Source organism: Vicia villosa, unplaced genomic scaffold (assembly GCF_029867415.1).
Source record: "Vicia villosa cultivar HV-30 ecotype Madison, WI unplaced genomic scaffold, Vvil1.0 ctg.001135F_1_1, whole genome shotgun sequence".
Classification (NCBI taxonomy): Eukaryota; Viridiplantae; Streptophyta; class Magnoliopsida; order Fabales; family Fabaceae; genus Vicia; species Vicia villosa.
In genome coordinates this window covers 180,871-252,959 of record NW_026705499.1, presented here as the reverse complement: position 1 = coordinate 252,959, position 72,089 = coordinate 180,871, and the positions used below count along the sequence as shown (strand labels likewise).

At 33.0% G+C, this 72,089-nt stretch overlaps 2 protein-coding genes across 6 annotated transcripts; both read left to right on the top strand.

Moving 5' to 3' along the window:
• The first annotated feature begins 29,900 nt into the window (after positions 1-29,900).
• Positions 29,901-40,737, top strand: LOC131633551 (histone-lysine N-methyltransferase SUVR5-like). Of its 5 annotated transcripts, XM_058904250.1 has the most exons (13): positions 29,901-30,448; positions 30,637-30,669; positions 32,566-33,103; positions 33,524-33,826; positions 33,924-34,034; positions 34,279-34,389; positions 34,696-37,503; positions 37,812-37,973; positions 38,857-38,973; positions 39,046-39,149; positions 39,233-39,370; positions 39,469-39,556; positions 40,169-40,737. In XM_058904250.1, exons 3-13 carry the CDS (start codon positions 32,633-32,635, stop codon positions 40,274-40,276), a joined length of 4,521 nt encoding a protein of 1,506 aa, XP_058760233.1. In that variant the 5' UTR covers positions 29,901-30,448; positions 30,637-30,669; positions 32,566-32,632; the 3' UTR covers positions 40,277-40,737. The 5 variants fall into 5 exon arrangements, with proteins under 5 accessions (XP_058760233.1, XP_058760232.1, XP_058760231.1 ...); XM_058904249.1 differs by lacking the exon at positions 30,637-30,669; XM_058904248.1 differs by lacking the exon at positions 29,901-30,448 and having other exon boundaries at positions 30,482-30,669.
• Positions 40,738-54,685: 13,948 nt separating this feature from the next.
• On the top strand, positions 54,686-63,925 carry LOC131633560 (subtilisin-like protease SBT1.7). The gene is made up of 2 exons (XM_058904260.1): positions 54,686-55,568; positions 61,565-63,925. Exons 1-2 carry the CDS (start codon positions 54,686-54,688, stop codon positions 63,922-63,924), a joined length of 3,243 nt encoding a protein of 1,080 aa, XP_058760243.1. The 3' UTR covers position 63,925.
• The last annotated feature ends 8,164 nt before the right edge of the window (positions 63,926-72,089 follow it).

Below are 72,089 nucleotides of genomic sequence, written 5' to 3'. Positions count from 1 at the left end.
AAAAATTAAAAAAAGATTTTGTCTTAATTTTATTTGATGAATAAATTGTATATTTAATTCTATATAATTCAAAATTTACTTATGGAATTAAAATGTTTTTGATTTATATAAGTTAAAAATAATTTTGAACTTTAAAATTGTTTAGGAAATTTTGATTCACCTTGATTTTATTGATTCACCTTCATTTTATTGATTCACCTTAATTTTATATCTATTAATTGTATTGATTCACCTTGATTTTAATTTTTTAATAATTATTGAATTCTTTCGGAAATGTATATCCGAAACATTCCAAGACCAATTTGGTCTTGGAATATTTCGGATATGCATCTCCGAAGACAACCCCTCCCAAAAAAAAGGTGTTTTCGGAAATGCATCTCCGAAAATCCAAAAAAGGGGTGTTTTCGGAAATGCATTTCCGAAATAAGACAAATTTTGAAAAAAAAAACGTTTCGGAAATGCATTTCCGAAGTGAGGGTATTTTGGGTTTTTCACCAGAGGTGACCAAGAAAAGAGGGAGGTAGGGAAAGAAATTTCCATATTTTTTCCCATCTCTATCCCCACTTGTTGCTAATATATTTTTCTGTAAAAACAAAATAATAAATATTAATTGATTTTGTTGCTATCATGCTTCTGCTAAGTACTACCACAGTACCGCTGTTGTCCGACGCAAGTGGTTGATTATGTGTGAGTGTGGCAAATTTATAATTACTAATTTATTAATTGAATGAAAAACATGTTACTAGTGGAAATAAAGGGAATTTGAATTGTAATTATCATTAGCAAATGAATAAAGGAGAGTGGTAGTTGTGGTGATGCTGTATACAGAGAAGATAATGAATGGAGGAGATAAAGATTATTGAGAAAAGAAAAGGATGAGACTGTGTATATATTATATGTATTGGGTGTAGTTTTCTAAGTGAAACAATACATTATACAATAAAACATGAAAATAAAATGTGACTCTTCATTTTCTAATACATTAATATTTTTATGTAAAATTATATAATTATATATTATATATTATATATTATATATTATATAAAACATAAAAGTTAAATAATATGGCCGGGGTAAAGGAATCTACAGGGCTGCGAGTACTTTCCTGATCCTCGCCTTAAAATGTCATCAAAGAAACTTTTCCTTCATCCCTATCCAGCCATCCTCGTGGAAGAAAAATCCTCAACTTTAATGTTCCAAAGTGTCCTCGGGAGAATTTTTCCTATTATCCTCCTTCTCTTTGATGGAATCAAACCGAAAATCATGAGGGGCCGATATAAAAAAAACATTATTGTTTATTAAATTTAAATAATTATTTTTTATTTATAATAATAATGATCAAATATTTTAACTATTCCATCTATATTATATATATTTTTTATACTAAAATAATTGCATTTTCTATACTTTTAACTATTAAACATGGGTTCAACACTTGAATTTGATTTTGTTTAAAAATTAAAAATTAATACTAGATGGATTAATAAGCCGTTAAAAATAGGTTAAACTTATATGTTTCACATATTATCCACACAAAAAAAATACCACATCATGATTTGGTATCTTTGGCGGCAAAACTAGCACCTAACCACCAATGAATCAGGATAATTTATTAACCATATGCATGAGTGTTTTATAAATTGGACTGGTTATCAATCTGGTAAGGGTATTCAGTCACTGATTCATTAGTTAAACCATTAGGTCAATGTTCAAACCGCATGATTAAATCGGATTAAATCAGATCATTCATTTGAATAAATCAGTCTCTATTGCAATACTATATATTTATTAAATCGGTCGAACCGGATGACTCAGTCTCTAAAAAATTTCACAACACCTAAAAAATTTCAAAATATCATAATTCCACATGTTTATTCTTTCCATTTAAATTTTAAATATAATCATTACTCATAACAAAATAATACAAAATATAAATTTAAATAAATTTTAAATCAAGTGTAATTACAAACAAGAGAATTGAATAAAATCTATTTATATTTTAATTATATATTTTTTTAAAAAAAAATAAAAACAGCGTCGTTTTGTGTGAAAAAAAAAAACATGCATTTGAACCGCCACGGTTCAATAGCATATCATTACTAAAATAATCCAAAATGTAAAACTATAAGGGATCAATAGTTTTATATATAATCCAAAATGTAAAACTATAAAGAAATAAATATGACATAATTTTACTAAATTAATCTTAGTTTGCATTTGTGTATTCACCTTTATTATAAATACAAATAATTAAATAATGATTAACATAGTGATAATTTAAAAACGATTAATATTATATTAAAAGTTTTAAAAAAATTATCTATTTAAATTTTTTTATTAATATAAAAGAAAATATTTCATAGAAATTTTAATATTTCAATTTCCAAAGCATTAAATACGCATATTATTGAGATAAAATTACTATTTTAAAATTTTAACCATTACCCTGAAGACACTGGTTAGCATTTCTCAAATAAATACTATTAAAAGTGTTTAAATGTGATTTTATAAAAACTACTCACTTTCCGAATTCTCTTTAAAATTTGAATCAACCCGCATATATAAATTTTAATTGTTTCTTTTTTATCAATATGGTTTGTTATATTAATTTGTTATTTATTCTTTGAGTTTAAAGATAGTGCACTGACAGTGTAAACAAACTTTACACATACATCCAATCAAAATCCTTACACTTGCCATGTCATATTAATTTTTTTAAATTAAAATTGTGTTTTAATTGGATACATGATTGTGATTGGTTGACAGTGTAAAAATATTTTACACTGTCAGTGCATATCCCTTTTTCTCTTATTTTTTTTAAATATTTAATAATATTTATTAATTTAATATATTGTACAATTTCATATGTTTAAAATATAACGGATCATTGTCATTTTTTACACACTTTTAATGTTAATATCAAAAAAACCTATCTAAATAAAACCCCATTTAATTGGATAAATGAATCAACCAAATCAAACCGAAGTATGTGTAGTTTTATTATATTATCTTTAAATCATACAACTCTTCATATTAAAATAGTATCAAAACACTCAAATTATGATCTATGAGTGTCAAACAATTATTTCCGTATAGTGCTTACTTTATTTAGCTTTAAATTAGAACCTTTCGGTTTAGCAATGAATGCATGAAAGCGCTCCAAGTGGGAGTTGGTAATGGTAGGTAAATGAATATTCAGGCATGAAAAAATCACATGTCAACAACAAATTATGTATGTGGAGAATTTTACAAACGCAACTGACATGATATGCTGCTTGATCCACAGCCTTTCAGACATGACATACTCAAGGAAAATGGTGCCCCAACATCATTCCGGAAAGAAACCACTAGGGTGTGTTGTAATATTATTACAATAGTTTTGCAAAATGTAAAAGAAGTGGATTTGAATTATAGAATGAAATTATACAATTTTTGAAGTGTGTTGTTGTAGACCAATTATTGTGATTTTTAGTAAAAGATATTGTTTCACTAAGGGTCGCTATTTTGTGACACAATATCAATGTGACCTATAAATAATTCATTCCGAATTCAGAAAATCACAACACAAAAATCCGAAAATTCTCTTTAATCAATTCCAAACACTCTTCACTACATTCGAGTTTTCATCCGTCTTGTGCAAACTCGAGAAGACTAAATTATCCTTGATACTCATGCGTAGAAACTCTAAGACAATTTGAGAGTGCTTGAAATACTATAAAGAAAGTAATTTCGTTCACGATTCTAGCCTCGGTCCATTCGATTTAAATTAATTTTCTAACAGAGTGGACAACTTTGGAGAAAACCGTGAATATCCGTCTGATCCACAATAGCCGCTTACATGCGATTGGTTTTAAAACGTGTGTCGGATTAACACTTTGAATTAAACTGGTTTCTAATAGTTTATATTAGTTTGGTTCGGTTGAGACAATCCAACCCAAAAATAATTGAACCCAATCGCTATAATATAGACAATTTCTTTATCCACCTCCGACCTTTTTAAGAACCTGCGGCGAAATTCTTTAAATGTTTCAATATTTTGAAAGTGCCTCTCCGAATGCATTTTTTTTTTGAAAAAAAAATGTTATTTCTGAAGTGCATATCCGAAGACTTTTTTTTTAGAGAAAATGTGACTTCGGAAATGCACTTCCGAAAACACCATTTTTTTAAGGATAGAGATGTCTTCGGAGATGCATATCCAAAATATTCAAATTTTTGGTATTGAAATTTTTCGGATATGCAAATGCGAAAAAATTCAATAATTACTAAAAAATATAAAATTAAGGTGAATCAATACAATTAATAGTATAATTAATTATATTAATTAAAATATATTATTAAATATATATATATGTATATATATATATATATATATATATATATATATATATATATCATTATAATCAAGATATAATAATAATATTAGCCTAATAAATATTTAAATCAACACCTTATTTATATATAATTAATAATTATAATAATAAAAAAGATATTTATTTACTATTTATTTATGTGAGATATTGGATCGAACTCTAGTATGGTCGAAGGGTAGCTTCTTGGTTCGACAGGATTAAGCATGAAGTCGAAGGTTGTTCACATGCTTGTGTCGAAGATGCTAGGGTTGTTAGCATGTTAAATTAGGTTTTAGTGTTTAAACCCTAATTTGTTAAGTTAGCTTGTTTATTAAGTTGGCTTGTGTAATGGGCCTTGTGGAAAAAGCCCATTAGTTAGTATGTTAGATTTTATTATAAATAGCATACTAGTCTCTCATCATTGCTAAGCTGCAAATCCTAATTTAGGATGAGAGAGGTTATTTGTTATTCTTGTAAACTTGTAATCTTGTTTTAAGAGAAAGTAAAAGAATAGCAGTTATAATCAATTCTGGTGTTCTTCTTATCTTCCCTAATTCCCTATTATACTTTGTTCTTGACATCTTTTTTCACAACAAATTGGTGCGGTGAGCATGGAGAAGAAGCCGTCAACAAAGTATGAGATTGAAAACTTCACCGGAGTGAATGATTTCGGTCTGTGGCGCTTGAAGATGAAAGCCCTACTGGTTCAGCAGGGTTGTTTGGAAGCGTTGAAGGGAGAGGCAGGCATGAATGCAGAATTGACGACAGCGGAGAAGACGAATATGATCGAGAAAGCACACAACACAATTTTGTTGAGCCTTGGTGATAAGGTTCTCCGGTGGGTATCAAAGGAGACGACGGCATCAGGGTTATGGGTGAAACTTGAAAGTTTGTATATGACCAAATCGCTGGTAAATCGACTCTACCTGAAGCAAGCTTTGTATTCATTCAAGATGATTTAAGACAAAGTGTTGGCTGAGCAGTTGGATATGTTCAACAAGCTGATTCTTAATCTTGAAAATATTGATGTGAAGATCGATGATGAAGATCAAGCGCTGTTACTACTGTGTTCTTTGCCTCGATCACATGCTCAGTTCAAGGAAACTCTCTTGTATGGAAGGGAGTTGTTAGAATCCAAAATGTGGATAATTGTTGATAACTTTTGTGGTATTTTGATAACTTTTCTCATTCCTTTTCCATTTAATTACGGTTCGTAATCGTGTAAATAAATAAAATCGAGTTTAGTAGTAAATATAGTATTTATAAGCTTTTGTTATGTTTTGTGTAGGTTTTATGCATTGTGGGAAGTATTAGGAGGTAAAGAGGCATTTTGGAGCAAGTTTGGAGGCCAAAGGAAGAAGTCATGTGCAGCAAGGGCCGCTCAGCGGCCTCTAAGCGCGCTTTCCAGAGGCGAAAGGAAAAAATGTGTTCAGCAAGGTCCGCTAAGCGGCCTCAGCCCGCTTAGCGGCCTCCAGCGTGGAAGCAGATATTTTGGGTGATCCGCTTAGCGGCCGTCTGGGCGCTAAGCGGAGGTACTTTTTCAAGTGACCACTTTTAGGCAGAGATATTTTGGGACAATCTTATCTTGTTCTTTTCATTCTTACCAACCACACACTCTAGGGCAAGAGAAGAAGAGAGGAAAACTCATAAATATTCAAGATTTGTCGAGCATTTTTCTTCATCATCTTTGGATTTCTATGCTAGGAGGTCTTGTGTTGATGTTTGTTGTTAAAGCTATGGATAGCTAAACTTCTCATGTGTCAAGATTAGAGGTAGTTAGCTTGTATAGTATGTATTTAGCTTGATCTTTTGTATATGAACCTTGTTGATGATTAATATATGGTGAATATCTTTGTATTCATGTTTATATGTTGTTTTGATACACTATTGAGAGATATGTTTCAAATCTTGACCTTAAGGGTATTCATCTATCAATAATCAAATTCTAGAGATAGATTTGTGAGTTGATAATCACTTGTATCAAACTTTAAAGGTTATTATATCAATTGTCGGCATGAGAGATCATCTGAAGGTTAATATAATAACAATCACGATACTGCTTTAGAGATAAACGGTATCGAGAGGATACGTGATTGTATTAATCATTGATATGTTCATATACATGATCATCAGAGTATATACAAAAGCAAGCTAATGAAAACTAATCTTGACACAGTTTTACTAAACCGTTTTTAAACCCTATTTTATTGTCTTTATTTCCTTTTCATGCTAATTATCTTTAATGTCACTAAACAAAACCAGAATCTTAACTCAAAACATACTAAACTGTAGAATGGCGGTAATGTCGCATCAATCCCTGAGGAGACGATAGAAAAATACTTATCCTATGCTTTCTAACAAAATGACGCCGTTGCCGGGGATTGGCGTTAAGATATTACAAGCATCGCAATAGTTTTTGTGTGTTTTGAGTATAAATATTATTATTATTGCCTAGTCTTTGCTCACTTTTTGGTTAGTGTTTCAGCTTTGGTTTATGCGAGGAAGTATTCCAGTAGATCAGCTTCTTTTTGATCCAGAAATTGAAAGAACTGCAAGGAGACTTAACAGCAAAACCAGGAGAAGAAGGAAGCTAGCCAAAGAACGAAGACTAGCCCAAGAAGCAACTACTTCATCAACACCACAAGTTATAGAAGAAGAGATGGCGGGGAATGGCGATCCACCACCACCACCAGAGCCGAGACCACCATGTGCTAACAGTCCAAGAAGAACAGCCCAGTTTGCAAGAAACGACAACAATGCTCGAAACTCTGATATGAAGACTGGCATTCTTCAGTTACTTTATGCTAGTCCTTTTGCCGGTCTTGATCATGAGGACCCATATACACACTTGACAAAGTTCTATGAAATTGCCGGAGCAGTCGGAGCCCCTGAAAGAGAGGAAGAGCATGTGTTTAAAAGATTATTCCCTCACTCATTGATTGGTAAAGCAAAGGATTGGTACCTTGATCAACCCACTCAAACCATGACAAATTGGAATGAGTTAGAAGAAAAGTTTCTTGATAGGTTCTTTCCTCAGTCACGGTTACTTGAAGCAAAAACAGCAATTTCAGTGTTCTCTCAAGGTGTGAATGAAACTTTAAATGAAGCATGGGAAAGGTATAAGTCAATGTTGAGAAAATGTCCGAGTCATGGCTTTGATGAACTCACCCAGATTCACATTTTTCGTAATGGCTTACAACCACAACCTAAGCTTCTTTTAGATGCTACTGCTGGAGGTTCCTTGATGGCTAAGACAGCAGAAGAGGCAATTGAAATAATTGAGAAAATGGCCAGAAATGATCATCAGGTGCAACATAACCGAGGAGTTGTTCAAAAGAAACCGGGGCTTATTGAATTAGGAACCAATGATGCTATTCTTGCTCAGAATAAGCTTCTTTCTCAACAAGTGGAGGAGCTTACAAAACAAATGGCAAGGTTACCTCAACAACTCAAGGAACTACATGATCCTAACAAGAATAAACAAGTTGCTTTGTGTGAGCTTTGTAGTGGAGACCACCCTACCGGATATTGTCCACCGGTGAATGAAGTGAATTATATGGCGAATCAAAATCAAGGAGGCTATCAACAAAGACAAGCTCCTTACCAAAACCAAGGTGGATACCAACAAAGGCCTAATGCACCACAATATGGCCAAGGGTGGAGACAAGACAATTATCAACAAAGACAAAGTCCTTATCAACAACAACCACCTTCTCAAGACAAGCCTTCAAAGTTGGAGGAGACTCTAAATCAATTCATGCAAGCATCAATGGCAAATCAAAAGAGTAATGAAGCGGCAATAAAGAATTTAGAGACTCAAGTCGGCCAACTTGCAAAACAACTAGCCGAGAAGCAAACCGGACCATCATTCACGGCAAACACTCAAACTAATCCTAAGGAGCATTGCAAAGCGGTTGTAACTAGGAGTGGGAGAGTGCTTGAAAGTGAAGTGGAGAAGGAGGTTGATGAGGAGGAAGTTAGGATAGAAAAGGAGTGGGAGAGTGCTTGAGGCTGAAGTTGTAAGCGGTTGTAACTAGGAGTGGGAGAGTGCTTGAGGCTGAAGTTGTAAGTGGTTCGATAAATGTTGCATCCATGAAACCTTTGTCGAAGACAGAAATCTGGCACATGAGACTGGGCCATGTCAGTGAAAGGGGTCTGGTCGAATTAGGGAAACAAAATCTACTTGGTGGAGACAAAGTTGAAAAGCTGAAGTTTTGTGAACCCTGTGTACTTGGAAAATCTTGCAGAGTGAAGTTCAACAAAGGCAAACAAAGAACACATGGATCCCTTGATTACATCCATGCTGATCTTTGGGGGCCTGCAAGGTGTCCATCACATTCAGGAGCAAGGTATTTTCTATCCATAGTTGATGATTATTCCAGGAAGTTATGGGTATTCATCCAGAAGACTAAGGATGAAACTTTTGAGAATTTCAAATTTTGGAAGACTCTAGTAGAAAATCAGACTTGCAGGAAGGTTAAGAGGTTGAGAACCGACAATGGCCTTGAATTTTGCAATGAGGCATTCGACAACTTTTGTGCTGCCTCTGGTATTGCAAGGCACAGAACTACTGCAGGTACTCCACAGCAAAATGGTTTGGCTGAAAGGTTTAATCGAACTATTTTGGAGAGATTCAGATGCATGTTAACTAGTACGGGGTTAAAGAAGGTGTTATGGGTTGAGGCCAGTGTTTTAAAAACCGGACCGGACCGGTCGGTCGGACCGGTCGAACCGGGAACCGGCCACGTAACCGGTCTGGTTCAATAGTCAGATCGGGTATGCCATCAAACCGGTGGGAACCGGTGAAAACCGGGAAAACCGGCGGTTTAATTGTTTTTTTTTTTTGTAAACTTTTTTTTAAACTTTTTTTTTTAACATTTCTTTTAAACTTTTTTTTAACTTTTTTTTTAATATATTTAGTAGTTTATTACTTAAATAGCATTCTCACATAGTTTTTTTCGTTAGTAACAAATTAAAAACTTTATTGTCTATTTGTTATCTTTGCTAATAAATTTTCTTAAATAGCATAAACATATTGAATTTTATTTGATTTTCTTTTTAGGAGGATCCTATTTTGAATTAAATTTGGTACATATTGGAGTTATTTTGTTATAAACTATTCAATTAGATTATGTTGTAATTAGACTTTGTTTGCAATTAGACTTTGTAATTTTTTACTATTTTGTTATATGTGATACCTTTGTTTAAAATTTGAATTTAAGTTATAAAATTGTGAATTTATGATATGATATTTTTAAAAAATTTAAAAGCTAATTATATTTTTTTAAAGACTGAATCATCCGGTTCGACCGGTTTTATACCTATATAATGACAGGTCTATTCAACCGAGTTATCCGGTTTAATCCGGTTTGGTCGTGCGGTTCGACCAGTGACCCAGTGGTTCGACCGATAAACCAGTGACCCAGTACCCTCACCGGTTCGATGACCGGTCCGGTTTTTAAAACACTGGTTGAGGCTGTTTCGACAGCAACATATTTGATAAACAGATGTCCTTCGACAGCGTTAGATATGAAGACTCCTGAAGAAGTTTGGTCGGGACATCCACCAGATCTCGACAAACTGAGAGTATTTGGCTGCGTAGCCTATGCTCACATTAGGCAATACAAGGTCGAACCTAGAGCTTTTAAATGCATGTTCATGGGATACCCTGAAGGAGTCAAAGCTTATAGGCTATGGTGCCTAGAGCCAGGTCACAGGAGGTGTATCACCAGTCGAGATGTAGTTTTCAATGAAGCTGAAATGGCTTTTAAGAAAATTGATGATGTTGATCGAAGTACAGAAACATCCGACGAAGAGCTAGAACAGGTAGAGATTCCTGTTAAGTTGGAGCATGTTGATGCTGAATTGCATATCCCTGATGAAGTCAAAGAAGAAGCAGAAGATGCTGAGGAAATTGAGGAAACTGTCGATGACTACCTATTGTCAAGAGATAGGTCGAGAAGAGCCATCAAGCCACCTCAGAGACTTGGATATGTAGATCTTATAGCTTATGCCTTAATCTCTGCAAGTGAGGTTCTAGACGAAGAACCTAGAGACTATAAGGAAGTTATGAGGAGTCTAAATAAGACTGAATGGATGAAGGCCATGGATGATGAGATGAAATCTCTTCATGATAATCATACTTGGGAACTGATCAAGAAACCTGCTGGGGCAAGGTTAGTCAGCTGTAAATGGATTTTCAAAGTTAAGGAAGGAATCAAAGGAGTGACGTTGAAAAGATACAAGGCAAGGTTAGTTGCAAGGGGTTTCACTCAGAAAGAAGGTGTCGACTTCAATGACGTGTTTTCTCCTGTTGTGAATCATAGATCCATTCGAATGTTGCTTGCCATGGTGGCACAGTTCGACCTTGAATTGGAACAGATGGATGTGAAGACTGCGTTCTTGTATGGTGATATAGATGAAACGATCCTGATGAGGAAACCTAAAGGGTGTGTCGAAAAGGGGAAGGAAGATTATGTGTGCAAGTTAAAGAGATCTTTGTATGGGCTGAAACAATCTCCTTGACACTAGAATAGGAGATTCGACAAGTTCATGGCACGCATAAGTTTCATTAGAAGTCAGTTCGACCACTGTGTTTACTTCAGATTTCGACCTGGTAATTCATTTGTTATTTTGTTGCTTTATGTGGATGATATTCTCATAGGAAGCAACAATGTTGAAGATGTGACGAGGGTGAAGGTTGAACTCAATAAGGAGTTCGATATGAAGGATCTGGGAGCTGCTTCCAGGATTCTTGGAATTGACATTCGAAGAGATAGAAATAAGTCGAAGTTATGCTTATCTCAAGAGGCATATCTACGGAAGATTCTCGAAAAGTTTGGTATGTCGAATTCGAAGCCAGTTGTGACTCCAACAAACCCTTAATTCAAGCTGAGTATTGATCATTGTCCCAGTACTGATGTCGAAAGAGCCTATATGAATAGCATCCCATATGCTAATATAGTTGGTTCTTTGATGTATGCTATGGTCTGTACTAGACCCGACATAGCATATGCAATAAGTCTTGTAAGCAGGTACATGGCGAATCCTGGAAAGGCTCACTAGCAAGCATTGAAGTGGATTTTAAGGTACATAAATGGGTTTCTGAACAGGGTCCTAATTTATGGTGGAGCCTTGGGTGAAGATAGTAAAGCAGTAATCGAAGGATATGTCGACTCTGATTATGCAGGTTGTATGGATTCTAGAAATTCTATTTCTGGATATGTTTTCACCATGTTTGGCACAACAATTAGTTGGAAAGCAACACTTCAGAAGGTTGTTTCCCTATCAACCACTCAAGCGGAGTATATTGCCCTAACTGAAGCTGTGAAAGAAGCATTGTGGCTTGAAGGTTTTGCTAAGGAGCTGAAACTTCAAGGTAAAGGTATCACTGTTAAATGTGATAGTTAAAGTGCGATACTCCTATCGAAGAACTTAGCCTATCATGAGCGAACTAAGCATATTGATGTGAGGCTGCATTTCGTCAGAGGAGTAATCGAGCGTGGAGAAGTCCAAGTGCTGAAGGTTTCGACTGAGGACAATGCTGCTGATATGATCGCCAAGTCATTGCCGAGTTGCAAGTTTTTCCACTGTATGCAGTTGATAAAGCTGCATTAAGAAAGCAAGTTTGTTCCCTTGACGTTGTAGAGTTAGGTCCAAGGTAGAGATTTGTGAGATATTGGATCAAACTCTAGTATGGTCGAAGGGTAGCTTCTTGGTTCGATAGGATTAAGCATGAAGTCGAAGGTTTTTCACATGCTTGTGTCGAAGATGCTAGGGTTGTTAGCATGTTAAATTAGGTTTTAGTGTTTAAACCCTAATTTGTTAAGTTAGCTTGTTTATTAAGTTAACTTGTGTAATGGGCCTTGTGGAAAAAACCCATTAGTTAGTATGTTAGGTTTTATTATAAATAGCATACTAGTCTCTCATCATTGCTAAGCTGCAAATCCTAATTTAGGGTGAGAGAGGTTATTTGTTATTCTTGTAATCTTGTAATCTTGTTTTAAGAGAAAGTAAAAAAATAGCAGTTATAACCAATTCTCGTGTTCTTCTTATCTTCCCTAATTCCCTATTATACTTTATTCTTGACATCTTTTTCACAACAATTTATTTATTTTTATGATACGTAAAAAATTATTTCATAAACTAATTTTCAAAAACAATGTTATAGTTAAAAAAGTTAATTTTATAAACAAAATTTCCAAAACAACTTTAAAGTTAAAAATTATTTTACTAACTTATATAAATATGAAAAATATTCTTGCTATATGTCATAAGTAAAATTTGAATTATATAAAATTAAATATGTAATTTATTCACTACATAAAATTAAGACAAAATTTTCTTGTAATTTTTTTAAACTATGTAAAAATGTTTTTTTATCATAATTAATTATTAAAATAATTTTTATATTTGTGTTTTTTATTTATTATTTTAAAAAACTATGTAATTTGAAATTTATATTAAAATATGAATAAAGTAGTAAATAATTTTATTCTTACTTGTTCTCTTTTATTTTAAATTTTTGTTGAATAATTATTAATGTGTTTATTTTTTATATAATCATAATTGTTGTGTATTAGTTATAATTTTAGTAATTATTAATATGAAATTTATCAAAAAATAATTAAATTTTTTATGAGTTTTATTTTTTAATTTATAATTGGAATTAGAATAGAAATATCAACCGTATAATTATCATTATTATTATTCATAACTTATAAATTATATCAATTTTATGATATCTGAATTAATCAATATCCCAAATTTTTTTAATTTTTTGGGATTTTTTCGGATATGCATATCTGAAAAAACCTCTAACCGTTTTTTGTGGGTTTTTTCGGATATGCATATCCAAATTAACCAAAATTCTAATTTTTTTGGGTGTTTTCGGATATGCATCTCCGAATTAACCAAAATCCCAATTATTTCAGAGATGCATCTCCGAAGGGTATTTTGGGGTTTCCAACAGGGGTTCTCACCCCAGAGGGTGGATAAAGAAATTGTCATAATATATTGCACTCGACTGAATTTTTTTAAGGCCTGTTAAACATCCTCTTCATATATACCTAAACATATTATATGAATTAAAAACCCTAACAGTCGCATACCCTTATTGCTCACTCCATTTTCTCTATCATTTATCCTTCTTCTCTGTTTCAAATTGAACGTGATGATTCAGGGCTCCTTTGTACCCATGGATGTCGCCTTAATACCCACTGCTCCAAAGAACACTGCTATTATGTCTAATTTGTTGTTTCTCCAATTTGTTTCACAAAATATTTCTCAGATCTTTGCAATTTTTTAGCTATGAAAATAGATTTGGGATTTTAAACCTTAACTTACAAAATATTCCCAAATGTTTTTCTAGGACCTGACTTCAAAAACGTTCTTTGATGAAACATCAATAACAACCACAAGTTAAGGAAGAAGCAACCATGAAAACATTGGCAAAAGAAGAATGGATGGTGTCTCAATACTTCTATTTTAAACAAATATAAGAGAAAACCTTAAAATATAAAAAAAAATCACCATTTTAATCGAACCGAAATGTCCAATCCGTCAAATCGTAAATCGAAAAAATCGAAAACTTAAGTGGTTGGAATTGGATGTTCATTTTGGACCCGCGGTTTGGGTTGGATTGAATTTTTTGGGTCCGAATCCAATCCAATCCAACTGTTGTCCAGCCCTAAAAACCATTTCATAAATGATTTTATTAATCAACATGTCTCCTTCAACTTGAATCGTCAAAACCACGCGCCCATTTAACTTTTTCCCTCAAACTACTATATAAAAGAGAAAGGGAGGGAGAGAGAGAGATTGGTTTTCATGAGCTGAAGTAAGAAAGGACAAAGACTGACTAGCAACAAGACTGATAGAGTTGAGGACATAGCTATTTCACTAACGTTCCAAATGACATTCAGATTAAGGACCTATAAAGGTTTTTTCAATATTTTAAGAGATGGTAGATGTGTTCATACCAAATAATAGAAATAAAGAAAGTAAAGCTTTTGGTTTCGCAAGACTCACGGGGATATAAGACATAGAGCAACTTGAAGATAAAATAAGGAGCACATGGTTCGGAACATACAAAGTATGTGTTAGACGATAAGCTACGATCTAGAGGGGGTGAATAGATCGCATATGAATTTTTTTAATAAAATTTTGTTTTGAAAAATGTTTAACTATGGTGCACGAAAAGAATCTTGAATCGATAATCGTTTATCCCGAACCATTATCTAAACGATTGGATATGCATAAACTGATAAAACAAATACGTAAGATGAGAAAGACAGTGAATATATTTTCATCAATTTGCGTTTGAATATAAATCACACAATAGTAATCAATTTCCAATGAAATTGTACACAAAAATTGACTTAAGTAATTTGTCGAACATTTTGTGTACAATCGATTTAAACAGATTTTTCTTTGAATTTTGTTGATATTAGAAATTAATTACAATCACATATATTATAATCAACTCAACAAATATTAGACAAAGAAATAATCTCTATGTATCAATCGCATAATCAACGATTTAACAATTTGCGCGTAAACGTGAGAGAGAGAGAGAAATAGATAGATAGATAGATATATAGATAGATAGAGAGAGAGAGAGTGAGAGAGAGAGAGAGGGATTTGTTTAGGATATTCCCTAATCGGCCTCGCTTTGGGTGCGTTTGCCCCCCAGTTCCAAAAAAAATAAGATAATGAAAAATTAACCTTTGCAAAAGTTGTTTACAAGAGAAAAATTTGCAATCCAACGCTCCAAACCCTATGGTTGAAGTTGATCATGCCTTCCTCTTTTCCCTTGATCTTTAGATCGATCAAGTAACCTGATACTTCCAATGTAATCCTCTGGTTATCGTTACTCCTTCGACATAACCCTTTTCTTCTAAGCTTTCACTCGGCTGAATCCAAATTGTGAACGTATAGTGACCCAAGATTACCAAAGTGATCATTCGGTTACCATTACTCATTTGACAAAAAAACCCGTTCTTCAAAGCTTTTGTTTCGATGAATACAAATTGCGTAATCTTGTGAAAAACTCCTAAATCAAGCATTGATCTTGGAAGGAAACCCCCATGGATTTATCTTGAAACCCCCAAAGATATTTCAACCCAATTGATTACACCAAATCCTAATTGGACCTTATCAAACTATCTCTTAATCACACAATAAAAATGATTATGTGTAGTTGTTATATGTATGCAATGAGAGAGGGTGAAGATGATGAAAATCGTTGTATATTTTTTGTTTCAATGATGAGAAATGATGCATGAATGACTATATATGTGTGTGTGTGTGTGTGTGAGTGTGAAATAATGAAACCGAAAAATAGGGTTGCAAAATTACAAAATTGGTCATTTTTAACTTAGGGAGTCGACTCATTTGAAGTGGATGTCGACCCACAAGGCAAGGAAGTCGACCCATACAACATGGGAGTCGACTCCAAATGTACAGAAAAAATTGAGAAAATACTTCAGTAGAAGTCGACTCATAACACATGGGAGTCGACTCCTTCGTGTTATTTATCAACTCCAATATCCTAGGAGTCGACTCATTATCGACAAACAATTTATTTTCAAAAGGCTTTTAGTGAGAGTCAACTCCTAGCACGAATGAGTCGACTCCAAACATGATTTTTCACAAAAATACATATTTTTTGACCTTTTTAACTTGTCCAAATGCTTTTGACTTGATCCCTTAGTGTCCTAAAATGAAAATTCAACTTAGACATTGAAGGATAAGGTTCAATATATAAATACTATGTGTTGCCTAGTTTTCACATCATTCAAAATTTCTAAGAGAGGAAGAGGGTATTGCACTCACATACCCCCCCTTTTTGATGATGGAAAAGCATGCAACATGTTTGTAGTTTTTGAATATATCTCCCCCTAAATGTGTGCATCTTCCTTTTAATGTTTGCAAACAACTTAGTTCTTTGTTCTTTGTTCTTGCATAGCTTCTTACCCCCTTTAACAACATCAAAAAGAGAAAAATGCCAATGTAAGAAGCATCAAGTACCGATACACAAGCACAAATATAACACCACCAATCAGAGGTGTTGTAAAGATTAAAGTGAAAAACAACATCGACACTCATATAGAAGGATGATGAGGTGAAAAAGCCTAAATATAAATAAGATACAATTCAAACAAAGCCAATAAAAACATAACATTGTTAGGGCATAATTTCCATAAAACAAATACATAAACACATTGTTATATAATCCAGACAAGTGAAGATGAAAGTCATTGCAGACTGAATGATAATAGGAAATTTGAGAACATAAAAATAAAATGAAAAGCATGCAAAATGATATGAAGTCCATTGTCCACAAGCAAGATGACTTAGTTTCTACAACCCATAAGGTGTTGGTTTCCTTTCCTAGGTTATGGTATCACACCTTTATGCCAACCATGGCCATACCGATGATCAAGAAAATCATACATCTCTCGGTAAAACTGTGAGTAATGATAATGGTTCTCATCTTGATCATGTAGGATGTTGTTGATACCGGTAGTGGTATAACCATTGTTGCTTTCCACATCTCTATGAATGTTGGTAAATTAATTTGTAACATAGGTTTGAAAGGAATAAAGGAGTTATCATGTGCATTCATATGCTCTTGAACTAAACTCTATCGCTCCTCTTGAGCTTCTTGGAAAGCAGCACGCCAACTAGTTTCCTCTTCATGATGCTCCTGGTGCTGAACATGCATGTTCTGCAGCAAGGTGATAATTGACTGATTTTCACCCCTTGAATCATGAACAGTTTCATACCCATAAGCAGTATCATGTTGAGTCCAAGAGTTATTTTGCCACTGACCCCATCCATGTTCCTCTTCTTCAATTTGTTGTTGTTGTCCCCAATCTGGTTGAGCTTATTCAGTTGGTTAGAATGTCAAATGATGGAGCCAAGTGTCATCTTCACCATAGTTTGCATCAAGCATGTTTATATAATCATGATGATCATTATCTTACATTTCTTACTCTTCAACATTTAAAGGATTAACATCAATTACATCAATTAGATCATAATAGTTGCACATCTATTTATTGGTCCCCTTCATAGAGAAGTAGTAAGCTTTTTGGTCATTATCCCACATATACCTCATATTTGCCAATATAATAGCATTTAACTCTTAAGTTTGGTCAGGTGAGATGCATGGAAAATTCTGCTTATTATTGAAAAAGTGCTTGATAATTCTACTAATCATATAAGGGTAACTCAAGGATGATCCTCTATGACACTCACGAATAGAAAACATCCTAGAGATGAAGTAATAAGGCCAACTAATCAAAAGCTTATTTTCAAGAATGTACGTCAAGTGTGCCTCATATTGATCAATCCGAGAGTAACCTCCCTTCCTTGGACGCATCACATGAGTGATAATCCTGTGAAGTATGTGAGGATTTATCTTCAGATTTTCAGTGGACAGGTTTTCCAAGTTTTTTAGGTTTGGCCTTGGTGCTTTAAGTAAGGCCCCCAATCAAAGTTGTTACACAATGAAGAATCAGACAAGTTTGTGTCATGATTGAATATAGGAATACCAAACAACTGTTCCCAAAATTCTTTAGTGACATGATATTGTTGGCTGAAATGGAATGTAGCACCATGCTTCTCTTCTAACCCGACATAAAAGATTCTAATCAAATCCTCAATATAATCAGTATTGACCTTCAAAATTCGGTTGATCTTTTGATGTTTCATGAGTTCCTCTATCTTAGGAATGTGCAACGTTGCAACCATAGCAGGATCATAGGTGCGTTACTTCACCACAATACTATTTCTAAAATTGAATCGCATAGAATAGTGAATTGAAATTGAATTGAGGAGAATAACGTACTTTCTATATATAACAACCCAACGCTCAAGGCAGTATGTATCCAATACAATCCCCTTTGTAACAACCAAGTATGTATCAGCAGCCATACATGCAATTTTCTAGTTCATCAATGTGAGGGGTGAAGAAGTTACCAACAAGGGGGGATATGGAAGAGGTTGGGGACATCATTCATGGTAATCGTGATCTCACTGTAGGAAAGATGAAAAAAAGATGTCTCATTATGTCTTTGCTAAACAAAACCAGATAACAAGAGAGCGTCAAGCATGGTGAGTGAACAATCCACTATTACAAAAGGCCGACATCAACAACAATTGTGGTAACCTCATTAAACATTTTCATTGTCGAGAATTTCTTCAACTTTAACCCATGAGTGAAAATCTTAAATGGCGCACATTCATGTAACAAATAAAGCATAATCATCAATTACATTCAATTAACCACTAATAAATAAAAACAACACAAAAATTAAACTATTTATAATTCTCTACCACAATCTAAATGCCACATGACCGGAGTACCTAGTGAGCATGGTAAGGTCAGAGGTACATCCAAGGAATCCCCCATCTATACCAGACTGAATAGTCACCTATCTTTCAGTGTGAATTGACACATCCATATCACTCAAAACAAGAATCTCAATATCAGTTTGAAGGTGAACCTAAGTATCATCCTAAACAATCACATATGCCTCAACATCATTAATGACAATATTTGTCTCATCATCATGATCTTTGGGCCGACCGTCCTTACCCGATAGACATTGAAGAGTATGTGGCCTATGAGACTGCTCGATCATCATGTGGTGAAAATTGATGGAAACTACTCTACCTGCCCTAGTTTACAGATTATTGTCTTCATCATCTCTGCCGTCGCCAAAGCCCTCTCTCTCTCTGTGTGTGTGTGTGTGTGTGTGTTGTGTTTGTTTATCGGTGTGATTTGTCGTCTCTTACTCTCCCCCTCACTAAACCAAAAAAAAACTCAAAAAATGAAAGAAAAAAATATTGGCCTATAGAATTTTTTAAAAAAATCTAATCACACCCCTACATCAGGGCCGGCCCTGGGCCAGGGCAAGCAGGCCCACAGCCCAGGGCCTCAAAATAATGGGGGCCTCAATTTTGGGGGTGGAGTTAATAAGTTAATTATAATACTAAAACTATAAAATATATGTCATTTAGCGAAAATAACAACAACTCGATTGTGCGTAGCCCAGTGGTTTAACCATTGTGTATAGTGCTTAGTGTTACCGGTTCGAGACTTGGGTGCAGCAAATTTTCAATCTTTTTTATATGAACACTCCATTATTTCAATTATTAGTCTTTTTACATGAACACTCCATTATTCAGCTCTCACAATCTAATTGCAAATGACTACTTATTTGCATTGAAATTCTTTTTATTGTTAGACACAATCAAGGCTTCATATTTTTTATCTTGTCTGGGAGATTCTTCTTCATTTTAGAGGCGAATAAAACGCCACTTTTTTTATTAGGGGTCTATTTATTTGTCTGCTCTGGGCCTCGAAAAAGTCGGGACCGGCCCTACCCTACATATGTCGAATTCTTAAAAAGTTTGTAACCAAGATTATAATATTATAGGAAATTTAGAATATTTGGTATGAAATATGAATTTTTACCGACAATTTATAAATATCTTATATGCATGTATGCATTTTTGTCGTCTATTTTAAAAATTTCAATAAAAATTCATACTTTTTACGAAATATTTAGAAAAATTACTATAAAGCTACTAAACTTTGGATTATACCGGATATTATATCGGTATGATACCATAAATTAAATACTGGTAATTTTTATAAAGAAAAACTAGTAAAAATGCATGAATTATATGAAATATATGGTATGCTAGTAAAATAAACTCCTAAATAAAATGCAATATTTTCCTTAAAAAACTATGAAACAAAACGTTGTTTTTTAAAACAATCCGAAAAATATATTGATTGCAATATCTTGTAACTCTTTTTTCTTTTTATTGATATTTTCAGTTAAAAAAAAAATTGTGAAGTAAAGCTATAGGGGTGCAGGTAGATTTTTCGGAATGTGCTTAGAAGTTAACATATATGGCCTACTTTCTTCCCATCTCAGCCCACATGGATAATGCAGTAGCAAATTATATGCAACTCCCACGATTATGCCTCTTATCCCTACATTAGGAATGAATTATCAGTATGTACTTTAAACCTCTAAGTAAAAGGATGTAAAAGATTTTTTTGTTGTTGTATTTTTTATATCTTTACACGGAAATGAAAAATGTGGAAAATTGTATTTTTATTTTTTAAATTATGTTTTTACCACACATGTAAATTAAAACCAAACGAAAAAATTCTTAGGTAGACAGAAATTCTCTTACACACAATCAATCACAAAATTTTAATTAATTAAAAAATAAATACAAGATTTTCTCTCGTTTTCATAAACACAACCCCTCTATAAATTCAAAAAAAAAAAATAAAAAAAATAATTTTTTTCACATCTTATTGATTGTTCTTAAGAATGTCGATTTATGGTTGTTTCCATACAAGAATTCCTCAAACTAAAAATACAGATGCTACAAATAAATAAAATTTAAAAATCATTTAGCATATTTCAAAATTATTATGCATTTTATATAAAAACTCTTGAATATTAGCATGAAATATGTAAAATATTTGCATCTTTATTTTTTAAATTATGTGTTTTTATCTCATTTTTATGCTAAATATGTAGAGGACTTAGTCATAAATGTAAAACAATTATTAAAGAAATTGTTTTATATATTTTAAATTATTTTACCAGTTTTACAAAAAAGTTATGTATACTTACATAAAAAATTGTATTCGATATTTTTTAGACTATGTATTTTTACAGCATATTATAATAAATATACAGAAAAAATGCAAAACAAAATTGTTAAAAGATGAAAAGAAAAAACTATCCTTTTTATAATTAAATATTAAAAAGATATAATAGACAGTAGAATCAGAATGTGGAGTGGGAGAGATTTAAAAAAAAAAAAATTATTTAGAAAGAGTGGATGATGCTTACATTGGCTTGAGACTAAGCCCATTGAGATATTTGTCATGAGCTTTGGATCAATTTTGAATCAAAAGACTATATCAGAAATATCAAAATCACACTCCTTATGTGGTCTAGAGAGAGAGTGTGTGAAGAGTAATTAGGAATTGATATGTTTTATTTAAAATTATTTAATAATTAAAATAATAATAATTTATTATAATTTATTTAATTAAATAAATAAATTGTGATTCTTGAATGAGTACTGGATCATGGAAGGGTGTAGGGAGAGTTTGATGCGTTGGTAGTAATTAGAAATAAATAGAATTTAAATAATATTTTAGATAATTTAAATAATCAAATTAATTAGTAAATAAGAAAAATAGAAGAAATTAGAATTAATAGAGGAATGAGTGGTATTTTGATGAATAGAAGAATAAGTGAGGGTATTGTGGAGATAAAAATTTAAAGAGATTAGGTTTTTAATAAAAAGGGATCATTAGATAGTTTTTGAGATTAGAACATGAAAATAGAAGTTTTAGAGAAAGAGGCAAAGGTGTGAAGAACAAGTCTAGGGCTTAAGGAGGGAAGGACCGAACTTGATTAGAGAGTTTGCTTGCTGGAAATCGAAGGTAAGAGGGAGAATAACCTTAATAAATGGTATATGCGTGAGGGGTATGATATAGGAGTCCTTAACCTCCAATGGGATATTTTGTGTTGATCAATTTTGAGTTTTATGTTGTTATAATGTTGTCGGGTGGATTAATGATAAAAAAAATTGTTGTATAATGTGTGTCTAGTAGGAAGCATGACTTTGGGGCTGTTTGATGAGTTTAGAGTTGTTATTGAGTAGTCTTGATCTGTTTAGAGTTGTGAGAGTGTATCTGATAGTTTGATATGTTTTAGAGTTGTCTTTGAGCAATTCTGATAAATTTTAGAGTTATGTTGATAGGTTTAAGAGAGGGATTGGTTACCTTGGAGTTGTCAGAGTTACTATTTGAGTAACTCTGATATGTTTTAGAGTTGTGACGATATGCCTTGGTGTTAAGAGTTATTACCTTGTTGATGGTCTGACACAAGTGAGTTACTCTATTGATGAATTTTGAGAGTTATGTGGATTTTGTGAAATTAGATGCTGGTTGATAGGTTTAGAGTGAAATAATAGTAGATAATTAACCTAAAATAACAGTTTTCAAAATAAGCTATTTGGACATGTTAGGGGATGTTTGGGATAGGATTAGGTTAAAAAATGAGCATAAAACCGAAATTCCCATAAGAGAATTGCAGAAAAATGTATGAGAGTATTGATCGACTTGTTTCGTGCATATCTTGACCTCTGTAAGTGCGTTTGAGACGCCGTCAGTTGCGTTAGAAATCTAACGTAATAATATTTTTTTCTAAGTGGGGAAATTATGTATTGGAGTGCCACAACAATAGCGGTTCTCTGATTTTTATACTATAGTCATTGGCGATTTCGGTCCTATGTTGGTCATCTTGTTTCAAGTGTAAAGAGCGTCTCGTGAGTCTATTTGGAGTGCAGTCAGTTATGTTGGAAAGAGGGTATACTGATATTTTCAATTGGGAATTTTCATAATTTTCTCATAAGTATATAATTTTTTGCGCCATTTTGAAGTCAAGCGAAACATTATGTCTGATACGAGTACCCGTTCTTGTTATTTGATTAAACTGGATCGATTTATGTATTAAGTCATGAATTAACAATCATATTCTTAAAATAGACTCTCTAAGCTTTCCGAAACATATTCATTTGCTTTATTCTGACTTTGTTTGGTATTTTAAATAATTATTCAAATATGATTATGTTGCTTGTGGAAGCAACGATGTCGATATGCTACTGTATGAGCATGTATTATGTTAATGAATTAAGTGATGTTGAATATAATTATGTGTTGAATTAATATATATTGAATTGTGGAATATGTAATATTTTTGTGTTGAGGATGTTAACAATGAATATGATATTGTTGTGTATGATGTTGATGATGATTATGATGTTGTTATGTATGATGTTGATGATGATTATGATGTTATTGTGTATGATGTTTACGATGATTATGATGTTGTTGTGTATGATGTTGATGATGATTATGATGTTGTTGTGTTATGGTGTAGAGAATAAAAATTTTGTTGTCAATGTGATTGGTGAATAATGGTTTGAGTAGGGAGGACTATTATTGTTGAGTCAATGCATGCTTTGTTTTTTGTCAGGAGGGAAAATTAAACATTATGTTGTTGTTGCATGGACGTGTTTTGATATGCATTCATGATGTCGTTGTTGTTGATGAAAGAGGCAAGTTGCAATATGAGTAGGGTGGATTGGTGACTTGTCCCGAATCTGAGCAGGGTGAATTTGAGGTTCGAGTATGGTGAATCTGGTTCTCTAAGGAACCTTTTGATGGGTTGATACCACATGCATATGCATCGAGTTGCATAGTCGAATTGAATTACATAAATGAATTGTATGCATAGTGTTGATTTGTGGGTGATTGTTGAGATTTGGCGTGCGAATATGCTCGTGAGATGTTGTGATGCACTTGTTGTAGAATATGCATATGTGTTAATACTCTATGTGACGCCCTATGTGATTATGTGAAAAATATTTGAATTATTCTATTATTTTACGTGCGGGGAATTTAGGGTGTTACATGAGTCGACCAGGACATTCTTTTTCCATCTTTTAAGATTCAAAACAACCCTAACTATGCAAATGGTTCTAGTTTGTTACACTCCTTTGACCGAGGAAGTGCATGTGAAGACTTATTTATCGGGCTCTGGTTCTCCCTCTGCTTGTTTAAATATCTCCCATAAGTATTGGATCTAGAGCCAATACCTGACGAGGGTTGGTTCATATACTTACAAGGAAAATTACCCCTCCTTGAAAGAAGTATACTTGAAAAGTTAGTTGGTGTCGTTCGACAAGGAGCTTAGTTGTGCTGGTGGTGCTCTAGACCTGCTGGCTGGTGGATGCCAAATTGAAGGGGAAGAGGAAAATAATCTTTGGTGAGTGAAACCGTGGACTTATTTTCCTTGAACCTCTCATGATGCTTAATTTCTTTTCCATGTAGATGTGATAAAGAATGAGGATGCCATGCGACAATTAAGGAAAGAGATTCGGGTGGTTGCTGCTTTGGTCAAAATCATGAAAAATCCTTATATTGGGGAGCCTCTACCCTAGGCACACATAATGAAACACCTTCTGGTCTGGCCGTCGGATGGGTCATTTTGACAGTTACCTCTTCCCCTCGGGTGGACGTTTAAGATTCCTCTGTCTGAACAGAGGTTGGAAGATTAGCCCACACCCCTGAAGAGTGGAGGAAATTTGAGTTGAGAGTCCTCTTCATAAACATCCTCGGTCTAATTGTAGAATAGAATGCCTTCACTTTGAGGGAGTGACATTCAGTGTTGTTAGTGATAAGTGGTTTTCGCGTTACTTTTTATAGTCGCTCTACTTTGCTATTTTTTCGGTTTTTGCCTATTTTTCCTTCTATTATTATAATTTATGCCATGGTATTATGTTTTTAGTGATTTCATATTTTAAGAAGTATTCCAGACAAAAAGAAGATCGAAACAAGCAAAGCACATAAAATGAAAAATGTGAGGTTTCAACATGCAAAGTCCAAGGGGCTGCTACAACACTCGTAGTAGCTACTATGGGACCTAGCAAAAAAGACCTAGCAAGCCGTCCTTTTTTATGTGTGCCCATTGTTTTCCAGGGGTCTGCTACAGGTCGTAGCAGGCATGCGAGTCCCCAGGCAATTTGTTTCCTTTTTCGGCGCGATATTCTCTTGTTTTGGGGTTTTGACACTTTTTATCTGATTATTGACTGTTGTAAATGGAATTGAACCTGAGATATTTAGACCAATAATAGACTTTTCTATAAAAACTCATAGGTGGCTACTAGTTTGTCATCTAGATTTATTATAAGCAAAGATTATTTTCACGTATTCTTACTTTTCAAGCTCTATACTCAAGTCTCCATTGGAGCACAAGATCCATTTTAATTCAAGCTTTTTCTTATCAGTCAGGTTCCATTTATTTTATTTATCGCATTTGCTTATTTATTTTTATCACTTACTATGTTTTCGATTATGAATTCTACTTTGTCTGTGTTATTTCTCACCAAGAGTGAGTAGTCCATTAAGGTCTAAGGGTCGTGAGACTTATCTCATGACTATTCATATGATCCATTAACAATCGATTATAGTAATTTTATGGGCAAAATACCTTTTTTCGTCCCTTATCTTTAACTCGGGGTCCAGTTTGGTGCCTTAACTTTTAAAAAGACCATTTTGATCTCTTAACTTTGAAAACTGAATCAAGTTAGTCCTTTCCGTCTAAATGTTACTAACAGCGTTAATTTTTGCTGAGGTGGCAGATGACATTTAATGTTCAACTCTTGCGATCGATTTAGCGACGAAAAATCCTTCACTAAAATATTTTATGAATTTTAGTTACTATTCTTCATCTTCTTCCCCAAATTTTTAAATGTATAACCATTGAAACCCAGAACTAATTCATCAACTGAAATAAAATTCCATAAAATAAACATCACCTTGCACAATTCTAGCTATTGATTTCACTTCCCCAAAACTAAAACCCATTTTTTTCTAAAATTAAATCCTATACACCGGTATTTACCAAACCCATTTCATGAGATCCAAAATCCAAAATTAACTTGAATACACTGATACAGTTTATAAATTTTCATAATTTAATTTTTACCGACTTATGAATTTCAAGAAGGATGGTGTTGAGAGATCTATGAATGCAGCGAGTCTCTCATAAAGAAAAGTTGCTTCACCATCGCAACCCATAAGCTCAAATCCATCAGTTTCTAACCTTTTACAAAGAACTCGTGAAGAAATAATTAAATTCAACCAAACCTCTACAAAAATTGCTAATTTGAACAAGAAAAACCCTAGATTATTCACCAATTTCAATTTCCATTACTCACCAATTTAAATTGACCACAAACCAAACACGTCATGAGAACCGTTTCCGAAAATATCCTCGTCGTTGTTCGTAAGGTTCAACAATATTACACTTCTCTTCTTTCTTTTTTTTTTTAATTTAAGAATAGACAATAATGGGGTTTGTTGTTCCAGTTCAAGTAACATAAAGAAGACGAGGAAGATATAATGTTAGCAATAGATAATGGTCCAAACAGTAAACATGCTTTTGATTGGGCTCTTATTAATCTATAGAGACCTACTGAGTTATCCATATTGTTCATGTTTTTTCTTATTGATTTGCATCCTTTACTTTCTTACCTTTTCTTGTTATTTTTTTTATTTCATTTTCTTTAGTAGAAGTTAATTGAAATTTTTTATTTTAAGTGTATTTAATTTTGAGTTGAAATATTTTGCAGATGTGAAGAACCTAGAGGTAAAGGAGAAATTAGTTGTTGAGGCTTTTGAAGTTGTAATGGTTAATATGTCTCTCTTTGTTTTTTTTTTATAAATCTAATTCTGAATATTCAATTTAACAAATAGAAAAAGAATCTATGATAAGAAAACAAGTGAAATCAGCAGCTAGAATTGTGCAAGGTGATATTTTTTTATGGAATTTTATTTCAGTAGATAAATTAGTTATTTGTTTCAATGGTCATACATTTAAAATTTTAGGGAAGAAGATGAAGAATAGTAACTACAATCCAGAAAATATTTTAGTGAAGGATTTTCCGTCACTAAATCAGTCGCAAGAGTTGAACATTACATGTCATCTGCCACATCAGCACAAATTAACGTTGTTAGTAACATTTAGACGGAAAGGACTAACTTGATTCCGTTTTCAAAGTTAAGAGATCAAAATGGTCTTTTTAAAAGTTAAGGGATCAAACTGGACCCCGAGTTAAAGATAAGGGACGAAAAATGGTATTTTGCCTAATTTTATGCATAAGTTATTTTGATACCTAAATCATATCATTCCAACCCTTGTACGAAAGTAAATAGTTTTCAGGTACCTATCATAGTTTGAAAGGAAATGTATCGGTACCCGAGAGCATGTTTTTAAATAGTCAAGTCCAATCCAACGAAAGCGCTTGGATAAGATTAGGAAACACCTCATTTTCATAGCAGCACAAAAGTAAAGTTTTTGTAACGAATAATCCGGTCGTGCGAAAGCAGACGAATTATTCATTATAGACACGACAACATGCTGGCAAAATCAGGTGTTGTTCCCATTTATATATTTTCTATAAGTTGTGTCAGAATTCTCGTAATAGGAGAAAATGAATCATATGGAGAGGTCAGAGTAAGAATCATGACCTAAGTCATGTTTGTTTCATCATATTCTAAGTGATTTTTATTTAAATTATTTTCCTAAAAAGTGCATTTTATTTAAGCTGTTTCCGAAATCACCAATTTTTAATTGCTCTAAATTCACACCGATAAAATAGAATTCAGTAATCAAACCTTTGGTCTCTGTGGTTTTATAGCATTTTATACTACTTCACACAGTCGTACACTTGCGGCGTGTCAGCTAGCTCGTCCTGGTCCGAGGATAAATAAAGTGTTCAGGTATTCTGTTTATGGTGAAGATTTTTCTTAATTATCCGGTCTTTATTAAGAAACTATGGTACAAAAGGTACATCGGCTTGCTTAGGAGGTGGCAGAGAAGAATAAGGTTTTGACCTATGTTCTAACATCTTCATCCAATGTTGGGGCCGATGATCTTTCTAAAAAAAGATTGGGAAACAACATAGGTCTCTGGAAGAATCCTGAGAAAGTCAAAAGAGCACTGAGGATGGTCTTTGCGTAATGCGCCAAGAGAACCTTTACCTTTTTAAGGATATGGCTAAATTGTTACAAGAGGGTCTCTTTGTCACTAAAGGTTCTTTTGAGAGTGCTTTGAAGCAAGTGGAGTATTTTTTTTCCATAGTTCACATATGTTGAGACCGAGTTCGTGTTAATAAATCCATTAAGGACGGGAAAGTGGTATCTTTGACGGGCTAGCTCCTTCCTTGTTCTTTTTTTTGTGCGCACTCGTGTCCAACACCTTTGTAGGTTTGACGTTTTTTTTCTTCTGGTAATGTATATATGTATTTTAATTATTTGTTCATATTTTACCTACTTTGTGGTGCTTATTCTTGATCTTGGGTTTGTTTCTTTGGGACTCAACTTATCCTCCGAGTTTCGCTCAAAGTTATTGGATATTTTTGGGGTCCATGTTTGACCAAGGGTTAGGGCCCCTTCCCATGCCCCTAGGTGAAAACCTGGTTTGAGATAAAAATATTGGTGGACCTACCACTACCTATGGAGTGGCTAGCTACCAAGAGGGTGTGAGCCGATTATTTTCCATTTTCATGATTGCTTTCTTTTTGTATGTGTTGACAACATAGGGTTTTGATTGCTTTGGTCGTACGTCTGTGGAGTTTGAGATAACACCATTGAGTCTTTATGACAGGGCTTTGACCTTTTTGATTGTACCAGTATCATTGTTACATAATCGAGTGGGCTAATTGTTACTTGTTGGTCGTGGTGCTTGTGGCAGTTGTTCTTGTCCGGATTAGTTAGGATCAACTACTTCTTCTTGTCAAGCCAATATGACTTGCTTTACTTAGAGGAGACTATCTGACCATGTCTTTTAGCTTCCCGATCAAGGAGGCCACATTTATTTCCATGGCCTTAGCTTCACATTATTTTAGTCCAACTGTCGAGCCTAATAGATCCTCTTTACTCCATATAAATCAACGTTAATTGTTGTTGGCTCATCGTGAATGTCGCGGTACTTTAACTTGGATTTTTTAAAAATTATTTTCATTAAACTTTATATTTTGTGTTAATTATATTTATGTTAAATAATATATTTAATAACCCTTTTTAAAATAATTTTTTAATACTTATTTACATGTATTACTATAAAATAAAATTAAAATATTAAAAAATAATATCTTATAAAATCAAATTATTTAGAATGTCATATTAGATTACTTAAAAAATTTGTATTAGACATTAAAATATATTTAATTTTATCAATATATTAACCGATTATTTCTTATTAAAATATTCAGCGTATTATTTATTTAAAATTATTACTTAGAAATTTACCTTTAAATAAATTAACAAACTATATATAAATTCAGTCAAACAGAACAACCACATGATAAAACTGGTTGTGCATCTAACTGTGGAAGTAGAACATTTTTCTGTACTCTCATATCCAAAAACATGACAATTTAGTCACACAAAAAAAAAAACACACACATGAGAATGTGGTGTACAGCCGAGCAAGTGGGGTCCATAATCCCAAAAAAATGAATCCTCCAATACGTCGTCGTTTAGTTTACCATGACACCGTCGTTACAAACAATGTGTCTCGTGTCGACATGTTCAACAAAAATTCAGAAATTACCGCTTCTTCCGTAATCTCATCCCATGTCTAATTTTTTTTCTTCATAATATTATTCCATTAATATTTCTATCCTATATTTATACCACTATAAAAATAATCAAATAAAAAAAAATTTTTTTTTAGATCTTAATAAAAAAACAAAAACTAGGCCAGGCCGTAAGACCGGAAGGGACGTGACCATACATTAATATAATAATATCCAAACCAAAGTTTATGATTTTTATATATTTAATATATAAAAACGCACTTTACTAATGCCTTATTTTTAAGAGCTTCGTTAGGTGCAGAGAATACCCAAATCTCTCTACCCAAAATCCTCAAACTCATAAGTCACAGACCCATTTCACCATTTTTAGGACCCATATCTCACACCTCTCAAATCACAGTTATTTTCTCATTTTTCATGATTCTCAATTCTCCTCAATCAATTCTTCTACTCCTTTTCATCTAACTAATTTTACACAAACCAAACCTGTCCCAGAAAACCCCTCAATTTTATTCATTATTTATTTACTAAAAAATAAATAAATAATAAAAAAATTCTTGTATATGAATATGATTCATTTAATTTGGGCACGGACCTGACCCATAACCTCTTTCCTTTCAATACCTAAAACCTAGAGCCGCACTTAGTATATAAATATAATTACTACTTATCTATTATCATATCTTCTATTTCTCAAAAACAAATTAAAAATCTATACCAAAATACAAATACCCCACCCATTGAGTAACAGATACATCGATTAGAGATAGAGAAAAAGGAGACAAAAAAATTGTTCACATAAAAAAACCACCCACCACCATAGACCCTTCAAAATATTCATCTCCCTGCATAAACATCCCAATCCATTTTCTAAGGTACATTTTTGCTACCCTAATATATACTTTTTTATGTCTATTATAATTTATATTTTGTCACATATTAATTTTTTTTGAGTCAATTTGGTTATGGTCTCTCTGACCTAGCAAATCCCTTAAACACATAAATTGGTACTTTATGTTTATTATATAGACAGAAAAAATCAAAATAATAAAATTCTCTATAGGTGACAGAAAAGACCTACTAGTAATGGAAGGAGGTAAGATCTTTGATGTGCGATTTTTTTAAATTTTAATTTTATGGTTCAATTTTATGACATGCAATTACAATTACATGTTCGTTATATTGTATATATGCCATGGATTTTTTGGTTAGGGTTTATCATCGTTTTATCATCGGTTTAGTGGCTAATCTATTATAATGTAGAGATTTAAACTGATTATGCTATTGGATCTTCGTTATTAAGGGTTGTTTTGACTTGAATTTGGATTTGCATGTTCTGTTTTGTGGTTTTGGAAGTTGAAAAGTTTGAACAACGTTGTCATCAAAATTGTTACTGTTGTGGATTTATATCTTCTGGAGATGGATCAATTTGATTCATACCATAACTGGGAGAAATTTATTATTTGAAACCAACTTTATTGGATTTTTGGGTTTAAAGGTTAATTATTTCATTAAAGGTGGAAATTAAAAAAAATTATTTTTTTAATGCTAATATTGTTTGAATTTTCTTCACACTTTGTGGCATTAATAAACTAGTGAACTGAACTTAACGTAGTTATTTACAAATCATGTTTGTATTTACTGTGTGTGTATTTATTCAAAGTTTCCATAAAAATAATCTGTTTTTGACTGATTTAAATTTGTTGTGGATTTGTTCTTTTCAAAATTAATGAAAAATACTGATTTTTTTCTTTTAAAATGGTGTCTTAATTACTAAAGCTTCTTGGTTATTAAATGATTTTTTTCTCTCATTTGGGAATTAATCAAGAAAATATTGAGTGCTTTGTTAATTCACACTGGACTCATTCAAGCAGGGTGTATGTTTTGAATCCATCAAACGTTGTTGAGTCTCTATTATTGTTTCATTCCCTATTTTTTTTACTACTATACTATGATAAATCATATTTGAACTATCTTGCATATGATTCTGATTATTCATTTAACTAGTTCAAACTTTTTTATTCCTGTTTTATTAACTCGATAGTTGAATGCAATTATCTGATGTAGTCATTAAATTTTTTACTAAACAAGTATTGTGATCTGTCATTGATAAAGAAACTATTTTCGTTATATACATTAGTTAGTAGTAACCAATGCTCTTAAATAGCAGCTATAGCGCCGCAACCGCTATTGCGGCGCTATACCATTATAGCGTAGCGGAATTTAGACATATCACTATCGTTTACGATACGCCATTTAGTACCAAATGTTATAAAATTAGAGGCTGTTGTGGTGCCATAGCACTACTGCATAGCAGTATTTTAAGAATCCGTTTTTTTTCACAATCCGCAATGAACATCCCGGAACATGACTATATGAAAGTTTTGCTGTAAAAAAAAATATACGATGGTTTTTGTAAAAAAAAAAATACTGCATGAAGCTTAAACAAGCAACTTAATTAATGTAGCATGAAATGATTGAATAGATCTTGAAAAAAATAAAATGCGTTTATCGAACAGTTTTTTAAAGTGGTCCTGCTTCATATTTCAATAAAAATGTTTTTTTTTTAAATGTTTCTGTTTCGAGTTTAATTCTATCTCCCTTAAATGTTAAGCATGGTAGAGTATTGATTTAGTCACGACTTACCATTCAAGATGCTCTAGTCCTTATCTAAGAATAGTTTAGAATTACATGAGATCCACAATAGTGTTAACAAATATTTGCCGCAGCCTTGGCGGCGTTTTGGCGGATATATATGGCAGTTTTCGGGCTCGTCGCAATGGTAAATACGCCTTAATCCACTATAACGGCGCCGCAAAGCAGCCAATATGGTAGGATTTTGGCTCTCCGCCATCGACAACACTAATCCACAACTATCGCGTTCACTTATTTTGTGTCTCTTTTATTTTCAGCCCATTTTTATTTAATTTTAAATTGAAACTTAAACTCAATGTTGATTTTCTTTTTCATGGAATGCCATTTTCTTGAACAGGGTGGTAAGATAGGGAGTCATCAGTCATAGCGTGTGTATAATATAGACTGTATTTTGACATTTTATCATGGAAGTACTTCCTTGTTCTGGCGTTCAATATGCCGGGGAATCTGATTGCCCTCAACGCGGTTCAGAAACAACTTTTATCTACCAGGAAGAACCTAGTTGCCCGGAAAACGCCGAACATGCTAAATTGGCAGATGATCCACTGAATGAATCACTGCATAACATGCAAGGGCCAGAGATAGAAATGCAAGATGACGGGACACAGAATGTGTGTGCTCCGTTGACTAATTCGAATTGCCAATGCAATGGAGCTTCATGTTGTGACTGTCAAGCAGAAGATCAAAAGAATTACAGTGGTTTCGTTGATTTTGATGATGAAATGATGAATGAACGTTACCTAACCTCTGAAAATTCTCTCGCTGTTCATGATACAATTGAAAATGAATCCCCAAACAACGGTAGGGAAGGAGACTTGTCATTTTCTGAACCCCAGTGGCTAGAGGGAGATGAATCTGTTGCATTGTGGGTCAAGGTAACCGAATGTGTTATATTGTAAAAATGTTTACTTTATGTAGAGTTTTTTTCATTCCATTTTAGTTCCTTAAGTTATAAACACGTTAGACAATTTGGTCATTCATTTCTGTCGGGTTTTCCATTTAAGTTTGTCAAATGTTTCCTATGTGGCATTACATTTTTTTGTGATTAGACGGAAACATTTGACGGACTCAAATTAAACGAAAGGACCAAAATGTCTAATGTTTGTAGCTGAAGGACTAAAATGGAACGGAAAAAATTTCCGGGACCGAGTAAAACCTAAAAATAACTGAAGGTATCAAAAGTGTAATCTAGCCTTAGTTTATCAACTTATAAAGTTTTTTCTTTGTTAAGAAAAAGGGAATTAAAATGCAAGCTCAGCTAATTTTATATTCTTTCTGACTTCTGTCTTTTTTAGTGGAGAGGGAAATGGCTGGCTGGTATCCGATGTGCAAGGGCCGATTGGCCATTGTCAACATTGAGAGCAAAACCAACTCATGACCGAAAGAAGTATTTTGTCATATTTTTTCCGCACACGAAGATTTATTCTTGGGCAGATACGCTGCTTGTTAGGTCAATTGATGAGTTTCCACATCCTGTTGCATACAAGACTCATCAGGTAGGACTGAAATTAGTAAGGGACTTAACAGCTGCACGGCGGTTTATAATGCAAAAGCTAGTTGTTGGCATGTTGAACATCGTTGATCAGTTTCATCTTAATGTATGTGATGGTGATGCTGCTTCCTTTTCTCGACTCCCTATTCTCTGTCTCCATATCTATTTTGATTTTTAACAGGAGATTTTTACAATACCTGCAGGCTTTAACAGAAATTGCCCGCGATGTGAAGGTCTGGAAGGCATTTGCCATGGAGGCTTCTCATTCTAATGGTTATTCTGATTTTGGAAGAATGCTTTTAAAGATACACAATGTAAATTCCACTTTCTGGTGATAGTTTACGGGGGATGGATCGTGTTTCTTTCCTGTCTTACATATTCTTGATAAATTTTCATAGTCAGCAATTTATGTCACTTGAGCAGTATTGTGGCTATAAAATTTCCAAGTTCTACTGTTGTTTAAGTTTTGTATATAAACACAATGATTATTGTTTCCATATTTTTTCTCATTTACATTCTTTGTCGGTGATTTTAGTATTGAACATTTTATCCTTACAGAGCATCCTGGGGCAATACATAAGAGCTGACTGGTTACAGTATTCTTCTCACTCTTGGGTTGAACGATGTCAGAGTACAAATAGTGCGGAATCGGTAGAACTGCTGAAGGAGGTATCTCATAACTTTTGCTACAATTTCATGTATCTAGAAAAAAGTTTTTATTTATTTTGCCTGATCTTTTATGCGATTAGCATAAGTTTGCTCATAAATTGTGATAACCGTAAAAGGATAGGATAATGAAATGCATAAAATATCCAAGCATTTCTAATGTGGTGGTTCTTTCGAAGCTCTTCGTTTGAAATCATATGTTAACTTTCAAACTCATGCAACAATGAAGCACATGCTTTATATTTCAAACATTGATCACAAATTTTTACTGAATAGTTTGATTGACTTTATTCTTATCATCTTCTTCAGGAATTGTTTGATTCTATTTTGTGGAATGATGTCAACAATCTCTGGGACTCACCAGCGCAACCAATATTAGGTTCTGAATGGAAAACCTGGAAGCATGATGTAACGAAATGGTTTTCAGCATCACCTTCCTTGTCTAGCAGCAAAGACACTCCTAAACAGATTTCTGTTGATCCATACCAAACAAACCTGCAGGCTTCTAGAAAAAGGCCTAAACTTGAAGTTCGTCGTGCAGATACACATGCTTCAAAAGTGGAGTTCAAGGGTTCAGATCACACTATTGCTCTTGTGAATGACCCTGGTTTCTTTAAGAATCAGGAGACATTGAGCACATTGACACCTGAGGCTTTTAAACATGAAAATATTCGAAACGTATCTATCCCAAATGATATGTCCAGTAATTTGACCAACAATTGGAATGAAATTGTAGTTGAGGCTGCTGATTCTGGTTTCTTGCATGCCAAAGAAATTGAATCAACACCTATAAATGAAATGGTTGCTGTAAACTCTGTGGATCCTGGTAGTAAGAATCGACAATGTATAGCTTTCATTGAAGCCAAAGGAAGACAGTGTGTGAGATGGGCAAATGAGGGAGATGTATACTGTTGTGTGCACTTATCCTCTCGTTTTTTGGCCGGCTCAGCAAACGCCGAAAACCCGGGTCAAACTGATACTCCTATGTGTGATGGTACAACTGTTGTGGGTACTAAATGTAAGCATCGGGCTCTACCTGGATCATTATACTGTAAGAAACATCGGCCTAATGCTGAAACAGAACAGGTCTCATGGTTACCCCAAAGTACTATAAAGAAGAAACATGAAGAAAGTTATACTGGTTCAGAGAACATGTTCTGTAAAGACATAGTATTGGTAAAGGCCGAAGGTTCACTGCAAGTGGATCCAGCTCCATCCATTGCTGGTGATTCATTACATGGAGAAAACAACTTGTCTGAGAAGCCAATGCATTATGTTGCACCGGAGGCTCCGATCTGTATAGGGTCTCCTCCATTTGATAATACAAATCCTTGTAGGGAAGCTCCTAAGCGCTATTCCTTATACTGTGAAATCCACCTTCCAAGTTGGCTTAAACGAGCAAGAAATGGGAAGAGTAGAATAGTATCAAAAGAAGTGTTCTCAGACCTTTTGAGGGGTTGCAGCTCATGGGAGCAAAAGATACATCTGCATGAAGCCTGCGAGCTTTTTTATAGGCTATTCAAAAGCATTTTATCACTAAGAAACCAAGTCCCTAAGGATGTCCAATTCCAATGGGCTTTGACCGAAGCCTCTAAAGAATTTGGTGTTGGGGAATTTTTTACTAAGTTGGTTCTTAGTGAAAAAGAGAGAATCAAATCAATGTGGGGATTCAATGATGACATGAATGTATCATCTGTAATAGCAGAAGAACAACAACCACCACTCTTGCTCTTGCCACCCACAATTAATCAGAGCTGTGATGATGAAAATGCCATTAAATGTAAGATATGTTCAACACAATTTCCTGATGACCAAACACTCGGTAACCATTGGATGGACAGTCATAAAAAGGAAGCGCAGTGGCTGTTTAGAGGCTATGCATGTGCCATCTGTCTGGATTCTTTTACTAATAAGAAACTATTGGAAACCCATGTTCAAGAGAGACATCATGTGCAGTTTGTCGAACAGTGTATGCTTCTCCAGTGCATTCCTTGTGGGAGTCATTTTGGAAATTCTGAACAATTATGGCAGCATGTTTTATCATCTCACCATGTTGATTTTAAGCCATCTAAAGCTCCGGAGCAGCAAACTTTCTCTACTGGCGAAGGTTCACGGGTAAAACATGACCAGGGAAATTCGGCTGCTTTGGAAAATAATTCCGAGAATCCAGGTGGTCCACGGAGGTTTATTTGCAGGTTTTGTGGGTTGAAATTTGATTTACTACCTGACCTAGGACGACATCATCAAGCTGCTCATATGGCGCCCAATCTGGTTAGCAACCGTCCCGCTAAGAGGGGGGTTCGCTATTATGCATATAAATTAAAAACTGGCAGGCTAAGCCGCCCTAGATTTAAAAAAAGTTTGGCAGCCGCGGCCTCATTAAGGATGAGAAATAAAGCTAATGCTAATTTAAAGCGATGCATTCAGGCAACAAAGTCAATCGGTGTGGAAGAAACAACCGTGCAACCTCATATAACAGAAACAACAAATATCAGTGGATTGACAGAACATCAATGTTCAGCTGTTGCCAAAATTTTGTTTTCAGAAATTCAGAAAACTAAACCTCGGCCTAACAATCTTGATATTTTATCAGTTGCTCGCACTGCTTGCTGCAAAGTTCATCTAGTAGCATCACTGGAAGAGAAATTTGGAGCTCTACCTGAAAGGCTCTATTTAAAGGCAGCAAAACTTTGCAGTGAGCGTAATATTGTTGCGAAATGGCACCATGAGGGATTTGCTTGTCCCCGAGGTTGCAACTTGTCAAAGGATCAAGGCTCACTATCTCCTTTAGAAACTCTTCCAAATGGTTTCGTAATGTCAAAATCTGTAAATTTGTCTGATCCTACGGGTGATGAGTGGGATGTTGACGAGTTTCACTGCATAATCGATGCACAAAGTTTACAATTAGGTTCACGGAAAAGGGCTACTGTATTGTGCGATGACATTAGCTTTGGGAAGGAGTCAGTTCCAGTTATTTGTGTAGTAGATCAAGAATTTCTACATTCTCTAAATGAGCAAGGGTTTAATGAACAAGATGTAATCTCTTCTAAACCTTGGGAGAGTTTTTCCTATGTTACGAAGCCAATAATTGATCAATCCCTAAGTCTTGGTTCAGAGGTAGTTCATTGTGATTTACTTTGTTCTTTAATCAAACTTTAACCTGAGATGAATATTCTTGCATAGTAAATGCACATCACATCACTTTTTGAGACATTTGACTTTAGAGAATCCAATTTATGTTAGACTCTTAAGTTTTTCAAAAAACCTATTACATGCAAAAGGATCAAGAATATTACACGCCCTGGCCATGCAGTATGTTTTACTTTTAAGTAATTCATATATTTAATTTAGGAAATTGAAGATATAAATATTTTTATGAACTACATCGTTCTTTTGATTCATCTAATCTCTTTGTTCATATGCAGAGTCCACAATTGGGATGTGCCTGCTCATATTCTACCTGCGGTCCTGAAACATGTGATCACGTATACCTATTTGGTAATGACTATGCTGACGCAAAAGACATAGCTGGGAAACCAATGCGAGGCAGATTCCCATATGATGCAAATGGTCGAATAATATTGGAGGTAAAATGTTTTTGATTAATTGTAAACATGGTAGTTAAAATCCCGGTTTAAATTATAAGATCCCACGATTTTACGACTATGCTTGCCCTTAGTGATTAAGACTATACGCATATTCCTATTTTGTTGGAGTCATGTAGAATCTCTCCTGTTAATTATTAAATTGTATAATCTTACGATCTTTGAAACATCTATACGATTATGCTTATGAATAATTTATATTAGATAAGTATTTGAAATGTGATTTAAGGTTTTAATTATCTTACTTGTGAGCTATGCTTATATGCATTTATATGAACTCATGCATAAATATAAGTTTTAGAATTTCGTACAATCTTGTGATTAGAGTTACGATTCCATGATCTACAATTTTACTTTCCCTTTCCGATTTTACATAAAATCTCGATTTTAACTACCTTGATTGTAAACCGTCATTCTATAAAAAATCTAAGCCAGGAATAGTATTTGTATCTGTTAGGCTTTATTCAGTGCCAATTCATCCACTATCCAGTATTGGATAAAATCCTGAGCATATTATCTTTCCATACTTATTTTTTACCTAACCTGCATATTTCTATTTTCTTAATATATAGTCATTCTTTTTTACATTTGAATTTGCAAAATATATACGCTTTTTAATAGTATTTTCTGTTTTTTATGTGCGCTGACTCAGCTGAGTTATGGGGTATCATGTACATTATGTTGAATTTTTCCAATACTTTTAAGAATTACTTGTTAACCGGAACATTATCCTCATATGACTGGCTTTAATACCTCTTCATAATTTTGCAGTGTTCATACCGAAGATATTTTCCTTTTATTCTCTACTTTTTTTCTGTATACAAATTTTCATTTTGTTTAATACTATTGTTCTACAAAACTGCAGGAAGGTTATCTTGTCTATGAGTGTAACCATATGTGCAGATGCAACAAATTCTGTCCAAACAGAATACTACAGAACGGAGTACGAGTCAAATTGGAAGTCTTCAAAACAGAGAAAAAGGTCACTCTTCTTTTGATTAACTTGAATATTTCTCAAGGCTTGTCATATTGACTTTTACGGTGCAATTTGTAGGGATGGGCAGTAAGGGCTGGAGAAACTATTCTACGCGGTACATTTGTGTGTGAGTACATAGGAGAGGTTTTGGATGTGCAGGAGGCACACCGCAGGCGCGAAAGGTTTACGTTTCTTCAAGACGTAATTTCTTTTAAATTACCGTATTTATATACATATTCACTGACTTGGTCTGTATAAACACTAGATATGGCGAAGGGAATAGCAGTTATTTCTACGACATCAGTGCTCGAGTTAATGATATGAGCAGATTGATGGAAGAACATGTTCAATATGTGGTTGATGCTACTAAATATGGAAATGTGTCGAGGTTCATCAATCATAGGTGAGCATTTTACTACAAGTAGAAACTTTTTGCTACATTATGGTTTATAAATTAGAAAAGTTATGTTGGTTTGCTCTTACATATTGTTGTTATTGTAGCTGCTCACCGAATCTTGTGAGTCACCAAGTTCTTATAGAGAGCATGGAATGTGAGCGTTCACACATTGGTTTTTATGCAAGTCGAGATGTAAGTACTCTCGTCTAATGGTCTATTTCCTTGAGAAAGATTAAGAAATACTATTACTATCTCCTTTTTTATATATATTGGTGTTCAAGGATTGTGCACCACATACCTGAGAAATAATAGTGATAAATATTTGGACTAAATCATAATTTCGTAGTATTTGTTATTATGCATTAATTGTATTACATGTTTCTAAATTCTCTCTCACTACTAAGTGTATTCTCAGAAAAAAAAGAAGCTTTAATTAGACATTAGATTTTTAAAACATCAATATCAATACCGTGTTAGTGCATATTTTATTTTGCATTGACAAAAAATGATTTTGAATGAATTGATTTTGTAAAATTGATTTTATTTATAAGTGAATTGAATGTAAAGTGATTTATGTTTGAATATATTTGCTTAAAAGTGAATTGAACAATAAATTTTAGTGTAAAAATCACGTTAAGACTTAAAAGCTAAAAAATCCTAACTTCAAGAATCAATTTTGGAATCAATTCTAGCAGGTCCAAACACGGAACAAAAAATAGGCTTAGATTTGTATCACGCTTGACCGTTTTTAGTAGAGCTTCATTATGCTAATAGATTATTTTTCACTTTGTTTCTTGTTGACAGATTTCTGTAGGCGAAGAGCTGACATATGGCTTTCAGTATGAGCTTGTACCCGGTGAAGGATCTCTCTGTCTTTGCGGATCATCAAATTGTAGAGAACGACTTTACTAGAACCTCGACGTCTGCATGTGCTTCTGCAACAATATTTTCAGATTTGCCAATTTGAGCCTAAATTAACAAGATGAAAAGAAATCAATCAATATCCTGACACAGGCAACCTGTAAAGTAGTCGCAGCTATAATTTATTGGCCGTCTCTATAGAAAACTTCATAGGATTCAAGTGATTTGGATTTTTAGCTGGCCACATTCCGTCTGCTTCCGTCTCCGGTAGAGTATGTCTTAGTAGCTTAGTGCACAATCTTTCTCCTCTCTAATGCTTAATTCTATAATTTTTCTCCATGGAAAACTTAGGAACATCTTTCTCTTTGTTTTCTTCCCTATCTTACTACCCCCATCAACTTTCCAAGGAAAGAAACTCCAGTCAAAAGTCCTGCAGGAAACGAAAGAACTGTCTCTGCAGTTCTTATATATGACATCTCTCTTCAATTTGGATCTATGGTTCAATTTCATTATTAGTAGTGTTCTGGGATTGTACTTGTACATATGTTTATACCTTTTTGATATATTTGCTCCTCACTTTCTTTTGCTGAGTTACTCATATTTATAAAACTAGCTTTTGCAGCTACATCTATATAAAACTAGCTTTGATATATTTGATGGTGATCATGGACAATTTCTTCTCTAATAAAACTAGGTATTGAATTCCACCATTCTACTCAATCAATTGAATGACCATGATTAGCCAACTTGTCGGCACAAACATTTCCTTCTTGTGCATCCATCAGTTTCTAAGCTGCCAAGGAACAATATGCATTTTTAAAAGCTATTGCGCAAATGGCCATGGACAAATCACTTTCAATCTAAATATCACGTCAACATTTACCATGAGCAAAGATGGCTAAAATAATTACACTGAGCTCAGCAAACAACACATTTTAGTGACCAACAATGGTGGTAAAACCATCTACAAAAGCGACCTGCAAAATAAACTTTGAAGGTGTTGTTGGCAAACTTACCTTCACCTGATGTAACAATTGTAGGTGTTGTTGGCAAACTTACCTTCACCTGATGTAACAATTCTAACAAACAGGAGTTAACAAGTAGCTAACTTACAGAATTGCAAGTGCAAAATCTAACTTCACTTGAAACGATGAAACAATTCCAACATATAGAATTGCGAACGCAAAATCTATCGGATGAGTTCTGGAGCGCAAAATCTAACTTCACTTGAAACGATGAAACAATTCCGACATATAGAATTGCAAACGCAAAATCTATCGGATGAGTTCTGGAATCCACCAAATAAAGAAATTTTTGAATTTTATTATAATAAAAAAGAATCTTTATGACCATGCCAAATGTTTTTAAATAAAGAAAACAAAGAAACGCTAGTGGACTTTTAATTCAAAACAAAAATACGTCAAAGGTTTTTAAAAAAAGAAAACAAAGAAACGCTAATGGACTTTTAATTCAAAACAAAAATAAAATAGAAAATTGTTAAAGATTAAAATAGAAAATTGTTTAACTATTAAAATGCTTTCCGATACACGCAACAAACTTTCCTACATCAGTCTCTTCTATCTCTGAAGAACTCGCCCCCAAGTTCTCTTCTTGATAAAGAGCTTCATTTGCTTGATACTCATGAATGTCAGCAACATTAAAGGTATTAGATATGTTCATGTCCTTCGGGAGAGCTACCACATAAGCATTATCATTGATCTTTCGGGTCACTTTGAACGAGTCATATTTGTGTGGCTGCAACTTGATGTAAGTACTAACCGGGAACCTCTCTTTGCGCGGAAACACCAACACATCGTCTCCTACATTGAAAACTTTGACTCTCACGCGTTTGTCAGCAGCTACTTTATTTTTTTGTTCAATAGCCTCTAACTTAGCCTTGGCAGCTTCTTTAACAACCAGCATTTTCTTGACCATATTCTTAGCAGCCGCACCAACTCCAAACACCTTAGGAAACTTAACCAAATCAACCACATGCTTAGGAACAGAAATATAAACTAGAGAGAATGATGATTTTCTTTAGCTTCGACTTCTGAAAAATAAAGCAAGAATACTTGAACTTAGCAACATTATTCTTTATACCTGACCACCAAAATATTCTCTTAATGTCTTGATAAATTTTGATAGCTCCCGAATGAATATTCAAATTAATTCTATGACCTTCTTCTAAAATCAACTTTTTGAGTTATGATATATCTGGTACACAATTTCTACTCCTAAATCTCATAATCTCACCTTCATCAACTTTAAATTCCACTTCTTCTTGATTTATCAAGTATAAGTCCAATTTCTGACCATCTTTAATCCCCTTCAATATATTGTTATTTACCTTATGTCGTACCTTATTTCATCTGATCATTAATCATGTTTATATTTGGTGTCAATTTAAAATAATTCATCTCATTTTTCATTAGTTTAAAAATAATCTATTTATTATTTTAGAACCTTTTATTTTTTATATTAAATATCACATGTCTGTTTTATCTTTTGTCATGTGCATTTTATCTTACAAAGTTCAAAAGAAAAAGACAAGGTAAAATAAATATTTCTATATGTATCATTCCATTTATTATTTTATCATTATAAAGCCATTAGATTTTACATGTTTTTGGAAAGAAAAAAAATTAAAGTCAATACTTGGCTTAAAACCAAATTTTAATTACATTCCTTTCTTCCATGCATCATTGATCCAAAGTCAACAAAAGTTTTGACAAAAAAAACAAACTTTGATTACACTTGTTTTTCCTAACTAACTTTTCATATCCACGCATTCATACATAATCCAATCACAATACATATTAATTATTTTATATTTCAATGAAAATATAAGATTCTCTTCCTTTAACATAAAAAAAACTCATGAACAAAACATATTTCTAAAAATAAAAAATATCGAACATAATTTTTATTAAAATTTGAAACAAACATGTAAATTTACAAAAACCATGCATCAAGAGACTATAAAAAATTTGCAAAAATATCAAAATATTCTGAACGCACCATTTATTAAGAAAATGGTGATTTCACATTGCATTTTTGAAGACACCTTATTTTTTCAACAAAAGGTGATTTCGCACGTGCACTTCTAGAGACACCTTTTTTTCTTCAAGAAAAAGTGCTTTCGCATGTGCGAAGATACTATTTTTAAAGAAAAGATGACTTCGGATGTGCATATCCGAAAACATGTCTAGGACAACAAAAACAAAATCTTTAAAACTAAAGCAACAAAACATAGATTCATCATAAATTATCGAAATTACATAGCTAGTTCAACATAGATTTAATGTTACATTCTTCACATTTGGTTTTACATTCTTCAACATAATACATTCAAAAAATAATTCTCTAAGCGCATACTACTTTCTCTTTCACCCGCTCAAGGATAATAGATTCAACGTATTTCAGAAAATCGAGATATTCGACACACAAGGTCCTGCAGTGTATCACATTCTTAGTAAACAATTCTCCTGTACATGTAAATGAGAGATGAAATGAGGAGAATTTACCTCAAATTGCAGCTCTCTATGCTCTTTGCTATGGAGTGAAAGAGGATTTTGGTTTGGAGACGGAAAAATGGATTGGAAATGGTTGAAGTTTTTGAGAGGATTTTGGTTATGGAGTGAAAGAAAATGAATGAAATAGTGATAGTGGTAACAATGCAGCATCAACCTTATATAACAATAGTATTTTCAAATATGTATATCCGAAAATACCTCTGACACTTTAAATCAGACGTTTAAATAATAAAACGTTGGAAAAAGGTAATTTTAGATGTGCATATCCGAAATATCTTGAAAATATGAAAAAAGTGCATTTGAATATGCACTTCCAAAAAATATTTTGGGATTTTCAGAGGTGTTTTTCACCATATAGGGGTGGCTTAAGAAATTTCCTCTATTTTTTTTTTCTTTTGCCACTTTGAGACTTTGCAAAAAAAGCCCTCTCCTTTTACTTCATAACACCGAATAAGCCACTTTGCACCCTTTCTTAGGTTTGTTTTATTGATTATTGATTGTATTTTTTGTATTTTATTATTTTGATGTAATATTAGTAGATCTAATTATATTGGGACATTCATTGTTATTTGTTTTTATAGTTATTTAATGAGTAAAACAATCAATATTCCACCTTAAATAAATATATAAAATATATACTTATATTCAAAATAAAATCTAAATCATTTCATAATTTAATCCAAATATTTTTCACAATTCAACCAATTCTTTCACACTAAACTTGGATGAAAAGGGTTAATGGATGCACATCCATTTTATTCTCGAATAATCGGATGCAAGATGTACATCTTGCTTAAGGTCGATTATTCGTCTTCCATCGATTTTTTTTAATTAAAACTTGGATGGAAAATGATTAATGGATGTACATCTATCTTATCCTTGAATAATCAAATGAAAGATGTACATCTTATTTAAGGTCGATTATTCGTCTTCAATCAAAATTTCTTAATTAAAACTTGGATGAAAAAGGACTAATGGATTTGCATCCATCTTATCCTTGAATAATCAGACGCAAGATGTACATCTTGTTTAAGGTAAATTATCCGTCCTCCATCAAAATTTCTTAATTAAAACTTGGATGAAAATGGGTTATTGGATGTACATCCATTTTATCCTCGAATGCTCGGATGCAAGATGCACATCTTTTTTAAGGTCGAGTATTCATCATCTATCTTAAAATAAATTCAACTCATCAAACCTATTTTTCTGTCTCAGTGGGATAAAAACATTCTCATAAATGAATGATGTTTTATCCATTCTGATGTGCAAGTAGCAAGCAACATTGTCCACTCGAATACGATTAAAACACAATCTGTGAGAATATGGATCATGTTTTATCCATTCTGATGTGATGGACACATAATATTCCCTACTCCCATGTTTGGATAGCAAGCAATGTTTTCCGCTTGAAAGTGACTTAAACATCTTTCGCTAAAATCGACCAACAAACAAATATTTGCTACCCATAACTACATAGATTTGAGTTCCTCATAATACCTGGGGATATGTAGGAGAAAGATTCACAATCTTGTCAAGCACCATAGTAAAAGAATAAATGTTCTCGCCTAGAACTATGTAACTTCGAGTTCCCTATCATACTTGGGAATATGTAGGAGAAAGATTCACAATCTTTTCAAGCACCATAATAAAAAAATCTATCTATTATCGCCTAGAACTACGTAGCTTTGAGTTCCCCATCACACATGGATATACATAGGAGCGAGATCCAACGTCTCGTCAAGCACACTAACACTTTTATTTGCAAATAATGTTTAAACGATTCTCGTTGAATACAACATATATGTGGGGTACTAGTATCTTCCCTGCACATAACTGACTTTTGAACCTGAATTTGGTTGTGATGACCATTTTTTTTCTTTTAGGGTTGTATCGACATTTTCTCTTTTAAAAATAAACTTCAGCGGCAACTTCATTGAATTTTGAGCGTTCATCCACTCGGGTATTTTTTGCGCCTTGATAGCTTACATACCCAATTTCACACTTCTTAGTGTTAGCTCACACACCAAACTTAGACTTCTAAACTACTAAATCAAATCCATTTGTTTAACCATTAAAGCAGATATATGCAACAAATTCCTACTCAAGGTATCTTTTACTACATTAGTTTTACCTGAACAATAACTCAAATTGAAATCATAGTATTTTAATAATTTCATCCATCTTCTTTGCCTCATGTTCAATTCTTTCTAATCGAATAAATACTTTAAGCTCTTATGATCGCGGAAAATTTTCTCAAAATATTAAGCACAAAAGTCACTTCTGCTAACTCTAAATCATGGGTAAGATAATTCTTTTTATGAATCTAAAGTTTTCTAGAAGCATATGCTACAACTTGACCTTCACAAGTACACCACCTACACCCAAAATCCAAAATTTGATATTTAAACATCACAATTAGGATGTTACTTCACAAAAAAAAAATCAAGCATTATTCATGCAATATTAGCTAATTTGCAGGGGAACATCAACATCATACCATACTTAAAACAACTTTATTCAAATAAATCCAAGGAAATAAAATTCCTTTTACAACTCAATAAAACATAAACGCCCCACTCCCTAGTGTTACACAATCAGACCAGTATTCGACTAATACAAAAGCAATAAATGCGAAGAGGGATTTGAAGCCATTTCCCAACGATCATAACTATCACTCCTGCTGATTACATGTATAACCATTGCACAGGGGCATCCAACAAAACAAAGAAAAGGGGGTGATAATACGCTTGTAGGTTCTCTAAGATTGGCATGCATTTTGGTAAAACAACCAGCTGAAACATGTTGAATAAAATGTCATTTCATACAGTTTTCAACATGTTGAACAAGATGTCACAACATGACAGATATGACATCGTGTTCTTATGGAGCGTGGTTACTAGAGCTGATTTGTCAAGTATATCAGTTGTTTTATCAGCTACATAATATTGTGGAATATTCAGTTAGCTTATGTGTATCCAATATCGATTTAATCAGAGACATTTGTTGGTTTTCACAATCTCTATAATTGGAGACAATTTAGGAAAGATTATATTGAAAACATATTTTCTTGGAGATCAAGCAACAGAATTTTTGCAGCCTCCTTGTTGCAGTTTTAGGCCAAATTCAGTTAATACTAATTCTATAAATAGACTGGCCTAAACCTAGTTTTAAGTGGAACTGATATTTGTATTTTTAGGGTTCTAGGAATCCTTATTTTGGTTGTGCTGTAAGTTCCATGTTTTGTTCATTCACAAACCTGTAGGTGTTGAGTGGTGTTTAATCTCCGAAGCTGTTAAGCAAGGAGAGTAGTGTCAGTTCTCACAAGCTTTTAAGCATTGAGAATTGTGTGTCTTGGAATAGTGTCTTCTAATTTTTGTTTGTGGTGTTTGTCACAGGTTGTGACTGTAGGGGTTTAAGGAGAGCCTCATACCTAGGTGAGTCTTAGGTAGAAGTCATAGGAAGGGTAATAATTAAGTGAGAAGTTGTAAATGAGGGAGTTTAACTTTGAATTGATACTATCGTATATTGATTTCATTCTTGGGTTGGTAGCCCCCAGAGTAGGAAGGTTGTTCCGAACTGGGTAAACAATTCCTTGTGTCTTTTACCTTTCTGCACCACTTTTCGTTACTGCTGCCATCCTGTTCCATATAATTTATCAACAGATATTTGTGTCGTGAAATCTCATTCGACATCACATATTTGATACCAGAATTTCAATTGGTATCAGACCAGGCATCCTGCTCTGCATCTGGGTGAGATCTAGGGAAGTTACTTTCTGGTACGATGGACAAGGAAGGAGGATTCTTGAACAAACCACATGTTCTGGATGAAAGAAATTATGACTACTGGAAACCTCGTATGGTGGCCTTTTTGAAATCCATAGACAGTAAAGCTTGGAAGGCAGTTTTAAAAGGATGGAAGCATCCTGTCATTGTGGGAGCAGATAAACAACCCACTACTGAGCTAAAGCCTGAAGAAGACAGGGACTAAGAAGAGGATGAACTAGCTCTTGGAAATTATAAACCCTAAATGCCATCTTTAATGGAATTGACAAAAACATATTTCGGTTGGTGAACAAATGTGAAGTAGCTAAGGACGCACGGGAAATTCTAAAAATTGCTCATGAAGGCACATCCAAAGTGAAGATGTCAAGACTCTAGCTGCTAATCACTCAGTTTGAGAATCTAAGGATGAAGGATGATGAAAGTATTCACGACTTTCATATGAATGTTCTTGAGATAGCTAATGCGTCCAATGCATTAGGAGAAAAGATACCAGGAGAGAAACTGGTGAGAAAGATGCTCAGGTCTCTTCCCAAGAGATTTTACATGAAGGTAACTGCCATCAAAGAAGCTCAAGACATTAATCGGATGAGATTGGATGATCTAGTAGGATCTTTTCAGACGTTTGAGTGTAACATCAATGATAGAGCTGAAAAGAAGAATAAAAGCATAGCTTTTTTAGCCAACACTAAAGATGGAAAGAAGGAATGTGATCTGAGTTCATGTGAAGGAATATCCAATGCCATAGTTCTGCTTGGGAGACAATTTAACAGGGTGATAAAGCAGATGAGCAGGAATCCAAGATCAAATGTTCAGAACAACTCATATAACATTCACAATTCAAATGATGCTGGAAGAAGGAAAGTTGAAGAAAAGTCTTCTCAAGAAAAGGGTATATAGTGGTATGAATGTGAAGGTTTTGGACACATTAAACTTGAGTGTCCTACATATTTAAGAGATAGAAGAAAGGCCTATCTGTAACTTGGTCTGAAGAAGACTCTGGAAGTGATCTTAAAGACGAATTTGCCAAATATGTAAATGCTCTAAAAAGCATATGGACATCCGATGATGGTGGTTCAACATATGATGATCTAGCTGCATCATACAGAGAACCGTGTCTCAGAAGTACTGAATTGTAAATAGAGGGAGAAACAAAAAGGACTGTTATGCCAACCGAATGCAGAAAAGAAAGAGCATCTGAGGACTATCTCTGCACTGGAAGAAGAGGTGAGCCTTCTAAAGTTTGAACTTGACAAAGTTCAAAAGTCTGTTAGAATGCTTAATAACATGTCTGAATCGCTTGATAACATTCCTCAAGTGGGAAGAATAACAGGAGGCATGAGTGGCTTAGGGCTAAATGAGAAAAAGAAGTCAGCTCTAGATTCTATAATAACTGAGTAATCCCAGCTAACTTGGTTAAAGGAATTGCTAACTTTGAGAAACCTTATATGAACCTTCTATAATAACTGACTAATCCTAGAAAGCTTCTAATATTAGTTACCACCTTCGGGTTTCCCAATGCAATGCATGGTCTACCTTAGACAGATCCATTGCTATTCCACCTATGGAAATTACATGTTCAAGAAAACTAAGTTATTTTCACCCAAAATTCACACTTCAATAACTTAGCATACAACTTCTTGTCTTTCATGGTTTGAATACTATCCTCAGATTCTCTACATATTCTTTTTCTGAATTAGAATATACTAATATGTCGTCTATAAACACCTTGAAAAAATAATCCAAATAGGGATTGAAAATCCTATTCACATACTCCAAGAAAAACTCTTGGAGTGTGAGTCACACTGAAATGCATAACCGAATACTATAATGATCATAACGAGTCATGAATGTTGTCTTAGGAATATCTTCATACTTCACTCAAATCTAATGGTAACATGATCTCAGATGTATCTTGCTAAACACATAAGCTCCCACCAAGTGGTTCATAAGATCATGACATTATTTATTTATTTTAAAAATTATTCCTCTATAAGTATGAATAATTAATAAGGCAAATATTTACAAATATGCTTTAAAGAGTGTTTTATTAGCTTTTTTTTGACTAAATTTTAAACTTTAAAAATTATAACATTATTTATTTCTTTTAAATTTATTGATCTATAAATATGAACAACTTATTTACCGGAGTTCACACCTATTTATCAACAATTTGTTTAAAATCACTCACAATCACTTATTTTAAAGGACACCAATTGAATTATTCCATCCACCCAACATTTTTTATTTATAATGTTGATATAATTTAAAGCTTATATTTTTAAAACATTAAAACTTTTTAATTTTTTTTAATGAGTACACAAAGCATTTTTTTTTGTTTCAATAACTTCAATAATATGTAGTAAAAAAAACTTCAATAATATTATAGCATAAGCAAAATATTACAATTACTTAATATAGAATTTAATATTTTTCTTGATTGAATAGCATTTTCTGGGTACAATTTCTCCTTATCCTAATTTCCTTTTTCATTGATTTCAAATCCTAATGTATGAATTAATAGATTAATCAAAACTTGATAATATATTCTAATGACTGATAACGACTAGTTTCTCTATCGTCCTTCTTCCTTCCTCCTCCTCTACCTCTTCTTCTTCCGTTCTCTTCACTAGACATGAATGCGTCATTTCTTTTCCCAGATATGTGTGCAGTGCCCAGCGCTAAGAAACCCATCACGAAGCCTAGAGATACGCCGTTGAACTCTAAATCTTTTGCTTCGGTGGTGTCTAATAACGTATGCAATATCCCACTAAGTCAGCTACCTTTCCCTTGCCTGAAAGGAGATAGAATAGCCATTACAATCCCTGAAGAAGAATACGCACTCGGTGTGGAAGAATGCAAACATCACCTTCATGGTCGTATGATCTGGTCCAAAGGGTCACAACCACTAACGGTGGTAACTCTCAAAAGTAAGCTGGTAGAACTGTGGCCCTCTATTGACAAATGGGGTGTTACTTCTCTGGGGAAAGGATTCTTTGAGTTTGCGTTTTCCTCACTCGAAGATGTTCAGAGAGTAAGATCAGTTAGTGCCTGGAATCTGCCAAATGGAATACTGAAATTGTTCCCATGGACTAAAGATTTTATCCCCTCTACTATGAAGCAGACATCGACACAAGGGTGGATAAGGATCCATGACTTGTCTCAAGAGTATTGGAGACTGAGGATCTTATTTGCTATATCTAGCAGTATAGGTACACCAATTTGCATAGACTCTGCCTCAAACAAATCAGCTTTTGATTGGCCCTTTGGGCACTTTGTTCGAATCCTGGTAGATTTGGATCTCACCAAAGAGCTCAGCTATAAAATTCTAGTGGAAAGGGTGGGATTTGCCTTTTTTGTTGATATTGAATATGAAAAAAATCTCAGAATCCTGTAACTTCTGCAATTGTATTGGTCGTGCAATGGCCAATTGCAAAAGGAAGGAGCAAACACTTGGAAAGGAGCTGGAGAACCCATAAAGGCCAGAGAAAGGAGTCTACATTCCCACGGGAAGAAAGTTCACTCTTGGGGAAAGTTCTAAAGAAAATCCAGGGCATCATTTGGAAAAAAATATTGAAGCTAAGGGTCCAATCCTTACTCCTTTGGTTGATAACAGTGCAGAGGTTCCAAATGTGGAACAAACTGATAAGAATGATGACTCAATCATAGTTCCTATCCAGCCGACCCCTATTCAAGAGATGTCTAATGGAAATGATGGCTCATCTGAAGGAGAATATGTTGATGCTACACAGATGGTGAATTTTTTCCCAGAGACACAATTGGATGAGAGATACAAAGAACAAGTTACAAACTTTCTCCATGATTCTTGGAATAACATGGCTGTCTTGGAGGATCCAGGGGTAGACTTGTTTCAACAAAAAGATTTCTAGCTTGTCACAAGCAAGAAGAGGAGGAATAGGAAGGCTAAATCTGCTGATAACACTAGGCATATGTCTAGTCCCAATAACTCTTCCTTATGAAGTGCATATATTGGAACATTAGAGGGATTGCTAATGGTTCCTCTAGGCTGGCTTTGAAAAGGCTAATTCAGAATAACTCACCAGACTTGGTCTTTATTGCTGAGCCTTGGATGGACTATGGCAACTTTCCTCACAGATGGTTACACATGTTTGATCTAAAACCCTTTGCTTTTAACAAAATAGAAGGTTTACTCCCTAATCTTTAGTGTTTTTGTAAGTCACACTTAAACCTTATTGATATTTCTATTGATGACCAACAAGTCTCTTTTACTATTAATCTTAACAACAATGTCCTAGGTTTCTATGTCATTTGTGCCTCCACTTGTTACATTGCTAGAAGGAATTTATGGAATATTCTTAATAACATAAGAGCTAATAACAAGAACCCCTGGACTTTTCTTGGTGACTTTAATGACATTATAGAAGCTGATGAGTATAGAGGCTCGCACTCTCCTGCTAGCATCCCTATATAGGACTTTTTCCATTGGTCTGATTCTAACAAACTTATACATTTACCAACTGTTGGGAATTTTTACACTTGGAGTAATGGTAGGAAAGGAAGACACTTGACCGAAAAAAGATTGGATCGAGTCATTTGTAATCTAGATATGTTGGATATATGTAGCACTGCGGTTTGTCACATTTTATCCAAACTGAAACCTGATCACTATCCTCTTTTATTCAATTGTGACTTTGCTAAAGTTAATTCTCAATCTCAATTCAAATTTCTTAAAATGTGGACTCTCCATGATGGGTGTGAGAAAATTATAAAGGATACTTGGGACACCAAAATTTATGGTTGCCCCATGTTCATTCTTGATAAAAAGCTTAGAATATTAAAAACTAGGTTGAAGGATTGGAATAAGAACATTTTTGGTGATATGAAACTTAAGGTGGTGGAGACTGAAAAAGCCCTTAAGGATATTCAACAGAAAATCAGCTTATGTGGTTACAATGACAGTCTACAAATGGCTGAAGTTAAGGCTCAATGTGAGCTTGAAAGAGCTCTGATTTTTGAAGAAGAATACTGAAGGGAGAAAGCTAACATTAAATGGCATGTAGAGGGTGATAGAAACACTAAGTTCTTTCACACGTTTGCCAAGATTAGAAGGAAGCATAATCTTATATCCTCTCTTAACATCAATGATGTGGTCACCATAGACCAACAGGTTATTGAATCTCATCTTGTTGATCATTTCTCTAAACTTTTCAATTAAGGTGTATCTATGCAGGACTCAGGGCTCATTGAGAAGGTCATTCCAAACCTGGTGAATGAAGGCAGAAATGCAATGCTGGCTGCAGTCCCTAGTGTGGAGGAAATAACTCATGCTGTCATGAACTTAAAAGCTGACTCAGCCCTTGGTCCTGATGGGTTTGGTGCTATATTCTTCCAAAAATATTGGGGCATCATCAAGAATGATGTTGTTTTGGCTGTGCTTCAATTTTTTCTGCAAGACTGGATTCTTCCTAACTATAACACTAACACTATAATGCTCATACCTAAAAACAATGAGCTTAATCTCATTAATCACTATAGGCCCATAGCTCTTGCCAACTTTAAATTCAAAACTATATCCAAGATTATTGCTGACAGATTAGCCTCTATTTTACCTTCTTTGATCTCTCTTAAGAAAAAAGGTTTTATCATGGGTAGAAACATAAAGGATGGTATTTGTCTCACCTCTGAGGCAATTAACATTCTTGGCAATAAGAGTTATAGTGGTAATGTAGCTTTGAAAATTGACATTTCAAAAGCCTTTAATACCCTTAATTGGAAATTTCTCCTCAAGACTCTTACTTGTTTTGGTTTTAGTAGTAAATTTTGTAATTGGATTGCTACTCTTTTAAATTCTGCTAAGCTTTCTATTGGTATCAATGGCAAGCAGACTGGCTTCTTTAATTGCTCCAATGGAGTGAGACAAGGAGATCCCTTGTCTCCTCTTATTTTTTGTTTAGCTGAAGAGGTCCTAAGTAGAGAAATAACTCATTTGGTTCAATCAAATCAAATCAATCTCATTAAAGCTTATAGAAATTATTTTGTCCCCTCTCATACTCTTTATGCTGATGACATTATGATATTCTGCAGGGGTGATAAAAAATCCATCAAGGCAATTGCTAATTTACTAATGGAGTATGCTGCCATATGTAGAAAAGTTTGCAATAACACTAAATCCTTGGTCTATGCTGGTGGAATGACTGTAGAAAGACACAAATGATTGGCAGATATTCTTGGATTTCAAATGGCCAAACCTCCTTTCTTATATCTTGGTGCTCCCATCTTTGTAGGAAGGCCTAAAACTCATTATTTTTTCTTTCATTGCAGATAAGATTAAAGTAAAGCTGGAACATTGGAAGGCTTATTTGCTATCTATGGCTAGAAGATTACAACTCATCAAGGTAGTCATCCATAGCATGTTGTTGCACTGTATAACAATATACAACTGGCCAGCTTCCCTCATCAAGAAGATCAGTACTTGGATGAGAAATTTTTTATGGAGTGGAAATATGGAGCAAAGGAAAGTAATGACTGTGGCCTGGAAAGATTGCTGCTCAAATATGAAAGTTGGGGGGTTAGGCATCAAGGCTCTCACTTCCCTCAACTCTACCACCAACCTTCACATGTATTGGATCTTTGCTAAAGGAATCCAGGACTGGACTCATCTTCTTGCTTTTAGGATCAAAAGGAATAACAAGATTATTTCATACCACATCAAATCTTCAATCTGGACTAGCATCAAAGATAGCTATAACACTGTTTTGGAGAACACAAAATGAATCATAGGAAATGGATCCAGAGTAAACTTTTGGCTAGATACTTGGTTGGATGAACCTATTTCTAACAAATTTAACATTCCAAGGGTTTATCATAAGCATATTAAGGTGATGGTTAAAGACTGGCTGGTGGGATAGAACTGGTGCATTCCTGCCAATATACTACATGCTTTTCCCAGTCTTGTTCATATGACTTCATTGGTTCAAATTCCTGAGATTGATATTGATGATAGCATTGTTTGGAAAGACTCTAGCAATGGAGAGTTAAGCTTGAAGCATGCTTATGATATGTTCCAGAAGTAAAGGCCTACTGTACCTTAGGCGAATTTAATTTGGAACAAGCATGTGCCCCCTTCTCATGCTATTGTGGTTTGGAAATTGGTTCATAATAAGATGCCTACAGACGAGAATTTTGCTGCTAGAGGTTTCTGTGGCCCTTCAATATGCTCGCTTTGCAGTACTGCTTTAGATTCTACTAAACATATTTCCTTTGAGTGCAACTTTGTCATTCCAATTTGGAACTGGCTGCTGGATAAATTGCAATTTGCAGGCACCATAAACAAGATAATGGATTGCTTTGAGCTTATGTTGGTTCCTAGATCCCCACAGGATATGGCAATTGTCCTCTCCATTGTTTACAGCTTCTTCTACCAAGTTTGGAGAGCCAGAAATTCGAACAGATTTGATGGCAAAATAATACATTGGAAGTCTTGTATCACTCATATTATGGCTCGAGCCAAGTGGGTAGGTGACAATACGAGAAACACTTCGAACAACTCTATCTCAAGCTTTTCAATTTTGAAAGGGATGCATATTAACATAAATCCTAGAAGACTCTCTTCATTCTTGGAGATTCTTTGGTGTCTTTCCCCAATAGGATGGGTTAAAGCTAATATTGACGGTGTTGCTCGAGGTGATCCGGTCCTTATGGCTTGTGGTGGAATTTTCCGTGATAATAACGCTACTCATTTGGGAAGTTTTTGTGACTATACGGGAGAAGGGAACTCTGAATTGGTTGAGCTTTGGACAGCTATGCTTGCTGTTCAAAAAGCAGTTAACATGGGATGGAGGAAGCTTTGGATCGAAACGGACTGTATGCTTGTGGTGAAAGCTTTCTCTGATCCGGCTCTTGTTCCTTGGAGAATCAGATCTCGTTGGCTCAGTTGTCATGCTTACTCTCAAAGGATGGAATTCATGGTCTCGCATATTTATAGGGAAGCCAATTTTTGTGCTGATTATCTATCGAATATTGGACATACTTGCGGATTTTTTGTTGGTTTAATTTTGTTCCTCCTATCTTAGTAAAGGATTATCTTTTAGACATGGATGGTACCCCTAGGCTTAGGCTCATTTAAAATTTTAAAATAAGCAAAACTAGGATTATCTTTTAAAATAAATAGATGTTTCACCTTGGTAGTATCTATAAACAAAACTTAGCCACATGTCACTTTGATAGTAAGTCTAAACAAAAATTTTAATTTTGACTTAAATATTATAATAATATTAATATTCTAATAATAATAATAATAACTTTGATAGTAAGTCTAAACAAAAATTCTAATTTTGACTTAGATATTATAATAATATTAATAACAATAATAATAATAATAATAATAATAATAATAATCTTGAGCTATAGCTATATAATAATAATACAAAATATTCAAAATATTTATAAAAAATATTTTACTTATTTATATTTAGAATAATACAAAATATCCTTATATAATCTTAGCTAGAAAAAATATCCTTATAAAAAATGATTTTCTTATTTAGCATCACAAATACTACATATATCACTTAAAATGATCTCATTTGTATAAATATTTAATATTATAGAAAAAATTAAAATAGTAATAATTTTTTAATATGAATAAAAAATTACAATGCATCTTATCCTATTTATATATAATATTTATATATAAATATTTAAGATAATATAAAACATTTTAATTAATTCAATATAATATTTTATACCATGTATTTTAATTTTATACAATTCAATATGTAAATAAAAACAATAACTACCAAAAAAAAAACAGATAATATATAAAACTTAAAATTGGAACTAAAGATTAAGTGATATTATTATTGTTAAAAATTTATAATCATTTTAAGTTTCAATTTTATTTATTATATAAATATTATAAAAGATAATAACACTAATATAATTAAAAAAACTAATTTTATTAATTAATTTTCTATTAATATCTTTTAATTATAAATTATTTGTATAACTTCTTTATTAATTCTCCCTTAAATGGTCATTGAATTGACAGTTTATAAAGCTATTCATTTTTTAAAATTTAATTCACACATAACTATATATTAATTATAATAATTTCTTTATCATTAATATATTTAAATTAAAATTATTTTTTATAATTTCTTCCATTACTTTCTCCCTTAAAATATTTGATGTGATTTTTAATTGAGATATATATTTTTAACTATAATATATTTCAGATTTAATTTTATTTATTATATAAAAATTATTAAATATAATAACACTATTATAATTAAAAATTAATTTTAATAATTAATTTTATATTAATATATTTTAATTATAAATTATGTATATAACTTCTTTATTAATTCTCGCTTAAATGGTCATTGAATTGGTTGTTTTTAAAACTATTCATTTTTTAAAATTTAATTCACACATAACTATATATTAATTTTAACAATTCTTTTATCATTTATATACTTAAATTAAAATATTTTTTTATAATTTCTTTCATTACTTTATTTCTTAAATTATTTTATGTGATTTTCAATTGAAATATATATTTTTAAATTATATAATTTTTTTTATTTTAATAGTATATGATAATCAATTCTATTTACTCTTTTTTATTAATATTTTTAATTAAGTAACATTTTATTTTAATATTTAATGCTCAAATCATTTTTTTAAAACAAGTCTTAAGATTAATATTATTCCATATTATTATAGATATAGATTATTATTTAGAAATACATGTAACAAACTCTTCAAACTACCCTCTATTAGTGATAATATTTATCGCACTTAAATATTCACTTTTCCTCAAATCAATTTGTAACCTAAATTTAAATTATGGAAAGTTAACGGAGAGTCACCAAACAGTTAGGAATTGAGAGACACCAATAAATTAAAATTCAATAATATTCTATCTCCTTTTTAATAGTAGACATTATAAATATCACCGCACAAATTACTTACACCTACACAATTGTGTCGATTTGGTTTTGTATTTTTAGTCTCAATTCTATATAATTTTTTTTTCTATTTACCATATTATAGATCTCAATCTTATTGCATTGTTGAAACCCAATTTCTGCACACAAAGTTCATTAATCTATGTTAATTTTTCTTCTTTTCTATTAATCAACTTATTCCTCTATGGTTTTATGTTTGCTTTATTTAGATTTTGCATATTCATTGTGTGTTTTTATTGAGTTGAAGTATTGTGTTCTTTTCATTTTCTTCTAAAAACACAATTTTCACAGTTGCAAAAATTGGAACATGGATGGAATCATTAATCAAATAATTGTCTTTAAATACATGCAGATTTTGGGAATGACTTAAAAATAACTTCATTATTTTTTAATTTATAAAAGTAATATCAAATTCTATTTTTAATTTGTAAGATTTAATGCTTTTGTATGTAAATATAATTATTTATTGATCTGTATTAACAACTTCAATTGTATGTAGATGCAAGAAAAATATTGGTGTGGGACTATAAAACTAAAAAAACATTCTATCACTTCTCAAATATGCAGGTAATGAAATGAATTGTTCATTTTATGGATATTATCATGTTGATTTCTCTTTACCTACTGTTAAGGATATTTGAACTATTGATGAAAATAATATCATTTAAAACTCTAACTGGATTCAATAATTCACGTAAGAATGTGCTTATAGATGTCTGATGTATAAAAATAGACACTTTAATTATAGTAAAATAATAGATACTTTAATAAAAATATAGATACTTTTCACATATTATTTTACTAATGTAGAAAAATAGTAATAATTTCTACATTGAAAAGTGAGGACGACAATCTTTTTTAAATAAATTTTATTTACCCTAATTGCATTTTTACTAAAATAATAAATGATAAAATAATAATAATGGTTTAAATTATTAATTAAAATCTATATTAATACAATAAATGAGTGAATGAATATAATTAAAGAATTACAAAATAGCAAAAAAAAAAAAGTAATTCAAAGGTTTATGATTATGGATAGAACAATAATAAATAATAAAAAATAAAAATGAATATAATTAAAGAATAGTAGTTATAAAATAAAATAAAAAAGTAATTCAAAGGTTTATGATATTTTGTAATAACTTTTCTTTTAAGTAGTTCAAAGGTTTATGATATTTTGTAACTCTTTTTCTTTAATTATATTCATAATCATATATTTTGTTCTATCCATAATCTCTCTACATATAAATATGTAATATTGTGATATCATTATTGTCTACAAACAATTTTTTTGATAGTATGGTTCGATTTTGTATAAAAGTTTTTATTTCTTTTCATGCCTTTATATTGATTTTTGTGGAAGAATACAAACTCAAATGATTTTATTTAAATATTTAAAAACAAATTTATTGATTTAACTTTTGTTAATTTAATATTTTAACTCTCTTTCTAAATTTCATTTATTTCTTGATATGGATATGGTTTTTTATGGGAATTATGTGAAGAGGATAGATTTATGTTGCATCATTTTTGTTTGAGAAGTCAATGAAATGGTTGTTCATGTAAGTATATATTTTTATATGTAATAATTGTATAAATCAATTATTTTTCTATTGATATATCTTTTTTGTTAGTTCGTTTTTTATCTTCCTTTCTCATTTTCTTTTATTTATTAATGTGTGGTTATTTTTCATGTAAATCAGAAAAAAATGATAAATTTAAACAATAAATGAAATGGATGTGCTGACAAACTGATAAACCAATGACATATATTACAAAATTTTATCTGATGGAACACACTGCGACATGTTCTTCAAAAAGATATTTCAAAAACCTTTTGACCTCCGTGATTTAGTTTTTTATTTATTACCTTAATTATTATTTCTTTAATGTTTTATTACTTATCATTTCCTTAATTTTTTATAACTTATATTTTTTATTATTCATATTCTAAACTAATAATTAAATATAAAATAATATACTTTTATGTAATTTAGAAAAAAATTGATTTTCCTTTCAATAATAATTAATTAATAAGTTCTTTGATGATATATCTATTAAATGATATTGATTTTCATGTTGTAACTCCTTTGATTTATAAAATTTTACATAAAATATTACAATATAAATTCATAATAATAATAATAATAATAATAATAATAATAATTAATATTATTACTATTATTATGATGAGTATATTACATGTTACTATATTTACTAAAATATTTTTATTTATTTAAAATAACATTTAAGATAAAAATTCCAATCAATCCCGTGCGGAGCACGGGTCGTCAATCTAGTTAAAGTAATTATGTGCAATTTCAAGTATGTCTCACAATAGGTGTCCTCTTTGAGATTTTCACACTTATTCATTATTAAAGTAATTATGTGCAATTTCAAGTATGTCTCACAATAGGTGTCCTCTTTGAGATTTTCACACTTTTTAAGAAAATGATTAATTATGTTGATTTCAATGATAAAATGAGTCTCATTTACTAAAATAACCTTATTAATAATAGGTAGTGGAATACGAATTAAAATACAATAAATAAGGGTAAGTTAGTGGAAACAAATAATAAATATCACATTGGAATTCTAAATGGACAAATAAGTTGAGACAAATAAAAATAGGAAAGAGGACACCTATTGTGAGACGGAGGGAGTAATGATTAATTTGGTGTTAGAAAATAATCAATAGAAAAATTGAGAAAAGGGTAACACTTGGATAAATGGTGATATATGATTGGTGTAAGTGAAGTTTGATTTAGTAAATTACCAAAATGAGTATATTTTAGTGCAAATTAAAATTAACAAAAGGGCAATTAAGAAAGTTAATAGGCATGTTATATTCTTAGTTAGGTAGTTGAAACTTCAATAATATTATGGCATAAGTCAAAAATTACAATTACATAATATAGAATTTAATGTTTTTCTTGAGTGAATGTCATTTTTTGGGTGCAATTTCTACTTATTCTACTGTCCTTTTTCATTGATTTCAAATTCCAATGCATGTTCTCACCACTTTATAAGGGAAATATTTACGAATATGCTTTAAATAGTGTTTTATAATCTCATTTTTATTTAAATTTTAAACCTTCAAAAATCATAACATTATTTATTTATTTTAAAATTAATTGATATATAAATATGAACAACTTATCTACCGGAATTTACACCTATTTATCAACAATTTATTTACAATCGCTCATATCCTTTTTTTTAAATGACACATACCAATTGAATTATTTTATCACCATTTTTTATTTATAATGTTGATATAATTTAAAGTATAAATTTTTATAATATTAAAAAAATACTAACTCTTTTTCTTAATATGAATACAAAAGTATTTATTTTTGTTTCAATAACTTCAGTAATCTATAGTAAAAAAATTCAATAATATTATTCCATAAGTCAAAAATTACAATTACTTAATATAGAATTTAATATTTTTCTTGAGTGAATGTCATTTTTGGGGTGTAATTTCTAGGTATTATCATTTTCCATTGATTTCAAATTCCAATGCATGCATGCTCTCACCACTTTATATGGAAAATATTTACAAATATTCTTTAAAGCGTGCTATTTAATTTTTAAAAAAATTTTTAAACCTTGAAGAATCGTAATACTATTTATTTATTTTAAAATTTATTGATCTATAAATATGAACAACTTATTTACCGGAGTTCACACCTATTTATCAACCATTTATTTTCAATCGCTCACATCCATTTATTTTAAATGACATATACCAATTGAATTATTTCATCCTCCCTATCATTTTTTTAATTATAATGTTGATATAATTTAAAGTATAAATATTAAAACATTAAAAAATACTAACTCTTTTTTTAATGAATACGAAAGTATTTTTTTTAATAACTTCAATAATCTATAGTCAAAAAAACTTCCATAATATTATGGCATAAGCCAAAAATTACAATTACTTAATATATAATTTAATATTTTTCTTGAGTGAATGCTATTTTTTGGGTGTAATTTTTCCTTATTCTAATCTTCTCTTTCATTGATTTCAAATTCCAATGTATGTTGTCACCACTTTATAAGGTAAGGTTCTCTACTACATTTTTCTCACAATCCCATCTGATCAATACATGCAAACAAAGCTATCTAACATGGAAAAATTAATGAAACCCCTTGTAGTAATTCTTTTTTTGTTTTTGAGTGTGCACGATGTGTCTTTGGCAAGAACAAAGAAGAGTGAGAATAAGATGAATTACATTGTTCATGTTTCCAAATCCACAATTCCAACAAGCTTCAACCACCCTTCAATCTGGTACAAATCAATTCTGAAGTCGGTATCCCAGTCAGCAGAAGTACTATATAGCTATGATAAGGCAATAAATGGATTCTCGACAAGTTTGAGTGATGAAGAACTTGAGTTACTAAAAAGGCAATATGGGATTCTAAAGGTGACACCAGATAAAAAGTACAAACTTCACACAACCCGAACACCGAAGTTTCTTGGGCTTGATAAAATTGCTAATTTGTTCCCCACGACAAACAAAAGTAATGATGTAATTGTGGGAGTAATAGACTCAGGTGTATGGCCTGAAAGCAAAAGTTTTGATGATACTGGATTCGGGCCTATCCCGCACAAATGGAAAGGAAAATGTGAAACAGGTACCAATTTTACAACATCTAACTGTAATAAGAAATTGATTGGTGCTAGGTTTTTTGCAAAGGGTTTCGAGGCAAGTTGGGGTCCAATTAATGAAACCATTTTGTATAGATCACCTCGAGATGATCTAGGCCATGGAACTCACACTGCGAGCACAGCTATAGGATCTACGGTGGAAAACACAAGTTTTTTTGGCTATGCCAAAGGGACTGCAAGTGGGATGGCAATTGGTGCTAGAGTTGCTGTCTATAAGGTTTGTTGGAAAACTTCCTGCATGGATTCTGATATATTGGCAGGAATAGATCAAGCCATTGCTGACAACGTCAATATTCTTTCTTTGTCGCTTGGAGGTTCAAAAAATGATTACTTTAAGGATGGCATCACAATTGGAGCCTTTGCAGCAATGGAACATGGCATTCTAGTCTCATGTTCAGCAGGAAATTCTGGCCCTACTCCTTTCAAGGTAGATAATGTAGCACCATGGATTACCACTGTGGGAGCTGGAACACTCGATCGAGATTTCCCTGCATACGTCAGTTTGGGAAATGGAAAAAATTATTCAGGTGTGACCCTTTATAAAGGTAACGGTTTGCCCGATACTCTTGTGCCAATCATATATGCAGGGAACGCAAGCAAGGGTGAAGTAAGAAGTGCTGAGTTATGTTACTCACATAGCTTGGCTCCGGAAAAAGTAGCAGGAAAGATTGTGTTGTGTGATCGTGGAGATCTCGCTCCGATATTCCAAGGAGATACTGTAAAATCTGCGGGTGGTTTGGGCATGGTGTTAGCCAACAGTAAGAGAGATGGAGAATCACCACTAGCATATGCCCATATTTTTCCAGCAACTTCAGTTAGCTTCACATATGGCAAAGCTATAAAAAATTACTTGTTTTCTGATCAAAACTCGACAGCTACAATTGTGTTTCGGGGAACAAAGCTAAAGGTTAAGCCATCTCCTATGGTTGCAGATTTCAGCTCACGAGGCCCCAATTCGATAACCCCTCAGATATTGAAACCTGATATTATTGCTCCTGGTGTTAACATTATAGCAGCTTATTCAAAAAGTGTGAGTCCTACATTTTGGGCTTTCGATCCTAGGCGTGTAGATTTCAATATTTTATCAGGCACATCCATGGCATGTCCACACGTAAGTGGACTAGCAGCTCTAATTAAGTCCATTCATCCAGATTGGAGCCCAGCCGTCATTCGATCCGCGTTGATGACAACCGCTTATACAACTTACAAAAACAATCAAACATTATTAGACAGTGCAACAAACAAGCCTTCAACTCCATTTGAGTTTGGTGCTGGACATGTTAACCCTATTTCCGCCCTAAATCCCGGACTCGTCTACGATTTAACAACAGATGACTACTTGAGCTTCCTCTGTGCATTGAACTACTCATCTGTTAATATTGAAATTGTAGCAAGGAGAAAGTACACATGCGATCTGAAGAAACAATACAGTGTAACAAACCTTAATTACCCTTCCTTTGTTGTGGTGTTTAAGAGTGAGCATGATAAGATTAAGCACACTCGGACTCTTACTAATGTGGGTGCAGCAAGAACTTACAAGGTATCAGTTAAGTCAAATGTTGCATCTATCAAGATCTTAGTTGAACCAAAAGTGTTAAGTTTTAAGAAAAATGAGAAAAAATCATACGTAGTTACATTTACTACATCAACTTTGAAACAAAATATTACTCATAGTTTTGGAAGCTTGGAATGGTTTGATGGAAAAACTCTTGTTAGAAGTCCTATAGCGTTTAGTTGGAAATTACATTGAAAGCTCCATGTTTTAATTTATGATTTTATAATAATATCAAAAAGATATGTTTTTATATATTTGAAATTTATTACTTTTGTTTTATTATGTATGAATATACACTTTAGTTCTTCTTATCGGTTGTTATTTAATAAACCAATACAATTATATTATTTGTTAATATCTAAAATATTAAACATTAAGATAAAAATAATAACACACTTCACTCTATAAACCTGTTTAAAATTCTCAAATTCTTACAATCTTTTGAAAGCAAATTATAGTTTTAATTTATTAATTAAGAAAAACATTTCTACTTAAAATTTACTCCCTCCGTCTCATAATAAGTGTCTTATTTGAGTTTTGCACGATTCTTATGAAAATGATTAGATGTGTTGGTTTTAATGAAAAAATTAATATCATTTACTAAAGTACCCTTGTTTATTATAGGTAGTGGAGTAGTTGAAAAACGTGAAAATTAATATATAGGGGTATAGTAGTGGAAAAAAATAATAAATGTTGCATTGGTATTCTAAAGAGACATTTATTTTGAGACATAGAAAAAGTGCAAATGAGACACTTATTATGAGACGGAGGGAGTATCAAATAAACTAATAAATTTATCAATTTTGAATATTCAAATAAGAATTGCAATTTATTTATTAATAATTATAATATAAAATAATAAGTTAAATGCAAAATATAATATATGATATATTAAAGTGATGGCTTAATACATATTTTAGTCTCTTTACTTAATTTAATGTTACACTTTAGTTTCTCAACTAAAAAACATTATAAGTTAGTCCTTTAACTTCACTTTTGTTACACTTTTTGGTCCCTTCCATCAATTTATGGTAAAAAAACGTTAAGTTATGGTGACGTGGATGTACAAGAAGTCTCAAGGTCCAAATGTGACTTAACATTTATACTAGAAAATAGGTTTCCACTTAAGTTTCTTAGAAGGTGAACAACGTTAATTTGAGAAACTTAAGCGGAAACCCTACTTTATAGTACAAATGTTGATTCACATTTGAACCTTGAACTTTTTTGTACATCCACATCACCATAACTTAACGTTCCTTTTTTCAGATTTTGACAGAAGGGACCAAATAAAATAGTGAAAATGACGTTAATAGACTAATTTGTAACGTGTTTTAGTTAGGGGACTAAAGCAAAATATTAAATTAAGTTAAGGGACTTAGGGACTAAATATGCCTAAAGTGATTGATAATATGGTTATATATATATATATAATATAGCAATTTTAATGCAAAATTGAACGTGTAAAATATAAAAGCCAATAGATTCTAGGTTTTGTTTTGTGTCGGCCAATGACCTAATAAGATAATGCCCATTCATTATGCCCGCTTCATTGAGCCCAAAGTGTAAATATCTTTATAAAGAATCTTCAATTACACAATCTCTAATCTCCACTTTCACCATAATTATCTTGAACCCTAACAAATTTGGATGTTGGAGTGCTAACCATGCAGGTACATCGTCTTGACTAATCGTATTGATTAACTACGTTGATTCAAGATTAACGTCTACGGTTCATTAAACACCGTGATCGCAACCTTCAATGCACATTGCTACATGATTGAATTGCTTAGGAAGTTTTGCTTTGTCATAGTTTCCACAAGCCTCTCCATTTCTGGATCTGCAACGAAACAGTGGGGTCGCTAGTGGGAATCGAATCCATTGAGTCCTACTATTTCCACGAGGTTGGGTTTAATTTTCAGATCTAAATCCAAAAGTGATTCTGACGAAGGAATTGAGGTTCCATGAAGTCAAGGTCTCAGTTCCACTACCAAGATCTACAATTTCTTCGAAAATTCCACGGATCAGCGGGGAGGATGATCCCATGTCTAAATCTAGGATTGCGTCGGTTTCTAAAGGTAGCTCTATGAAAGTCACATGCAAGTCTTGTAAACCGCTCATAGAACAAAGACCCCCGCACTTTCCACCACGATCGTGATGGTCACGAGGGCATCATTAGATAGGTGTCTTGAGTTCATAGTTAATGGTGCTCGAGTGTCGCAAGTTCATAGTTAATGCAGGGCGCCAAACAAATATTGCGGTGCTTCCTATGAATCTCATAGGATGCACTAGAGCTTCGACTAACTAGATAGAGAAGAAGGGGTCCACTGGAAATGCCCAATGAAAGATGTGATATCCCATATTGATTCAAGCATGATTATATAAGTCTTAAGAAAAGATAGTGATTAATTGGAATAAAATGAGATTGGTTAGAAACTAATCAAGTGGCAAACTAGTAAATTTGCATAGTTGATGGGTATAATGGAAATTGATCTTTAATTGCATGGACTTAAGGTTTGTTTGGTAGAGACATTATGTTACCAAATCATATTTTTTAGTAGGAGAGAGAGAGAGAGAGAGAGAGAGAGAGAGAGAGAGAGAGAGAGAGAGAGAGAGAGAGAGAGAGCTTAAGAGCAAGAGAGAAGAAGAGAAGCTCATGTTCATCATCTTCAAAACCCATTTTTGTAACTATGGTGTAACCTTCACTTATCAACTTATAACTTTTTACTCGTAACTCCGATTTAAGAAATTATTGAAGTTGTGGAATCTACACGAAATTCCCTTCAATCTCCATATAAATTTTGTGACCTGGATATTATTGATGTAGGCGAAAAACGAGTTTGAAGTTTGGTGATTCTTGATGATTTTGTGTAGAAGTGAGCTACGGGTTTGGTAGTGTTGGAAGAGGAACCTTGACCAAATTGGGAGCTCAATGGTAGAAATAGCAACCTCTAAACATTCATTAAATCCAAGGTGAGTCCTTAGATAGAGATTTCGGGGATTTTCATGTAAGGGTTCATGTTGGGGATAAGGGTTTGAGAGCTTAATTCATGAAAACGATAATATAATGCATGGTTAATTATTTATTTGATACATGTATTATATTGTATGTTTGTTTCAATGATGGAAAATATGTTCTTTTGATGCCTTTATTCGTTTTAGGATGTTGACGCATGTTGGGGATTGTTTAGGGATGAATACAGATGGAAAAGTGAGTGTTAGAATTAAAAAATCGTGTTCTGGATTGTCATGTTCGCTTAGTGAACTATGTGTCTGCTTAGCAAATATTTGCAGACTGCACAAATTTATGTTTTACTAAAATGACCATAACTTGAGTTTTACAACTCGAAATAGGGCACGGTCGGAAGCGTTGGAAGGTATTTCAATGCTCCTTATGAATATTCCTAGATACTAAGATTTTATTTCAGTTGTGAAACATGTGACATGAAGGTTGGGTTGCATGATGTTAAATAAGTATTTTTGGCCTTAAGTTTATGCCTATAGAATGCTACCTCTTGTTTTAACCTTATGTCAGGATATCCACCTTAGTTAATAGGCTGTATATTGTCATCCTAACATGAATTATGGACCCTTGGTTGTATGTTAGGAGTTTATAAGTATTATGGAAAGTCCTGATTTTCTATGTTTCACTACTTTCGCTTAGCGAACTATCTAGTTTCGAGAATTGAGTTATTTCTATTTGAGCTCGCTTCTAATTCGCTTAGAAAGTCGGGCCCTCGCTTCCAGTTCGCTTAGCGAACCTTACTGGACATAAATGTATGATTTTATTTCCCTGAGTGTAGTTTTGTTCTGTTGCGGGAACCAAATGCCTCTGATGTATGTGTGACTATTGTTATGAATTATTCAATGCTATGTTATGATCACTGATATGCTAAATTATATATATATATATATATATATATATATATATATATATATATATATATATATATATATGCGTTACGCTGGAGATGCATTATGATGATAAATGCTATTATGTGATCAATTGATTATTTTATTCTCGTTTGTTTTGGTTGATGTGCATGTGTGGCTTCATGCGCATGTGATTGTGATGTATGCTCGAATCGATGTAGGCCTGAGCTACTAGGTGGTAAATCACATATGACCATGGACCGGGTACAACTTTTTATATCTTTGTGATGTACATGTGGGGGGTCTTTTAGGGCGTTTCCCCACTAGCCGTTAACACATATACGTTCTTGGCACGTCATACACACCTGAGCTACCATTGCGACGTGCATGTGGAGGTCTTAAGGGCGTTTCTCCACTAGCCGTAGACATATCGGCGTGCTTGGTATGATGAGGTCGTGATGCCATGTCGGCAATATCACTACGTGTACTCGCCTCTAGTGGTGTTTCGTACATAATACCATTATGCTTTCGCCCGGTGGGCTCGTTCAGTCAAGATGGCATATTTGCACTAGCCTTTAACACACTTGCGTATGGATGATTGATGGGGTCGTGACACCACATAGGCAATGTCACTTCGGTAACTCATCACAGATGGAATTCCACTTAGGACTTATCCAATTCATCTGGAGGTGTGCATGTGCAAGTCTCTTAACGTTTAGGAACTTGGTTACTCATCGAGGGTGTCGTTGTGTAGCCTAGGTAGGCAGGCAAAACTTGCTTCTAGATCCCCCCTACATGGGTATGGGTTTGCATTCGTGTTTGTTTGTAATATTTGTGTACCTGTGATATGATGACTCTTATGGTGGAAGATTCACATGTTTGCTCCGTTCTTGTACCGGATATGAGGATAAACCCCGGATCAATGGTGGATTTTGTTTGTTGTTGCATGTACCATGTAGAACTGAGTGGACTCATAGGATATGAGGACTCAATGAGATTTAGTAATCTCACCCTAATCATCTTATCATTTTAGGTGCAGTTTAGAGGTGTCTGATTAGTAGCAGGTTTGGATTAAAGATTTAGAAGCGAAGATGACTCAAATACCTTATCATATCTTACCTTCCGTTGTGCAGATCCATTGAAGACACATGTTTTGTACTTTCTAGTAAAATGTCACGTTGTATTTAATATGGATCTTCGTGTATCTTTGACTTTTGTATGTACTCAATATCCATATTAAATACATCTGAGGGTGAGCGAGACACTTGCTGTCAGCCGTAAGATTTAATTAATGAATTTGTATATATTTTGTCTAGTCTCAATTATTGATGTAAATTTTAAATGCAAATTATATACATATGTATTGTTATTTTATTATTGCTGCTCTACTTTCAGTCTTCTCCCTTCATTTAGGCACCAAAGCATGAATGCACGTAACAACGAATTGGGGTACAATCGACTCAGTTGATGCCCAAGATAAAGATTTCAAGGGTATTATGAAGTGATCCAAATAAACAATACAGTGTAATAAACCTTAATCACCCTTCCTTTGTTGTGGTATTTTAAGAGTGGGAGATGAGATTAAACACACTTGGACTCTTACTAATATGGGTGAGACAAGAACCTACAAGGTATTGGTTAAGTCAAATGTTACATTTGTTAAGATATCACTTGAAATATAAGTGTTAAGTTTTAAGAAAAATGAGAACAAGTCATACATAGTTCTGTTTACTAAATCAACTTTGAAACAAATTATTACTCAAAATTTTGGAAGTTTGGAATGGTTTGATGGAAAACTGTTGTTAGAAGTCCTATAGCGTTTAGTTGGAAATTACATTGAAATTTCAATGTTTTAATTTATGATTTTATAATAATATGAAAAAGACGAGTTTTTAATCATTTGAAATTTTTTACTTTTGTTTTATCATGTATGAATATACATTTTTTTAATAGTAAAACCCAACTTCATTATAAGTCAAACCAATGAGAATTACAAGTAACATGAGGCAATTGAAATGAAACATATTCCATACATAGTCTAAAATTATTTTTAAGAGAAAACACTACATATTCATTGATATTGTGTAGCATCCATTTGACTTTTGACTATTCTACTGATTTATGCTGCTGGTACTCTAATTTCTCCTACTGCTGTTGTTTTCTCTATGTGCTTCTGCGTGGCGTGCTTAATGCTCAACTTATGTTGTACATCTTGGATATTTTTTGATGAATATTTCTTTATCTAAATTTGCCAAAGGGGGGAGATTGTTGTTCCTTTAAGATTGACTACAATATGCAAAACAACATGATTTGTTCAATCTATTTATGTGAATTAGGACACATGTGGGAACAAATGTTTCAACATGAGTGCAACATCTGTCCATTTTCCACAGGACAAGGTTGTTATTGTGTATGTGTGTTTTTCAATTAATTGGTGTCATACCCCAAAATTTACCTCCCACACTTTTCTCACAACAGAAACAAGGTTCAAATCTCAAGGCATGGCTCATTCACATAATCCAGATAGTTCACAGCCAACTGATCCAAATTGAAAGGCCAATCATAATCAAGGCATGATCCAAACTTTAACCATTTGGGCAAATATCAAGTATGGGGTGCATAACCATCATTTGATCAAGAATTGATCATGATTCCAATAATAGAAACTCAGAGATGAACAAATATGAAAAGGTTCAAATTAGGGTTTCTTAGGAGAAAGTCAACCCAACTTTGACTGAGCATAACTTTCACATGGAACATCAAAAATTCCCCACTCAAAGCCTATTTTGAAGGAAATTGGATTCTCTACAACTTTGTCTCTCACAAGCTAGGGCTAGAAATGCTTCATTTAAGAGGTACAGTGCAAAAGATTACAGGTAATTTTCAGGCATCCTTCAAAAGTAGTTTTTTCCCAAAAGAGATATGATCAAGATAAAAGCTTCAAATGAGAAATATGTTCCAAAGTGGCTTGTAGAGGACCTCTTGAGGTTTCTAAAAAAGTATTAGAACTCCCTCATAGCTTAAAAATTGAAGGAGATATGCTTGATCAAAGTTAGGTAATTTTGAAGGACCAAATGTGAAAAAGGAGGGTTCAAATTAAGGAATTTTGCAAATGGGCCTATGGTTTTCTTATGCAAACTTGGTCCACAAGTTATTAACATGCCCAAAATAAGATGTCACGAAATTTAAACATATTATTTAGTTTTTTTAAACATTTATTTCATAAAAAATTGATTTTATGATTTAAATAAGTAAGAAAATTAAATATTTTGTTAGAAAATATATTTTGTTGATTTCCAATCAATGTTAATGACAAAATATATTATTAATTTCGTGGTAATTGGATGAAGGAGAAATAAAATCAAATCTTGACCAAAATAGTAGCTTATCATTCAAGAAAGAAAATCAAATTTCTCAACATGGCAAGATTGGATTCAAGGATTCTTTGGGCTCTTTTCTAAACCTAATTCGTTCCCCTATAAGTACTGAACCTAAAGCATGGGATTAGGGGAGGAAATCTGAAAGAAAGGCACACTTGCAAGAACAAAAAAAAATCACCAAGGAGGTCGGATTCGGTTTTTGAGTTCTAAGAGGTTTCAACAAGAATTAACGGTTGCAAAAGCTTCATTGAAGGATTTGGAACGTGTCTGGATCGGTACACTACTACAACACCCCCAGAATTACCTCAATTTTGTCAAAGTAAGTCGTTTCAAAACTTGGTTCGATTAGCATCATGTAAGCATGTTTTTGTTGTTTTGATTGTGTATGTGGTTTTTCCTAAGTGTGGTGATTGATTCTGGATTGTTTGCATAAAGTTTATGTACCCCAATCGTATTTTGCCATTGTTGTCCGAACCAAGCTTTTAGGGTTTAAATTAGGGTTTTTTGCTAGAGTTAAAATTAGGTTAAATTGATTGTGTGGATGAGTTCGTATCGTCTATATGAGGCTTTTGGAGCAGGTGCGCCATATTTATATGGAGAAGGGAGCTATTCGCTATTTCTGTAGTTTGCAGTTGCTACGGAAAATTCGTAGCAAATTGGTAGTAAAAATATGCAGGTTCTTGCGTCTTCCTGGGGAAGACGAGTGCGTGTCCCATCCTGGTTGGGCAATTTCAAATCGCGCGCGCAGAATTCCATTTGGGGGGTAATTGTTTTATTTATTTTTTCGGAAGCATATACTAAACAGATGGTTTGTTTGGTTGAATTGGTTGTACAGTGCGCTTAGGAGTGGAGGGTCGTAGGTTCGAGCCCTCCCTCCGTCGTATACTTTTAAAACCTTGTTTCCATATAATCCCACGCGTCCACAGCCTTGCACTTGCACCATACACCTTCAGATCCTTGCCCTTGGCTCTCCACTCAACCTGATCTAACAATCCATAATCAGGTCCCCATATCATACACCCTCAATATAACCATACTGAATCATAACCTTGATAAAAACTTAATAATTTTAATTGTTTTATTTGTTTTAATTAAAATATCTATTTTAAT

Excerpts from the sequence above, each read along its gene's own strand:
- LOC131633560 (XM_058904260.1), top strand. The coding sequence starts at position 54,686 with ATGCCTACAGACGAGAATTTTGCTGCTAGAGGTTTCTGTGGCCCTTCA. Across the intron at positions 55,569-61,564 it reads TACTTGCGGATTTTTTGTTG|GTAAGGTTCTCTACTACATT; the intron begins GTTTAATTTTGT and ends CCACTTTATAAG.
- LOC131633551 (XM_058904249.1), top strand. The coding sequence starts at position 32,633 with ATGGAAGTACTTCCTTGTTCTGGCGTTCAATATGCCGGGGAATCTGAT. Across the intron at positions 33,104-33,523 it reads CTGTTGCATTGTGGGTCAAG|TGGAGAGGGAAATGGCTGGC; the intron begins GTAACCGAATGT and ends TGTCTTTTTTAG. Across the intron at positions 38,974-39,045 it reads TCTTCAAAACAGAGAAAAAG|GGATGGGCAGTAAGGGCTGG; the intron begins GTCACTCTTCTT and ends TGCAATTTGTAG.